General features: G+C 47.8%; 1 protein-coding gene across 1 annotated transcript; it reads left to right on the top strand.

Moving 5' to 3' along the window:
• Positions 1-1,326: 1,326 nt before the first annotated feature.
• On the top strand, positions 1,327-21,937 carry Mcm5 (minichromosome maintenance complex component 5). Its single transcript, XM_052166287.1, has 17 exons — positions 1,327-1,429; positions 1,522-1,696; positions 1,859-1,985; positions 2,066-2,194; positions 7,128-7,300; positions 8,732-8,887; positions 10,207-10,373; positions 12,085-12,256; positions 13,570-13,681; positions 15,263-15,406; positions 15,714-15,779; positions 16,002-16,178; positions 17,391-17,503; positions 18,048-18,176; positions 19,051-19,193; positions 20,592-20,719; positions 21,521-21,937. Exons 2-17 carry the CDS (start codon positions 1,530-1,532, stop codon positions 21,620-21,622), a joined length of 2,205 nt encoding a protein of 734 aa, XP_052022247.1. The 5' UTR covers positions 1,327-1,429; positions 1,522-1,529; the 3' UTR covers positions 21,623-21,937.
• Positions 21,938-60,948: the final 39,011 nt, after the last annotated feature.

The following is a 60,948-nucleotide window of genomic DNA, read 5'->3' as shown; positions in this document are numbered from 1 at the left end:
ATTCGTCTGAATCCGAATGAAAGAAAACATCCCTGGTTTCCTGGTACTTTCAGGCCAGGGGAAGTGAGCAGTGTGGGAACCCACCTGGCCTCAAAGTGGCCGAGACAGCCCTCTGGCACCTCCTGCTGGGCTGGAGCAGGAGTGCGCACCTCAGGCACGCTACTTTCTCACAGCAGCAGCTCTGAAAGGAGTGATTGTCTCATACACTATTAACATTTTTCCGGCCTGTCAGCCTCCCTAGTGCTAGCGGGTCTGGGGGAAGGCTGATAAGTCTACCTTTTATTTATTTATGTATTTATTTATTTAACCAGTGAATTGCTCCAATTGCTCAGCCATTGCTCCAGTCCGTTTCTTTTTACTTATATATAAAAAAGTATGTATAGATGCATATTTATATCTTTCTCTCTATGTATCTTGTATGTGTGCCCATAGAGGCCAGAAGAGGACACTGGGTCCCCTGGAGCAGGAGTTACAGGCAGTGCTGAGCCCCTGACTAGGGTACTGAGAACAGGGACTGGGTCTTCTAAAAGTACAGCAAGCCCTATTCACCACCCATACGTCTCTCAAGTCCCACCTTTTTACTTGGGAAAGGGGGTCCGTAAGTCACCCAGGCTGGCCTTGAGCTTGCGATCCTCCTGCTTAGACTTTATGAGAAGCTGGGCTGATAGACCTGCGTCCAGCTCCACTGGGCTAGGTTTCCTCGGAAGACTTAAGAAACAGAGCACAGGGCTGGAGAGATGACTCAGCGGTTCAGAGCATTGACTGCTCTCCCAAAGGTCCTGAGTTCAAATCCCAGCAACCACATGGTGGCTCACAACCATCTGTAATGAGATCGAATGCCCTCTTCTGGTGTGTCTAAAGACAGCTACAGTGTACTTACATATAATAATAAATAAATACATTTTTTTTGATTCCCCCCCCCCCCCCAGACAGGGTTTCTCTGTATAGCCCTGGCGGTCCTGGAACTCACTCTGTAGACCAGGCTGGCCTCGAACTCAGAAATCCGCCTGCCTCTGCCTCCCAGAGTTCTGGGATTACAGGCGTGCGCCACCACCGCCCGGCTAATAAATACATCTTTAAAAAAAAAAACAAAAAAGGAACGCTCGCAAAGCTCGCGTGCTACTCCGCCATCTTTACAACTAGCTCAGAAATTTCGCGCCAAAACGTCCCGCCTCACAAAATGGAGACCGGAAAGAGTTGTCCACGACGTCACCCATAGCCAATCATCTCTGGAATCCTCCCTTGGAGGCGGGACTTGGCAGCGCAGAGCGGCCCAATGGCTGCCCAGAGCGGCCCAATGGCTGCCCGCGGCGCCGGACGAACCAATAGGAGCGCAGAGACCGCGGCGGACGAACGCCCAGGCTGGTTTTTCCCGCGAAAGCCGGCTTTCTCTTAGAGGGCGGAGGTCCGTGTAGTGCACTCCTGCGAGGTGAGGGGATTGCGGGACCGCCTGGGGCAGCCTGGGCTGAGCATCCCCGCCGCCCCAGGCTGCTCAGCTTTCTGTCTCTTTGCTTGACCCAGGTACAGTCATGTCGGGCTTTGACGATCCCGGCATTTTCTACAGCGACAGCTTCGGTGGCGACCCCGGTGCGGAAGAGGGCCAGGCCCGCAAGTCGCAGCTGCAGAGGCGCTTCAAGGAGTTCCTACGACAGTACCGAGTGGGCACCGATCGCACGGGCTTCACCTTCAAGTACAGGTGCGGCAGTGTTGGGGGATGGGCTACGATTGCGCGCGTTTTGGGAGAGCTGGGGACATTGATGACTGTGGGGACCGATCCCCGGGTGCATGTGAACTGCTGCTGCTCACGGCTCCTCAATGCACCCTTCCTGCCTCCCTGCCCCTTTGTTGACCCTTAAAGGGATGAGCTCAAGCGACATTACAACCTGGGTGAATACTGGATCGAGGTGGAGATGGAGGACCTGGCCAGCTTTGACGAGGAATTGGCTGACTACTTGTATAAACAGCCGGCCGAGCACCTGCAGCTGGTGAGTAGCGCCCATATCAGAGCCTCCTAAAGCCTGGCCCTGATCCCTCACCAGCAGCGTATGCCTTTCCTCTTCTTCAGCTTGAGGAAGCTGCCAAGGAAGTGGCTGATGAGGTGACCCGGCCCCGGCCTGCTGGGGATGAACTGCTCCAGGACATCCAGGTCATGCTCAAGTCAGATGCCAGCCCATCCAGCATTCGGATTCTGAAGGTAGGCGGTTACTGAATGTGTAGTCAGGGTGGCATGGCCGCTGTGTGGTGCAGAAGGCTTCTGAGACACTAGAAGGCCTGGAGCACCAGATGTGTGACCCCTGATCAGGACATTTGACTTAACTTAGCTTTTATCCTGTGTAACTCAGTGGGTTGATGTCCTAAAGGGAAGGCAGAGTTGAGTTTTGCAGAACAACAAATATGGATAGGTGGGTTCCTACCCATTGGGGAGACTGAGAAAACAGTAAATGCTATCCATAAGTGGGAGGCAGAGGGAGAGGCCTGGTATACGCGAGACCCTGTCTCATAAAACAAAACAAGACAAAAGAAGGTGGGGACAGTGTGGCTATTGCTGAGAGGGTGGAGAGTTGACAAAGAACACTTTGAAGTACGTGTTGTTGGAGCTGAAATGGAATGATGTGTACCTAGTTAGGTCAAAACCTCCAAGACCCGGTCCACCAGGCTCAAGAAACAGTGGGTGCAGAGGCCCTGGTGTGACCGTGAAGGCTTGTTTGGAGGAACGGGAAGAAAGCAATATGTCTGGAGCCCCTTGAGCTTGCATGTTGGCAAAGAAGAGGCGGAGCGAGGGAGGATGATGTGGGTGTTTCTTGTCTTCTACCGCATGCAGTTCCTGGGATTAAACTCAGGTGTTCAGGGTTGAGGCAAGCGGGCGTCTTTCCTTGCTAAGATATCGCACTTATGTCAGGCAAAGCACTCTTGAAGTTCAGCTCTATACTGATACCTGAAATCTGGATTCATACGATTCTTCTGGCTGCTATGTAAAGGAGGAATTATAAAGTGGGCAGACATGGAAACAGGACAGAGAACATGAAGATGGTTACTGTTTTATCTTAGGATTGTTGAAGAAAGAACAGTACGTGTGGCCGTGCTTTGTGAGTGGTGTAGTGACATCTAGTTGTTAATCCATTCACTTGGTGTCACTCACCCATTGTGGACTGTGCCTATAGAAGGCTATAGTTCATTTTGTTTGAACCCACAGACCTGTGTCTTTTGGAGTCCCTGTCAACTTTAACTCTTGGTTAGTAGGATAGCATAACTTCCGGAAACAGCTCCGAGTCCTCTATGTGGGCTCCAGTGTCGGCTGTCTGGGTCCCACACTCTAGAGCTGAACTGCACCTCAGGTTCTGCCAGTGTGATGGCACTGGATCTGAGTGGGGGCCGCTGTTTCATTGGAAAGACAAGAGGGGCAAGCAAGCACTTGGGGGAATGTACTGCCAAGCCTGGCCGCAGGAGTAATTGGATCTCTAAAGCAATGATTCTAAAGGAGGGGGGGCTTCAACCCCATTGTGGGGTTTAAATTTTGATTCCCAGCAGAAACAAATTACAGTTATAAAGTAGCACCGAAAATAATCTTATGGTTGGGGGTCACCACAACCTGGACAACTGTATTAAAGTGTCACAGCGTTAGGAAGGTCAAGAGGCTCTGCTCTGAGGGGTTCCCCTGTTAGAGGGGCCGAGCCCCCTGCTTCTTTTCCTTTGTGGTGTTGGAGGTCTGGGGTACCTAGGTAAGTTTTCAAAAAAGTTGTTGTGTGGATTGTTCAAAGATTCTAATGTCGGGGCAGGTCCTTGTGTCTACTCTTACTCCCCAGAGGTGCTCACCCCGCCTTGTTTCTCCTCCATAGTGAAGGTTTCATAGGGCCTAGTGTGGATCCATAGTCCCTTTGCCCCAGAAAAGCTTGGAATAGGAAGATGGAGAAGAGAAATTTTGCTTGTTTTAGACTTATTTTTATATGAGTGTTTTATGTGTATGCCCGTGTGTATCTATGTGTACAATACATGCCTGCTGCTGCCTATGCTGTCAGACAAAATTGGGTCCCCTGGAACTTGAATTATGGGTGGATGTTTGTGGGCTGCTGTGTGTGTGTGTGTGTGTGTGTGTGTGTGTGTGGGTGGGTGGGTGGGTGGGCGTGCGCGTGTGTGTGCACACACGCCCTGTAACCACACTCAGGAGTTCCAGAAGGGTTGCCAGTGTTCTCAGCTGCTGAGCCATCTCTCTAGCCCACCCACCTATTATGAATGACGTACCACACATGGAAGTATATAGAGAAAAGTGTAATGAGCCCCAATATTGTTACTGAGATTGAGCATTGATATTGTCTGTTTTCCTGCTTTTTTTTCCTGTTTATTTCTGAAGAATTATAAGCTGAATGTTGTACATGCTTTTAACAGGCCAAAGGGTGGGATTCCTTTTTGGTTTTTCAAGACAGGGTTTCTTTCTCTATGTATCGCTGGCTGTCCTGGAACTCACTGTAGACGAGGCTGGCCTCGAACTCAGAAATCCGCCTGCCTCTGCTTCCCAAGTGCTGGAACTAAAGGCATGTGCTACCACCGCCTGGCAAGGGATTACAAATTTTATGCCAACCCTGGGTTTTATAGTAAGACCTTGACTTCTAAAATAACCCAAAATAAATTGAGAAAACCAAAAGTGGATTTTAAAGTTCATTACACTTGGTGTTTTATCTTTAAATACTTAAACATGTAATTTTTTACTACATTTACTTCTGTGTAGGGCAATTTGGTGGTTAAAGGACAGCATGAGGGAATTTGTTCTCATCTCTATGAGGGTCCTGGGGATTGACCACCCTGGGGGGTGGGGGGTTCAGGCTTGGTGGCAAGTAACCTATGAGTTATCTTGCTAGCCTCACAATATGTAGATGGGGGTTGTGGGAGACAGGGTTTCTCTGTGTAACAGCCCTAGCTGTCCTGAAACTCACTTTGTAGACAAGGCTTGTCTCAAACTCAGAGAGATCCACTTGCCTCAGCCTCCTAACTACTAGGACTAAAGGCATGTGTGTTAGGAAGAATCAAATGTTGTATTACGCTGCTATGGATCTTAAGTCTTTTATTCCAAAAGAACCCTCCTAACTCTCTGAATGTAATTCCTTTCTCAGTTACTAGAGTGTAGTGGAGGAAGGGCTGTTTTGTCCTGTAGGAGTGTGGCCTCGTAGATTTATACTGTGGCCTGCTTGGCTGGATTGAGACACACTATTATGGAACCTGGAGGTTAGTTCGAAGGTCTTGTTCCCTTACAGTGTGACATACTGAGCAGGAGTGTTCATGCGTGATGTTGGTGCTTTGTGCTGTGTTCTTATCACTGGCGTCCCTGTAGCCCTTTCACAGTTTAAGAGACCCAGCCAGCCTTGTGTATGTGTTTGTTCTCTAATCTTGCCAAGGTGCCCCGAGTTGGAGAGATGGCGGGGAGATTGTCCAGTCCTGTAGACTGGTGAGGTTGGCACAGGAAGCAATGGAATGTGTGAGAATGTCTCACTGTCTATAGTGAAGGTAATAGACTCTAAAAAGAAGGCTTGTCACACAGCTTACTGATTAGTAACAGGCCAGTCATTCTTTCTGTAGAAGGCCCTGGAGCTCTTGGAAAAAGTCTTATGATCTACCATGTCATTTCATCTGACTTCTAACAGTATATATCCCTGAAAGGTGGAGATTTTATTTTATTTTATTTTATATTTTGAAACAGGACTTCATTATATAGCAGCTCTGGCTTTCCTGGAACTTACTATATGGATTGGTCTGGCTTTGAACTCAAATCCACCTGCCTCTGTCTCTAAAGTGATAGTATCAAAGGTATGCCCATGCCTGGCTCAAGGAATCATTTTTACAGCATGACTATTAATGAAATGAATACATTCTAAAGAGACACTTTAGCTATCAGACTACTAAAACAACGGCCCCCTCCAAGAAGTTGGAATCTCATATTGGGAAAAGAAAAGCCTGAACCATTAGTAGAACTCTTGTCTCTAAAAATGGGGTTTATATTACAGAAACAGTGATGGGTCAGTGGTGGGTGGGAGCACACACCTTGATCCACCTGTCCTTTTTATTTTATTTTTTATTTTATTTATTTATTTATTTTTTCTCTCGAGACAGGGTTTCTCTGTGTAGACCAGGCTGGCCTCGAACTCAGAAATCTGCCTGTCTCTGCCTCCCAGAGTGCTGGGATTACAGGCGTGCGCCACCACTGCCCGGCTTAGGCTGTCCTGATAGTTCTTTTTTTTTTTTTAAAGATTGATTGATTGACTGACTGATTGATTGATTGATTGATTATATGTAAGTACACAGTAGCTGTCTTGAGACACTCCAGAAGAGCGCATCAGATCTCATTACGGATGGTTGTGAGCCACCATGTGGTTGCTGGGATTTGAACTTAGGACCTTTGGAAGATCAGTCAATGCTCTTTACCGCTGAGCCATCTCTCTAGCCCCCCTCCTCCCCCCAGCTTTTTTTAAACTTTGATCTCAGGATGCTTGAAGATGGGCTCGGGATGGGGGTGAGGGGTCCACTCTCTCTCTTTGCTCTTCTTCCCAGGGTGGCCCTATTGAACACGTCTCCCCTTTCTGCTTTTAACTGTGAATATGCCTATGTTAATGGGCTACTTGAGGATGAGTAGCTAATCTGGCTTCTTGATGTATAGGTGTGGCCCTATGTTTGGTAACATGATCATAGTAACATCACAATTAATAATTACTGTTAATATCCATCCAGATGTAGTCATTAAGATGAGGAAGCCTGACAGAATGTCGGTAGCAGTTGGTGACAGAATTGAGCTAGAACCAGGGCCTCTGTCCTGTGTCAGTTCTCTGGAACAGCATAGTAAGCTACTGTCAGAGCTGGAGTTTGGGTCTTCTGGTTTTGTTGTAAAATCTGTTTCATGTTTTCTTTGTCTCCCAGTCCCTTGCCTTGCTCTGTGAGACCCTTGAAAGTGAGGGCTCGTGCATGAGGCTCCTGGACCTGGTGTCCAGGGAACCTCACGTGAGATAGGTGCTCTGGAGCGTCTGAGCTAAACTAGGAGCTATGGCTTTGTCCCCTCCTCCAGATCTCACCCATGTCATTCCTCAGCCCTTCCTATATCGCCTTGTTCTCCTTAATCATCAAACCTCCTTGTGGCTTTGTTACAGTCAGACATGATGTCTCACCTGGTGAAAATCCCTGGCATCATCATCTCAGCCTCTGCAGTCCGTGCCAAGGCTACCCGTATCTCCATTCAGTGCCGCAGCTGCCACAACACCCTCACCAATATCGCCATGCGCCCAGGCCTAGAGGGCTATGCCCTTCCCAGGAAGTGCAATATGTGAGTGTATAGCCAGAGGGACTCTGGGAGAAATGACATAACCAAAGTATCCAGAAAGCGGGCAACCCTGGCAGTTGCTGCCTGGACTGCTTGTTAGAGACCTTAAAGCAAAGACTGGGTAGCACTATATCCTTGAGTGAGACAGGAACAATAAACCCAGCCCTTGTCCCTTCTTGTTGTTGAACTTTTGCCCCACCTGGGTAATCCACATGGCCTATGTGTGGAGTCCAAGGTTGGGAGGAAACAGTCCAGGAGATTGAGTCTAAGTGGGAACTGTTTCTCTGTGTAGCCCTGGCTGTCCAGGAGCTCACTCTTGTAGACCAGGCTGGCCTTGAACTCAGAAATCTGCCTGCCTCTGCCTCCCAAGTGTTGGGGGGCATGTGCCATCACCACCTGGCTGACAGAATCTTCTAAAGCTAACTGGATTGCTGGGCTTCACCCAGTGTGCCTAGTGCACTGCCTAAGAACATAGCTTGATATTATCATATCATTAAACTACAGAGGCAGAATGCGTGGACTTCTAGTTAGGAGGACTTAATTTACTGTTTGGTTTTTAACAGAAAATGTTTACTGACTCTGACCTAACTACTTGCTCCTGGTTGCTTTTGGCTTTCTCTTCTAGTTTCTTCTCAGCTTCCACATTGCCTGAGGCATATTGGCATTGCCTTCACCTGCTGCCACAGAGTTCCGCATTCCTATCCCCTTGTCCACCTTCACTGCTCCTCAGTCTATGCCCTATACAGGAAGAGGGTGACTGGGCTCTTCCATAGGCTGCCTTGCTCTAGTACACCGTCCTTTTCTCCCTAGACGGTCTTCCCTCAGGCTGCCACAGTGTCCCTACTTCTTCAGGCTCCTTACATGTCCTTGTCACCAAAGGTGCCTCCCTTATCCTATGTTTGCATTTGGTACACATATGCCTACACACTCTCATCTGCCTATTTTTACTGCATGCCTTTATACTATGCATATGGTTGTCAATCCTGATGGGAACTTAGCTTCACAGACCCAGGACTTGAGGTTTACTGCTATGCGTCCTTAGCTATATATTGGCTTTCTGTAGAGACCTCAGAGTCTGTACCCTCAGAATGGTGTAGAGGTAGTAAAATCTCACTGGAAAAGACACTAGGCTAAGAATAGGTTTTAGTAAGGGATTTGATGATAAAGCTCGTCCTTCACCTGTGAGTACAGGAGGCCTCATGAGGGAACTGTGAGTGACTGCCACCTCAGTGTGACACGAAGAAGCCACAATACCTGAAGATCTGAATTTGGATCTGGCACATTGCCATCATGGAAACTGTCCTAGGCTTTTGCCAGATATGTCCCAGCTCTGCCTTATAATGCTGCTCCCTCTTAAGGCTGGCTTGTTGAATGGGTGAGCGCCACCTTTGGGTTCTCGGGGTAGCTCTAGTGACCACTTCTTCCCCTGCCCAGGGATCAGACTGGGCGCCCAAAGTGCCCACTGGACCCATACTTCATCATGCCTGACAAGTGCAAGTGTGTCGACTTCCAGACTCTGAAACTGCAGGAGCTGCCTGACGCCGTCCCTCACGGTGAGATGCCCAGGCACATGCAGCTTTACTGTGACCGGTGAGTGAGTGTGCTGGGGCTGTGCTGGGTCCATGGCACTCCAGTGACATGGAGATCATCTGGTGCACAGCGTGCAGGCTGGAGCTCTTGCTTTGCCTCGTCCTCCTCATTGACTGTCATTTTCTATCTCCCATAGTCCACTATGTCCACTCCTATTTTACATGGCTACTGTAAACTGGGGGAGGTCAGATGACTTTGTGAGTGGAACTAAGGCCTGTGCGTCTTCCAGGAGAGTCTCTAGCCCTTTGAGCACAGAGCTGGGTAACCAGTGGCACTGCTGGCTCCTATCTAGCCTGCTGCCAGACGCGACGTAGACTGTCTGGGTTTTGTTGGATAGTTACAGAATGATGTAGATGAAGGCCTACAGATTCCTGAGTTCTTCCCTGGGCTCACATGCCTGATGATGAGTGCAGATGTAAAGGTTTCTGGAGTGGATCCTCAGGTGTCAGCCTTATCATTGGCAAGAATGTGCACTCAGAATCTTGGGAAAGCTATATGCCAAGTCCCAGTTTTTTTTTTTTTTTCTTTTCATCAGTAAAATGGCCTGGACTATATTAGAGTGCCTGAAAAGGGGTATCAAGAGTTTAACACAATTCTTGAGCACAATTGAGTGTGTTATTAGAGTATTCTCTAAGTATCCAAAGGGCTTGAGAATTACATCATGGAATGAGTAGGAAGTTAATAGGACAGTGTAGCTGGCAGAGACAGTTCTCAGTAAAACTAATTTGATAGTATATAGAACATCTTTGAGTTTGTTACCTTGCTTGTTTCCCAACAGCTGAGACAAGTCAGAGTTATCTCTTTAAGCTCAAAGAGGCACAGTGACTTCTGAATCCACACAGTTACTGAATTCACAGTTATTTTATGGTCCTTTAAGCATCACTGATTCCAGGGAAACCTGGAGACTTTGATCGATTAACATCTTTTTTTTTCTAAGATTTATTTATTATTATATCTTAGTACACGGTAGCTGTCTTCAGACACACCAGAAGAGGGTGTAAGATCTCATGACGGGTGGTTGTGAGCCACCATGTGGTTGCTGAGAATTGAACTCAGGACCTTTGGAAGAGCAGTCAGTGCTCTTACCTGGCTGAACCATCTCACTAGCCTCTTGAGTTCGGTGAGAATCAGGCCAGTATCATAACACTGTACTAACTGTCCAGACTGACATGTAGGTAGCAAGAGTAGGGAAAGGCTCTTTTACTCTAGACCGTGCAGGGATTGAGCTGACTTGATGGTGATACTTGGGTAGAAAAACTATGCTGCTCCCTTGTCACCCTGGATCTGATTTGCTTTTATCTCCCCTGTACTTTACTTAGGTACCTATGTGACAAGGTTGTTCCTGGGAACAGGGTCACTATCATGGGCATTTATTCCATCAAGAAGTTTGGCTTGAACCCGAGCAAGGGCCGTGACAGGGTGGGTGTGGGCATCCGGAGCTCCTACATCCGGGTGCTGGGCATCCAGGTGGACACAGATGGCTCTGGTGAGTTGCTTTGAATTTCTACACTTCCCTTAGCAAGCTGCTCACGTGATAACTAGGCATTCTTGAGTTGCTCAAACTAGGATGTGCTTTGTGTGTGTGTGTGTGTGTGCGTGCGTGTGTGTATACTAAGCAAATATTCTACTACTTAGCTTTATTCCCTATCCTAGAGTGTTCTTTTTTTTGTTTGTTTGTTTTTGAGACAGGGTTTCTCTGTGTAGCCCTGACTGTCCTGGAGCTCACTCTGTAGACCAGGCTGGCCTCGAACTCAGAAATCCGCCTGCCTCTGCCTCCCAGAGTGCTGGGATTACAGGTGTGCACCACCAACGCCTGGCGAGTGTTCATTTTTTACAGTAAGCAAAAATTTGTTGTTTGAGGTCAGCCTGGTCTACAGAGTGAGTTCCAGGACAGCCAGGGCTACACAGAGAAACCCTGTCTCGAAAAAACAACAACAACAAAAAAACCCAAAACAAACAAACAAAAATTGTTGCCCTAAAATGTCTGTCTATTTATTGGTATAGTTGTAGCTCCTGTCCTGAGGTTGTTGCCTAAATGCATGATTGAGTTGTATGACTCAGTGCTATAGATGGGATGTAGTGTGTCCTGTGCTGCATCTTAGTAGATGGAGAGGAAAAAGTGCATAAGGGTTGAGCAGATAGGACCTAGTTGGGACAGAGAGCCACTAAGGGACAGTTATCTGACACTGAACTACTTTAATTGAGGTGTTGAAAAGGATCTAGAGGCCGGGCAGTGGTGGCGCACACACGCCTTTAATCCCAGCACTTGGGAGGCAGAGGCAGGCAGATTCTGAGTTTGAGGCCAGCCTGGTCTACAGAGTGAGTTCCAGGACAGCCAGGTCTACAAAGAGAAACCCTGTCTCAAGAAAAAAAACAAAAAACAAAACAAACAAACAAACAAAGGCCCCCAAAAAACCAAACAAACAGGGGCAGTGGGAGCCACCTTGAGATTGGTCCCTACCTATGGTCTAGAGTGGTGGAGTTATGAGTGTTGGGTCCATAGTCTATGTTGGGAGAAACACCTTTGGTTAAAACTGGAAAGGCCACGTGTTCATCTAGCCATATTCCAGACTTTCACTCTCCTTGACTTGCCATGTCAATGTATTTCCGTCTTCTGAAACTAGCCTTCCTTAGCCTTCTCTTCTCTTCCCTTGCTTAGCAAGTCCTCCAGATTCTCCTCAGTTTCCTATGTATTTTATTTAAATCCCCTCGCCTCAGTAAGTATGCTGTTTGGCTGTCCTGCTTTCATAGCCACTTCTTACCTTCCTGCTCTTGAGTCCCACTCTTTCTCCAGGGATGGTTTTTCAAGCCCCCCTGCCACTTGGTCCCACACTCTTCACTTGATCCTACCTCCTTTCCGCAGCAGCTCGAGTGAACCAGGCTGTTTTGACCAAGCAATTGCACTGGCTGTCTATTCTGTCTGCATTATGAGAGACTTTCCAGGGGTCTCCAAGGACTGTGTGATCTGGCCTGATTGTTGGGAACCTTCTTTTCCTCTCTGGACCCTTGAGATGTGAAAGACTGATAGAGCCCTGTGCCCTAACTTTCCTGAGGGAGACTGTCTCCTGGTGCTAAGAGCTGTTGGCGGGTGTGTGTGTGTGTGTGTGTGTTGATGGGCATCAGGGTGTTCCTGATCTGGACTAGGCCCAGCAGTAGGCTGGAGGAGAAGCCTCACTTATGCACCTGCTCTGTCCTAGGCCGCAGCTTTGCTGGGTCTATCAGCCCACAGGAAGAGGAGGAATTTCGTCGCCTGGCTGCCCTCCCCAACATATATGAGCTTGTCTCCAAGAGCATTTCCCCCTCCATCTTTGGGGGCATGGATATGAAGAAGGCCATTGCCTGCCTGCTTTTTGGGGGTTCCCGGAAGAGGTGAGGGGTCTGGGAGGAGGGTGCTGATGACAAGGCTGCTGCAGGTGGACCTCTGTGTGATGAGGACCAGGTGTTCTTCCGTGGTCCCTCAGCCTGCTGGCACTGGGGAGCCCAGTGGAACACCATTGGCCTAGGCTCTGTGGTCTAGTGATGAAACCTTGAACCATAGTTTCTATGAATGAGACATGTGACATACCTAACACTTAAAAAGTGTCATGTGTCCTTTTCCCTCCCTCCCTCCCTCTCTCCCCCCTTCTTTTCTAAAGATTTATTTATTATATATGAGTACACTGTAGCTGTTTTCAGACACACCAGAAGAGGGCATCAGATCCCATTACAGATGGTTGTGAGCCACCATGTGGCTGCTGGGAACTGAACTCAGAACCTCTGGAAGAACAGTTTTAACCACTGAGCCATCTCTTCAGCCTTCTTTTTCTTTCCTTTTTCTTCCTTTTTTTTTTTGGGGTTTTTTTTCGAGACAGGGTTTCTCTGTGTAGTCCTGGCTATCCTGAAACTCACTCTGTAGACCAGGCTGGCCTCGAACTCAGAAATCCGCCTGCCTCTGCCTCCCAAGTGCTGGAATAAGAGGCGTGCGCCACCACTGCCTGGTTCCTTTTTCTTTCTTTTTCTTTTTTTTTCTTTTGGTTTTTCTTTTTAAATAGGTCTTATTATGTAATCAAGCTGTCCTTCAAACTCATGATCCTCCTGCTTCAGTCTCCCAGATTCTAAGATTACAGGTGTGTTGGTCACCATTCCTGGCTTCCTATATCCTTTTGAAACTCTGAAATAATTGAGTTATAACTGAGTTGCTCAGACAGTAGCAGCAATGACAGAATATACTAGTGGCTACTGTTTAATATGCTTTTTGTATGTTGAGAGTATTCTCGTAAGTGCTTAATCTGTCCTGAACCCAGCCGCCCTCTCAGCAGTCTATATGGATGTTACTGTTGCGTTTGTTTCATAGATGGGGAAACCGAGGACTTGCTTGAGGTAACAGGTGGACTGGATGCTGCCCTGTGGCTACTCGGCAGTGTGCACAGCTCTCAGTGCCATTTCTGTTAGGTCCGTACCTGAGAAATACCTTACCCTCCAGTGTTAGGCTAGGAACTAGAGAACTGGGTGTGGGCTTGGTTTCATTTCCACCTGTTCTGAGACTCTTAGGGGAGGGTGACCAGCCCCACATAAAGCCATGAGTGCTGATGTACAACTATAATGCTAGAATCTGGAAGACTGAGGTGGGAAGATCATGAGTTAGTTCAGAGGATAGCCCTCAAGTAGATTCTTACTTTGTCTTCTACCTACCTATCTTCTAGGCTCCCAGATGGACTCACTCGCAGAGGTGATATCAACTTACTGATGTTGGGAGACCCTGGCACAGCCAAGTCTCAGCTTCTGAAGTTTGTGGAGAAGTGCTCTCCCATTGGGGTAAGTGGCTGGGGACAAATTTCTTGTGACTTAGGTATCAGGGAGGAAGGCTACAGGGAGTTGAGAGTTGCCTAGTTCCTGGACATGCGTGGGATCTGATTCAACCAGATCCTCTTCCTCATTCTTCTTGGCTGTGGTCAGGACGGCAGAAGGGGTTTGAGAAGGAAGGTGTATGTGTGTAGGGAGGGTGATAAGAGCATTGGGTCGGGTCAGGCCTGGTTTGCTTCTCAGCCTGGTAGTAACTGCATGTGGACTTGGAAAATCAGCTCAGCTATTTGCTGAGTAATGTCACTGCTTATGCTAATAGCTGGAATCAAGAAGGACCAGATGCTTGCTGAAGTACATGCCAAGTTTTTACTCATTTAACTGTCTTCTTGTAAAGTACTACTGCTCATGTTATGGATTGGATGCAGGGGCGGAGCAGTAAAGTATCTTGCTCAAGATCCCACTGCTGGGGAACTTTAGAACAAGATTCAAGCCAGTGTGTCTGATGACCCAGGTGCTCTGGGTCTGGAAGGATCAGGGAAGCGGTGGATGTGACAACTGACTAGTGGTTGGTGCAGTGGGGAAGTGGTGGTTTTAGATGGACAGAAGGTGTGCTAAGTTAATCACATTGGCACTGTCTCATAGAAATACAAAGGCCTGAAAATGTAAGTTGTGTCATTTTTTTTCCCTTGAGACAGGGTTTCTCTGTATAGCCCTGGCTGTCCTGGAAACTCACTTTGTAGACCAGGCTGGCCTCGAACTCAGAAATCCGCCTCCTCTGCCTCCCAAGTGCTGGGATTAAAGGCGTGCGCCGCCGCTGCCCAGCAAGTTGTGTCATGTTAAATCTTATAGTATCTACATTTAGAAAGTAAGAATAGGTGGAATTAATTTGTATAATCTGTTTAGCCTATAGTTCAATATAAGCTTTTTTTTTCCAATGTAGATAAACACCAAACCTTGTGCATGTTAGGCAAATATTTTACCACTGAGGTGCATCGCAGACCTATTTCATGCCAGTATTGAATACTTGGCATTCATGTTAGCACAGTGTGATTTGAGTATGCCCCACATGTACCTCAGGTAGGAATGACTATATTTCTTTTCTTTTTTTTTCTTTTTGGTTTTTTGAGACAGGGTTTCTCTGTATAGCCCTGGCTGTCCTGGAACTCACTCCATAGACCAGGCTGGACTCAAACTCAGAAATACGCCTGACTCTGCCTCCCAAGTGCTGGGATTAAAGGCATGAGCTACCACTGCCCGGCTTGGATTTACTATATTTCAAGGGGTCTGGCAGTATGTAGAATACAGGTCTTCACAGATGATGGACTCAGGGTAGAGACATCCTAAAAGCCAGGAGTCCCCAGCCCTGAAGCCAGCTTCAACTTTGTCCTTTTATGGGAATCAATACTTATGTCACAGGGATGTGCTGTAGCTCAGGTGAGCCTTCCAAAGAGGAAGGAAAGGCTGAGGCTCAGTTAGGCCTTGAGTTCTGTACTGTTGAACCAGTTTTGCAGTGTGGTGTACGTAAGTCACAGCCCTCTGAGGCTTTGCCCTTTGGGGCTAGCACTAAGTACTGACACCTCCTGTCTCCCACAGGTGTACACATCTGGGAAAGGCAGCAGTGCTGCTGGCTTGACGGCCTCAGTGATGCGAGACCCCTCATCTCGAAACTTCATCATGGAAGGTGGAGCCATGGTTCTGGCCGATGGTGGGGTTGTCTGTATTGATGAGTTTGACAAGGTGAGTCTAAGTCTTCTAGTCACAGGACTGGGTTGTGTGGCCACAGGTGTGGTAGCAGATACCACTTCTGAGAGACGTCTGAGAGACGTATGTGTAGTTCTTGTGCCCATCACTCTGGGGGAACTTGGGATAGGTTGTTTTGCCTCTCTAGGGTACTCTGGAAATTCGGGAACATAAAAGCCAATTCTATGTAATTATCTCCTATGGTTGGCCTGAAGCCTACTCCAGAATGATAGCAGTTCCTAGTTACTTTTCTGCCACTCTTGTCTGCTTGGGTGAGGATTCTGAGACAGACTTTTCAATGCAGATGCGGGAAGATGACCGTGTAGCAATCCATGAGGCTATGGAGCAGCAGACCATCTCCATTGCCAAGGTGAGTGGCCACCCTCCTTCAGCAGTCCTAAGAGCTCCTAAGGCTGGAGCCAAGTCCTCTGTGCCCAAGACTGTGCTTGGGGGAGCAAGAGCGCACACTGCAAGCATGTACACATGCATGTGCATGTATGTAGTGTATAAGTTCATGTTCATACATGATGAGAGGCCTGCCCCAGGATTTTTGGTTATTTGCTCCATTTTCTCCCCTTTCTACTTCATTCAGGCTGGGATCACTACCACCTTAAACTCTCGCTGCTCTGTTCTGGCTGCAGCCAACTCAGTGTTTGGCCGATGGGATGAGACAAAAGGGGAGGACAATATTGACTTCATGCCTACCATCTTGTCCCGATTTGACATGATCTTCATCGTCAAAGATGAGCACAACGAGGAGAGGGACATGGTATGTCTCAGGGGCTAGGCTGGTGGCAACAGATAGGTGGATAAGAGATTTAGCACAGAAATGCTAGTGGTCAGATAGTTTGGGAGGAAGCGTATGAAATGACTTGTTAGCTTATGGAGTGTTGGAGAGGAACCTAGAGTCCTAAGACCTAGTCCTACATATGTCCTGTATGATTTTTTTTTTGTTTTTGTTGTTGTTGTTGTTTTTTGTTTTAAGCAAGAAGCTAAAAATAATGAGCTCTGCCCTCCACCCTTGTTAGTAAATTTCTGAAAGAAAATAGTTTATGGAATTTGGTAAGCCCATAGGTATAGTGCCCATGAGAATCTAGGTTGTTGGACCAGCTGTCTGTTTCTGCTTCCCTTTCGGGGGCTTTATTCTTAGACAGTTGCTCCCTGTGATGGTAAAAACAAAGCCTGCCTTGGCCAGGCTGAGGGATGCAGGCTTTCTGAACTCTGGCTGGCTGGCTCAGACTCCTTCAAGATGGCTGATTCAATCTGGTACCTCTTGGCTTCACTGAATTTCTCTCCTTGGTCTCAAACTAACTTTAGCAACATGTTTTAATTTTCTGGTTCCTTCTCATTTTCTAGCTTGTTCTGTCTTCACCTCTGCTTAGCTTGTTCTTCCCCTGAAACATGTCCCTGTACAATTATCCCAGTAAAACTGCCTCCTCCTTTTCTTTGTACTGCCCCTTAACATCTTTTTCTTTTCTTGTGATACTTGGGCATATCCTTTTCTGTCAGATCTTTCACTGATTGTCTGCCACTCAATTAGATATCACTTTCAAACATGGATGTTTTATTCTACAAATTAACTTTACCTTCATTGTTTAGGATTAAAGGGCTGAGCCATACCACAAGAAGAAAAAAAATCTCAGGGTTTACAGTGTGATCAAATAGCCTACAACATGAGCTATTGATTTAACTGCCCTGAAAGGAAGAGGGTGAAGCCTTTTCCGTTAGTTCTGATAGAAGTGGCAGAATGGCTTGGAGATTGTCCAGTCTCCATGCTTAAGTAGATACTTGCCTTAGTTAGGGCAGACAGCCATGTTCCACCTCATTGGCTTGGATGTGTCCAGTGTCCATGCTTACGGAGATAGATGCTTGCCCCAGTGAGGGTGGGCAGGCCAAGGGACTAGAACAGAAGCACTTGCCATATTATTTCGTCTTGTCTGTTAAACCTGTGAGCTGACCTAGTGTTCCCTATGCTCCTTAGATGCTGGCCAAACATGTGATCACTCTGCATGTGAGTGCACTGACGCAGACACAGGCTGTGGAGGGAGAGATCGACCTGGCCAAGATGAAGAAGTTCATTGCCTACTGCCGAGCGTGAGTGCTGGGAGTAACTTGGGCTTTTGGATGGAGGGAGAGCCTGGTCCTGTTCTGCTCCTTACTCAGGATTACCTGGTAACCCTGTTCTGAACTTTGTTCATTCTTCCCTGTCACTGTGACCGGCTCCATGATTTAAGTTTTCTCATCCTCTTAAGTCAGGGAGGTGGAGTGAGGAGCTGGAGACTGCTGGGAAGCCTGCTCCTTGGTGGGCCTCTGCTCCTGCGGGGCCCTCAGTGACTGGAGCAGTGTACACCTGGTGGCTAGACAGCATACTGCAGCCAGCATCAAGAGTAGTTTTCTGCACATAATGTTCAGACTCCCCACTTTCTCAGAGAGGTGCCATGTATGCAGATGTCTGACACCTGCTGATAGCCAGATCAGGTTTTTCTTAAATCTCTTTCAAATGACTTGCCAGCTATATTATGAGCAGGAAGCTGCATTTGGGAACATTCATCTTTGCGAGCCAATAGAGGCCTGGGAGCAGGGAGGGGGCAACCTCAGATTCTGTTCTGGCCTTACTCTAATTCACTGCAATCTGCAGGAGGTGTGGACCTCGGCTATCAGCAGAGGCAGCAGAGAAGCTGAAGAACCGATACATCATCATGCGGAGTGGGGCTCGTCAGCATGAGAGGGACAGTGACCGTCGTTCCAGCATCCCCATCACTGTGCGGTGAGCAAGTGGGTGGGCTCCCCGCAGAGAGCAGGACCAGTTGGCCACTGCCATTCTCATAATGTACGCCCAGGGCGGTCATCTGGGACCACCCATGTGCTGTGGCTTCCTAGTTATTTGTTTAGTTGTGTGTATTTGAGGCTGGGGATGCCTGGGTAGGTTTCACTTCAGTATTTTGCCTGCCTTCCCTCTTTGAGAGGTAGTCTGAGGAAAGAGTAGGACTCTGTCGTAGCCTCTGACTGGCTATGTAACAACAGGGATATTCTACAGATCTTTACTGGGTCTCAATTTTTCTTTATACTTCCCCCACTAGGGTTGTCATTCATAGACAGTATAGTAAGAGCTGGGGCCTACCTGAGCTGAATTATACCTCCGCATTGATTGGTTACAAGTGGATCTGGTTGTGTGTAATGAAACTCAGACAGTAGCTTACGTTGGACGTTTATTTTCACTATTCAACTTTGGGAAGTAGTTCATGGTGTTTTTTGCAGCTGTGATCTTGGGCTCCATTACATTCACCTCTACCAATCTTTCAGCCCTATATGGCTTTAGCCATCATTTCCACATTTTGAGCACCGAGAGAGACAGTGGGAGGAAGACATGCTTTTTTATGGATACTTCTGACATTTTCATATGATGCATGGATTTAGAACTTATAGGCCACACCTAGACCAGAAAGGCAGGAAATATCCTTTAGCAAGCAGCATATGCTGGAATAAAATTTGGGTTCAGGTAGGAAGAATAAAGGGTAATTGATATTCGGGATAGCCAACAAACTCCCCTGCAGTCCTAACAACCTTGGCCATGCTTCTTCCTGGAGGATCAGAGGAGGGAATGTGGGCTGGGGCCTTTGAGTACTTTATTGCTCCTGCAGGCAGCTGGAGGCTATTGTGCGCATAGCCGAGGCCCTCAGTAAGATGAAACTGCAGCCCTTTGCCACTGAGGCCGATGTAGAGGAGGCGTTGAGGCTGTTCCAGGTGTCCACACTGGATGCTGCTTTGTCTGGCAATCTGTCGGGTGAGTAAGTGCTGGGCCGTGGTCTTGGACTGTAGGATAGAGGTTTAGTTAGCTGGTGGCCTGCAGGGGGCTGCTTTTGATATTAGCCTTCCCCGCTTCTCTCCTGGATGTTTTAGCTATTGTAGGGGAAGGAGCTTCTCCGAAGACCTCTTGAGTCAGTTCATTAAAAGTAATTGTAGGCCTGTCACTGGTAAAGAATGGCTGTCAGCTCTCCCTCCTGTTGAGCTCAGAACTATTACAGAGTTTCCCAATTTGTGGCCTCTTGTTTTTTTGACAACCATCTCTGATAGTCCTTCCTATCATGGAGATGAGGCTGACAGAGCTTGTGTGGTGTCATGGTCACCAGTCTTGGTGGAATACAGGCCTGTTGGCCCCTGAACTTTAATGTTTGCTGCCTGCTTTCAGCCAGTCTTCTGAGATTGGCGATATGCCAGCCTCTTCAGAGTTATACCCACCCTAATCTGGCAGTAAATCTGGCTTATCATTTGCCAATCACTGTCTAGATGCCAGGGCTGTAAGCAAGTAGTTCCCAAGGTTCCTGTCCCACCCCTTCCCAAGCTTTCTAACCTTTCTTGGGGGGTATAGGTGAGGAGGTTGTTAGAGGTGGTGAGGGAAAGGGATGAAGAGGGGCGCTGACAGCAGGGCCAGGGATGGTGGAGACTGGCTCTCCTTATTTGGTAACACTGTACACCTCCTGCTTCCCCGGGGCTTCTCATGGATGGCTCCTCTCAGATTTGTACTCTAGAGGGCCCTCCCTGCCTTCCCTCCCTTCTTTCTTTCTTCAACTCAAAACTTACACTTCTGCTGGGCAGGTGCAGAGGCAAGATAATCTCTTGAGTTTGAGGTTTGAAGCCAGACAGGGCTATACAATGACACTGTCCCTCAAAAATGATGAAGTAATAAACCCAACCATGTAAAAACTCTGCTTCCTTTAGAATCTCTCTGGGGCCGTTGCTGTTCTCTTGGTATGTGTAGCCCAGAGGGTCTCAGTTACCGTGATGTCTCTGCTGTCTAGCTCTGCGCCTGTTGCATGACCTCTGTTACCTTTCCCTCTGCCTAGAGCACTCTTCCTTCCACATGTTACTTGATTCTCAGGTTCAGGCCGCTCTAGTTAGAGACTGTCGTCTCTCTGGCCCTCCCAGTATGAGATTTCTTCCCCCTCCCAGTATGAGATTTCTTCTTCCCCTCCCCACCCCCCACCCCCACCTCCCCGCCCCCAGACAGGGTTTCTCTGTGTAGCCCTGGCTGTCCTGGAACTCAATCTGTAGACCAGGTTGGCCTCGAACTCAGAAATCTACTGCCTCTGCCTCCCAAGTGCTGGGATTACAGGCGTGCGCCACCACCGCCCGGCAGGAACTGGGATTTCTAGCACCCAGTTTCCCTATTGCACTCTCACAGGGGTGGAGGGCTTCACTACCCAGGAGGACCAGGAGATGCTGAGCCGCATTGAGAAGCAACTCAAGCGCCGTTTTGCCATCGGCTCCCAGGTGTCTGAGCACAGCATTGTCCAGGACTTCACCAAACAGGTGAGCCTTTCCAACCCTGCTAGTTCTCAGTCTGGTTCCCACTCAGCTGTCACATGAAGTTTTCTGTGCTCAGCAGAGGGGTGCTGGGATGGGGTGTTGGAGCCTCTGTCCCCTTCGTAGGAACTGCAACAGTCTACAGTTGGGGTTGGCTATTTATAGGGAAAGGAAGAAGCCAGGTCTGCAGAAACCAGCACCCAATTTCCCATCTCTTAGATTTTCCCTTGTTTGGATCCTTAAAAGGTAGGGAGGACCAGAGCCAGATGAGTTAGCCCTGCAGAGAGGGCTACTAATTCCATGCACAGGAGATACTGTTTTGGGGTACCAGGAGGAGTCAGTGCCCTTTAAAATCGTGATAGCCCTGGTTTCTGTGTTTTGTTCCCTTTCCTGTGTATCTGCTCAGTTTGCTTCTGGAAGTAAATTATACAGTAGCGGGTACTTGGCCTCGAAGTGAAGAGATTAGTATGACTGAGGCTGGGGCTGGAGAAAGCTTGATTTCTACGGTCACAGAGACTTAAGTCCTGGCTCACTTAATTGCTGTATGACCCAAACAAGTGGAAGTCTGTGCCTATTTCTTCCTCTGTAAAAGGAGATTATTCCTAATACTAACTAGGTGCATAAAGTCAATATAGGACTGTACTTGCCTAGTACACAGGAGGCATCACGTAGGAGCCTATCTGAAGTCCAGGGAGAATGGATGTGGGTATTTTTTCTCTGTTTAAAATTGTCTGTGATCCGGGGATGCATCAGCTCCCTTGATCATAATGATACACCTGTGCATCTGCCTTGTGCTCCCTCCTACAGAAATATCCCGAGCACGCCATCCGAAAGGTGCTGCAGCTCATGCTGCGCAGGGGTGAGATCCAACACCGCATGCAGCGCAAGGTGCTCTATCGCCTCAAGTGAGCTGCCCTTCAACCCTCAGCCGGGAATGCTGCTGCCACCACCGCCCACCTCCCGTCAGTGCCGGTGCACTGCTCCAGACCTCCCTCTGCCTGCCTCCCTGCCTCAGACTGCTGTCGGCAGCACATCTGCAGCCTCATGTACTGTGTTTGGGTGTCTGAGGGCTGTCTGTTCTGGGTGCCTAGCTTGTCCAACCTCCCCAACGAGTGGAGCAGGACCAGGCCCTGGCTGTAGATGGCTCTGTATGTTGGCTCCCGGGCCACTGCCTGCCAAGCTTCTTTGTGTGTTCAGAGGAAATAAAGTGAGTTGCTAAGGATAGTGGGGGCCTTATGACAGTAGTGCTCTGAATACGAGGTTGACTCTTTCAGCTGTCTTCAGCAGCTCCTGATGTAAGCACTGGATCATTCATTCAGCTGTCTGCCTCAGTTTCCTAATCTGCAAACAAATTTGACGAAGCTGAGCTCAGTGAAGTGAGTGGCTGTCAATGAAAAACCCAAGCAGACGCCAGTGTAGAAAGTCTCCAGGGCTTTATTTACAGCAAGTGGGCCTTAGTGGTATGCGTGTCACTGGGGGAGGAACCAGACTTCAGGGTTTGCTGTGAAGACCTGAGTAGGCTTCAGCACAGTAGGAGATACTAGTGACAACATTGTATCACTAAAGTGCCGAAGATTATGCTTTTAGAAATCTAGAATTTACAAAATGAAGGAAAAGTCAGTGGAATAAAGTATTTGTTATTTGAAATACATTTATAAACGGGAAGCATCAAATTAACTGAACATACTAGTGCTGAAAACATTTCAGTCACCGACGGTAAAGCGATGGTAGGAGGAAGGTTTCAGAGAACAGGAAGTATATCCACAGGCCTTCTTTCTCATAGTTGGCATTCTGTGCTGAAATTGCTGTTGCTTGAGGTGTCTGCTTCTCACTTCCTCCTGGAAACGCGCTTGCTCCTGATGAGCGGCCACAGCCATCTTTTTGATTGAAATGCAAACTTGGAATGGAGTGTGCTTGTCTGGAAGGCGAGCTTGGGGAGAACATTTCATCCTACTTGAAGCTGCAGGGACGTGCTGGCCGGCAGGGGTGGTTAGTCGAGTGGAAGGTCCCGGGGTGATGTCTGTTTCCAGACCACGGCTGGCAGGCACAGTGCTAAGGGAGATGACAAGCTTGGCTGGCAGGGAGCGGGCAGTCTCGGTGTGTAGCACAAGGAAAGATGCCCAGGAAAGTGGATATCCAGGAATTGAGGATTGGTTGGTTTCTGAGTCTGAACTTGATCCTAACCTTGAGTTCTACAAGACACTGGCCCGAGCTGCTGTGGCTAAGTTCCTCTAGCCCTTCCTCTTTCCTCCCCTTCTCATGGTCCATGAGCGTCTGAGAGAAGTGGGATTTGAAGCAGTGTTCTGAGGATTCAGCCCTGCGCCTTGCTGTGTGTGCTAAAAGGCTTTCATTGCTTCCCCTGACAGCAGCTTGGTTTTCACTTATTTTTGCCTTGGCATGCTTGGGCCTCCTGGTCCCTTGCCCAAGGTATAGACATTTCACATCCCCTGGTTGGTCTTTCATCTTAAATATTATTTGTCCTTAGTCATATACTCATTTCATGCAGTGGGAGAGGATTCTACTGTAATGTATACTTTGTGAAGGATTTCTGGCAAAATTCTAAGCAACTGTTAATGACAAGCTGTTGGGAATCACAGACACTGGTCACCGAAGTCACCATAGAAGTCTTTCATGCAGTGAAGATTATAGGCCAGACATGGAAGTTAGCATCCCTGTGGCTCCCATATTTAGGAGATGGAAGGAAGCAGGCAGATGAGGAGTTCAGGGCTGTCCTCAGTCTCAACGGGTTCAAGGCTACAAGGTGGGATACAGGAGCTTGGCCCTTTTTCAAAAACAATCTACATAAGAATGCATTTGTGAGCCGGGCAGGGTGGTGCACGCCTGTAGTCCTAGCACTTGGGAGGCAGAGGCAGGCGGATTTCTGAGTTTGGGGCCAGCCTGGTCTACAGAGTGACTTCCAGGACAGCCAGGGCTACACAGAGAAACCCTGTCTCGAAAAAACCAAAAAGGAAAAAAAAAAAAACACCAATGTTTGTGAAAATACTAATTTACAGGAACATTTGCAAATATCAGAATAAAACCAATTCACTTATTTTTAAATTATTTTTGATTTTTATCTTGCATGCATTGGTGTTTCTGCCTGCATGTACGTCTCTGTGAAGGTGTCAGATCTTGGGTTTTCACATATTTGTGAACTGCTGTGTAGGTGCCGAGAATTGAACTGGGTCCTCAGGAAGGGAAGTCAGTGCTTTTAATTTCCACCCCTCAGCCCAAAAGAAACCACAAAACTAAGGAATTTCAGGATTTTAGAAATACAAAAGATTAATTTTCTCAGCCTCAGACTGTTCAGGTGGTAGTGGCAGAAGATGCACACTTCACAGGGTAATTTTGTAAGGTTTTCATTTCTGTTAAGTATGTTATGATTTTACATGTAAATCATTCATATTGTGTGCGTGGGTATGTATTCATTCATGGGTGTGTATGTGTTGGTCCTGAATAGCATGCCACATGTGTGGAGCTCAAGGGGCAACTGCTTGGAGTCTGTTCTCTCCTTGCATGTTTACGCGGGCTCTTGGGAAAACTCAGGCCATCCAGTGTGTGTGACACACCTTTACCTGCTGAGTCATACAGATCTTGTGCTTATGGATGGTGGTAGGTTGGTATTTATGAGCCAAGGGTTGCAGCTCAGAGGTTGATTGCTTGCTTGCCTGGCGAGTGTGAGGCCAGGTTTTCAATTCTAGCACCACAAAAACATGGTATGGTTCAAAAGGGTATTAACATGGTTTTCAGTTAAATCAGAGAGGGTTTTGTCTTACAGTTGAAAAATGAGGCAAAGTAAAGTTCTGAACTCAGAACTTTACACGGACCCAGACCCAGTTGGCCTGTGTTCAGATTGTAGCTGCTACTTAGTGTACCTATCCCAGCCTTAATTTCCTATTAAGAAATGGGTGCTGCATGTGGTGGTGGACTCCTTATCAAACACCAGCACTAGGGAGGCAGGCAAGTGATCTCTTGAGTTTGAGCCTAGCCTGATAGATAGAGCAAGTTCCAGGACAAGGGCTCACAGAAGCCTTGTCTAGAATAAAAAGGAAAAGAAAAAGATGTGAGCACTGTTTTAAGGATGAGGCAGGCTCTGCTGGGGACTGAGCTGTCCTGACAGCAGCACATTTTGGAGTTATTAGGAAACTTAAATTCCAAGCAATAGATAGGCAGTTTAGGGTCCTTTCGGTTGTTTCCCCATTTGGTACTAGCAGCTTCCCTACAGGCCAGCAAAGGGTGCTGTGGATGGGGTGAAATAGATTAAGGTGGACAGTTGCAGCCATGGTTTGCCAGGTCAGATACAATCAGAAGGTATGGTTGGCAGGGCTGGTGTCTGAAATCTGGCCTGCAGTATCTGTCTTCACATCCTCAGTTTTGTGTGTGTGTGTGTGTGTGTGTGTGTGTGTGTGTAATAATGGAAAGATACCAATCAGGGGTGTGTGTGTGTGTGTGTGTAGGTGTGTGTGTGTGTGATAATAATGGAAGGATACCAAACAGGTAGGTGTGTGTGTGATAATAATGGAAGGATACCAATCAGGCTAGATTAGGGCCCACTTTAACAAACCCACAAATCTCTATCTCTAATGGAATTAAAGACAAGTGCTATCATACTTGTTCCATAAGTACCTTACAGCTTTGTACTCAGGTCTGAGGTGCAGGTATCTAGGGCTTTTTTGACATGATTTGCTGGTGGGGGAACAGGGCTTTATAGGACAGGAGTGGGGTACAAGCCCCTGTTGCCAACAGAGTGGGAAGTTCCTAGCCTTAGTCTTTTGTCTACACCATAAAGAGAAAAGGGCATTATATGGGGAGCAAAGTGGCTCAAGAGTCAAGCACCTCTGGCCACACTGAGCCAAGTTTCTACCCCTGTGGAAGAAGGGTTCTGGGAAAGCATTTCGTGGAGTTTCCAGGACATCTGCTGCTGTCTTCCGCCAAGATGTTCTGGAGTCCATGTGCAGGTGGTGGGCTTGCACTCACTATGCCAAAGCACTACACTAGATACCCACATATTCTACAGTGCCCCTGCCCCACAATTCTCTGTTACATACAACTCCTGAGTGGCAGGCGGCTCTCACCCTGTGTATATCAGGGCAGTGAGCTGATAGCAAGACGTCGGCCTCTATGAAGATGGTGTCACAGACTTCTGAAACTTGGTGCAGAGGTCCATGTAGACCTGCCTTGGTTTCACCTCTGCTTCTTTGGAAGTGCCAGAGCCTGTGTGAGGCTGTTTGTCACTGAAAAGGGGGAGTGTGTGACACAGACCTGGGGCAGCAACTGTTGGGAACAGGCGGGTCCTGTTTAGAGAGCCCAGTACTCCATGTATGGAAAATGGACTATTAGTTCTTGTGGGGAGACTTGATTTCCCTGAGCCTCCATTCCCAGAGAGACATCCTGAGATTTCCAACATCCTGGGTTAGAAGCTCCAAAGTAGCCTCTTACCTGACCCTAACATCCAGCCTTGCACAGCCCCTCTTTAGTTTTCTTTTTTAGTGTAATTTTTTTTCAGCAGCTTCTAACCTAGACCTGGCTGTCACTCTTTGTAGACCTAAGTTAAGTCTAGAGACCTGTCTGCCTCTTTGAGTGCTGAGATGAAATGCCCTATGCTCCTTTCAAACGACATTTTTTGAAAGTGGGATCACCTGACTCTGTCAGGGGTGTTGGGAAGAGGGTGTCCATGAGGGGGCGACAGAGCACCAGGTACAGCTCATTTTGACTCCTCCAAGGCTCATGTGCAGTCTCCCCCAGGGGCCTCAGCAACCCAGTGGGCCCAGGAACTCAACACCTGTGAGTTCCTGGGCCCACTGTGATCACAGGCTTTGCCACACACTGGGGTTTACTGACACACTGCTATTTTTCTCCACTGTGGACCTAAGAAAAATAGGTGTCCCCATCATAGAACAGGAAACAGGCACAGTGACGTTAAAGTCTATTGCAGTGAATGAAGCTGGCATTCAAAGGGCACCTGATCTCCAATCTGCTGACTACTTAGAAATATCCAACAACATACATGAACTTGATTTTTATGCATGCACAAATACACACGTGAAGTCATGCATGGGTGAAAATAAAAGGCATGCCTTGCTTCTTCCCAGGCATACCCGGTTCCCTAGTTTCCCTCTTGAGGTGACTTAGTTTCTTGGATCTCTTGACATGGACTTGTGGAATCTTAGAACTGGGCACAGTTTCTAAAGCCTGGGTACTTGGTCCCACATGCATATAGAGCCCAGCCCTTGGGTTCTAGCAGGCACCATGGACAAGACCTGTGTGATCGTCGCCTCTCTTGGCCCTCTGGTTCTCTACTTGGGGCATGGTAGGGTGACATCCTCTAGCAGCTGAGCTATATCTCATTCTCTTTTATTCCTCCTTCAGGGAGCCCTCATCTTAGGCACAGCTGATCCTGGAAGATCCACTTTTTTTTGCCTCAGGAGAGGAGAATTAAGCATTCAAAGAGCTATGGATTACTGTAGGTAGACTTTCTTCCCCATGAGGTTGCCCTGGAAGGGAGGGTTTTTAATGGATGAGAAGGTTGTACAGTCTGGGTGTGGTTTCTGTCTGAGCAGCTCCTCTCTGAGGCCATTATTACGTAGTGCCCTCTGCCTGGCCCCAGCTGTAGTTGGCTCCTGTTTTTTCTCCATCTGAATGGCACGTTTGTTGTTGGGAAGGCTTTGCTAAGAATCCTGTCTTGGAGCTCTGTACAGGATAATCACCTTTCCCCAAAATCCACAGTCCTTTCATCTGGGCCTACTGAAGATTACATGTTTAGTGATCCAGTGACTAGCTCTGGCCAATAGCTAGTTCACAGTCTGTAAGAATTAATGTATCATTTCTCTAGCTTCTCTTCAGTAAGCAGAGTCATTCCAGGTAAGTTCCTAGGAAGGACAATATGAATGGAAGTCTGTCTTCACCCCTACAAATAAGCCTTAGTTTTATGCCACTGAGACAGTGGGCTCTTTGTTACTCATTTAATCACATTTATCCTGACTGATACTGATCAGAAGTGGGGATTGTGACAATATTTTTGGACTCCCTCCGTACCCTGTTAGAAAAAAGGCATGTTTTTAATGCAGTAGTTTATTCCTTGTTGCCTGCTCTTATATTCATGCTGGTATTGTGCCCAAGGATGGGTTTAATTTCTCCTAGCACAGCCCCTTTCCGGGGAAAGAATATGCTGTCTGTCCACCTGATGGTCCATTGTGCTTGCCCGCACCCAGCTGCTCATCATCCGCATCACAGGGGTAATACTACCTACACTGTGAGAGTTAAGGGTTAAATTGTCAGTGCTGGGCCCAGGGCATTTTCTCCAAGGTGTGTCTCAGTATTACTGATGCGTTTAATTCATTCATCTGTATTTGCCTGGCTGCCATGCGTGTCCTGGACACTGAAGATAGAGAACAAAGCAGGAGAGAAAGAGCCAGAGAGAATTTCATTGTCACCAAGAGCCTTGTGAGTCCAAGGCAGTGAACTCCACGAATGCTCCGGGGTGTGGCTCCTGGTGGCCCTGTTCTTTGAGATGCATCCAGGGGCTGACAGGGAGTGGGGGTGGCAGGCTGCATTATATAAGCCTGCAGCCTGGGAGCCAGGGTACTGTTTTGACAGTTCCATTCACAGCCCCCACATGGACATGCTCCTTAGCTGCAGAGCTGGGTGGGGACGGGAGCATCATGGGAGTCTGGAAGCATCTTATCCCAAGCTCCAGTGCTAAACCTGGCAGTTCTCTAGCCTGGACGCAGGCCATCTGCTCAGTCCCTTGCTCAAGCCCAGCCTGTCTGGCCTCTTTTGGCTGGCTCTGGGAGGGTCTAGAGAATAGAGGAAGGGCTGGCAGGGCTTCCTGAGGAGAGGGATAGCAAGGTGGGGGTAGGCATAGGAAGTCAAACTTAAGAGGGAGAGCAGGGGAGGGAGGGAAGGACTGCTGGGGGGGCGTGCCCCTGGTAATGGTCAGCATTCTTGTTTATGAAACAGAGCCCTCTGAAGGTGCCATTCCGTGGATCCTGGGGGCATGCTCTTTGCATTGTAAGGCAACTGTACCCCTGTAAGCAGAGCAGACTTGGCACTGTATCAGGTTGCTGTCCTGGGTTACAAATAGAGAGCTTAGTAGCTTGAAGCAGCAGATACTCATTGCCCTTGGTTCCTGGGACTTGGCTCAGCACAGCTTAGCTGAGACTTTTATCTCTGCTATTATCAGGCTGCAAAAGCTGGATTGAATGAGAACTATTTCCCATCTCCCTCACGTGACTGCGGGTACCTAGGAAGGGTGTGCCACTTAGTCAGACATTAATCCCCAGGACCAGAAAATGAATGAAAGCCTCTGAGCTTCTTGAGTGATGCCACATTGCCTTTTGGGGCCACAGTTTCAGTGGGGGAGACCCCTGCATCATTTATTCTGCCTCTGTCCTACCTTTCCATGGGGTAGGTGTATGGAAATGGAGCAATGCCAGGGAATGGAGTAATGGCTGAACGAGGCTTCCTGTGAACTTTCCCACCAGCCCTGGCAGGCCCGAGGAGCTGAGGGTAGTCTTTTGTTTGGCTCACCCCATCTCTTTTGTCTGCCCCTTTCTCTGAAGCACTCGGCCTGCAACTGTAGTCTGAGATGCCTTTTCTTGTCCCTGGTCTAAATAGCTGCTAAAATGGACATAAAAGTCCCTTTTCTCAGTCACTATCCTTTGTTGTGAGTAAGCCACTGCTTAGTGACTAGAATGGCAGTGGAGGGGCACTTAAAGGAGATGAGGAAGAGAGAAGACATCTTGAGACCTGGCACCAGGGCCCCGCTCCCTCTCTGCACCTCGAACTTGCTGGGGTATGCCTCTGTGCACAGCAGTGAGGTCTGGGGCTCTGCAGCTGTGAGGGAGATGAGAAACAGTCCTCATTCAATCCAGCTCAAGTCCTAGGAGACTTCAGCTTCATAAAAGAGACTCCAGCTAGGCAGTGCTGAGCCAGCCTCCAGGAACTAAGGGCAGTGAGTATTTCACGGTTGCAAGCTACTGAGACGTTTGTTTTGCAGCCACAGAGACCTCATATACTCACTACTGTCTCCTAAGAGCCAACCGTCCTCCCCTTCGCCTTCTGCTGTTTACTGCCCCAAGGCCTGAGCAGGACTCACAAGTTCTAGGCTGCTTATTGGCTGAAGAGCTGACGTTGAATGTCATTTTGCCATCTTTGGGTTCATTTTTAGGAACAGTGTACTGAAAAGCAATGCTCTCCCCGATGCCCAGCTCCTTGTAGTGTACAAAGCCTTTTCCTTCTATTGTTTTGCCTTGATCTTTGTGAGCACTCTGAGAGGCACTGCGGACAGGTCAAATTGCAGATGAACAGTCTGAGGCCCCAAGATGAGAAACAATGTGACAAGGAACCTGTGGTGGAGTCCTAAAGGTCAGCATGAGAGATTGTGATCACAGTGAAGACAAGCTCAGCCTTTGTGTGCAGACGACAGCCACACCCCTCACTTGCGGTGTCTGCCTGGAAAACTTCTTTACTGCTTTTCCCAGACTCCTGTGCAGCTAGCATCCTGGAGAGCATCTAAGTCATGCAATCAGATGCCCACACACAGGCTGAGCTCCAAATCTGCTGAGATTAGCAGCAGGGAGAGAAGTTCAGTATTGTGTCGTCAGTGGTGGGGGACAGGAATAACCCTGGAAGTGACTTCCTGGTGCCACAACTTTCCCGTGGCAGTTGGAGCTGCTCAGCTTTGGCAGTCCAGGTCTGCTGTGGGCTTGGGGCTATTGATAGATACCAAAAGCACAGGTACTTAGCATCTTGCTCAGCTAGCCAGAATGAATTTAGTTGATTCACAAATGCTGACCGAAGTACCCTCTTCATAAAGTATAGAGCGAAATCACTGGGAATTTCAGGAAGCAACCAGAATAACCCTTCTTTTCATTCCCAGTGGAGAAAAAAGTGCTTCGTTCAGCATCATCTATCAATATCTGATTGACTCTGATTGGGTCATTCATTGCTCTTGTATTAGTCACAGCTTCTAGAGAGACAAGCCACAACAATGGACTGGTTAAGTCTACATCGTTGTGTCCAGACAGGGCAGGGCAGAAGTGTAATGAGAAATCCAGGGGCACATGTAAGGCATTAACTGACAGTCTCTGACATCATCACCCCACAGGAGGGAATGACTAATAGACACCACAGGCTTCGTTGGCGTAACCGAGCCTGAAAGTAAGGGACTGTTTCAGGAGCTGGTGTCCCTGCCTACTTGAGAGAATCCCTGATCTCCAAGGCTGCACACAGGCAGGACGAGAAATGCTTATCCCCACCTCAGCCATGCTTTGAGTGGAGAGGGAAAACAGGCTTAGAAGGAATGAGGGACTTGAGATGTACGGAGAACGACAGGAGCTTGGTCCAGGCCTCCAAATGATTGTTGGGACCTGAATTCCAGGAACACTGGGCTGTGTGACCCAGCCAGGGCATCCGTCTGTCCCAGAACCTCAATGTTTAGACCTGCAGGCTGTGGATGATGAGGGTGACCTCAGAAGACCCCAGTGGTCTTCAGGACAGTGGATGTGAAGTTCCTATGCTTGTGCTTGTCCTGGAGACAGAAGGTTGATTCCTAGGGAAGGGAAGAAGGCTGCGGGTGGTGAGTCTTTCCGATTATGCAGAACTTTACTGTTGCCATGGTGACCAAACACTCTGTGTGAGTAGGGCTTATTTTGGAACTTGGTCTACACAGCCAGGGCTTTGTCCCTGCCCTTGTCTCTGGCTCCCCTGCTGTAGCTTTTGTCCTGTGAGCACTTCACCTGATGGCCAGGCACAGTAGTATGGGCCAGATGTTACCCTGGCTGACAACAGGCCTCCCCACCCCTCCTCCTGTCCTCCCAAACTTGGTCCCTCTCCTGGGCTGAGGTATGATGCCTGAAGTCTTTTCCTGCTGGGCCACCTGTTTGGCTTTTCTTCATGAGAGTAGGCAAAGGGTTGGGCTGGCTCCTGCTCTCTATACATCTGTCCATCAGAAAGCAATGTGTGAATAAGATGAAAGGGAGAGATGTGTTGGCTACTTTTGTGCCATTTTGATGCAAGCTAGAGCCATTGGGTGCAGAGGGAGCAAAATCTGACTGTAGAACATTTTCTTTTTCTTTTCTTTTCTTTTTTTTTTTTTTTGGATTTGCTTTTTTCAAGACACGGTTTCTCTGTATTGTCCTGGCTGCCCTGGAACTCACTCTGTAGACCAGGCTGGCCTCGAACATTTTCTTAATTAGTGATTGATGAGGAGGACCCAGCCCATTGTGAGGGTGCCATGCCTGTAAGAAAGAGGCTGAGCAGTCATGACGAGGAAGCCGGGAGGCAGCACTTCTCCATGCCTCTGCATCAGCTCCTGCCTCCAGGTTCCTGCCCTGACTGCTTGTGTTGATGAAGTGTTTATATGGAATTGTGATAGAAATAAACCCTTTCCTTCCCAGGTTGCTTTTGGTCATGATGTTTCATCACAGCAATAGTGACCCTTACTAAGACAAAAAGAGAAGAAGGGTGTCTTATTACCGTTCCACGCTGTGACAGAATACCTGGCAAAAAGCCACTTGGTGAAGGCAGGCTTTGGTTGGGCTCACTGTTCCACGCTTCTCTGCTGGGGCAGCCATGACCGCAGACACTAGAGGCAGCTGCTCACTGCAGTCAGGAGTGGAAAGACATGAGTGTTGTATAGGATCTCCATTGTGGGGGACAAAGGGGAATGGGTTTATTTGGCTTACACTTTCACAATGTCGTCCATGATTGAAGGAAGCCAGAACAAGAATGCAAATGGTAGGAACCTGGAGGTAGGAGCTGACACAGAGCCAGTGGAGGGGTGCTGCTTACTGGCTTGCTCCCCATGACTTGCTCAGCCTGCCCTCTCTCTCTCTCTCTCTCTCTCTCTCTCTCTCTCTGTCTCCCTCCCTCCCTCCTTCCTTCCTTCCTTCATTTCTTTTTTCTTTTTTTAGTGATTTATTTATTTTATATATGTGAGTGCATTGTCACTCTCTTCAGACACACAAGAAGAAGGCATCAGATCGCATTACAGATGTTTGTGAGCCACCATGTGGTTGCTGGGATTTGAACTCAGGACCTCTGGAAGAGCAGTCAGTGCTCTTAACCACTGAGCCATCTCTCTAGTCCATTTATTTCTTTTTAAATAAACATTTTTATTTATTTATTTATTTATTTATTTTTGGTTTTGGTTTTTTTGGATTTGGTTTTTTTTTGAGACAGGGTTTCTCTGTATAGCCCTGGCTGTCCTGGAGCTCAGTCTGTAGACCAGGCTGGCCTCGAACTCAGAAATCCACCTGCCTCTGCCTCCCAGAGTGCTGGGATTACAGGCGTGTGCCACCACTGCCTGGCTTTTTATTTTTTCTAATACATTTTTTTTTTTTTTTCGAGACAGGGTTTCTCTGTGGAGTCCTTGCTGTCCTGGAACTCACTCTGTAGACCAGGCTGGCCTCGAACTCAGAAATCCCCCTGCCTCTGCCTCCCAAGTGCTGGGATTACAGGTGTGTACCACCATGCCCGACTTTCTAATACATTTTTAAATTTACTTTGCATCCCAATCACAACCCTACCTCTCTTCCCAGTCCCACCTTTACAAGTCCCTGCCCTCATTGTAACTTCCCTTTAGAGAAGAGGGCTTCCTTGGGTATAAACCCTAACCTGGGACATCTAGTCACAGCAGGACTAGGCACATTCTCTCCCACTGAGGCAGAACCAGGCAGTCGAGGTAGGGGAAAGGGTCTCAGTGGCAGGGAACAGGGACAGTCCCCTCTGCATTAATTAGGAGTCACACATGAGGACTAAGCAGCACCATTGCCACAAATGTGTGGGGCCTGGGTCCAGCTCCTGCATGCTCTTAGGCTGGTGGCCCAGGCTCTGTGAGCCACCATGGCCCCAGATTAGTTGGCTCTGTCTTCTTGTGGTGTCTTCTCTGACTTACTCAGTCATATCCCCAACTCTTCCACAAGCTCCCTGAGTTCCATCTGATGTCTGGCTGTGAGTCTCTGCATCCGGCTCCATCCACTGCTGGAGGAAGCCTCTCAGGAGGCAGCTATGCCAGGCTCCTGTCTACAAGCACAGCCGCGTATCATTAGAAGTGTCGGGTTGGCTCTCCCACTGGGAGATCTGTCTCAAGTTGGGCCAGTCACTGGTTGCCTGTTCCCTCAGCCTCTGCTCCATCTTTATTCCTGCACATCTTTTAGGCAGGACAAATTTTAGGGTGAAGGTTTTATGGGTAGATTAATACCCTCTCTTCTCTGGAATTCTTGCCTGTCTATAGAGGTGGCCACTTCAGTCTTTTTTTTTTTTTTTTTTGGTGTCTATGTTTCTTTTTATTTTTTATTTTTTATTCGATATAATTTTTTATTTACATTTCAAATGATTTCCCCTTTTCTAGCCCCCCACTCCCCGAAAGTCCCGTAAGCCCCCTTCTCTTCCCCTGTCCTCCCACCCACCCCTTCCCACTTCCCCGTTCTGGTTTTGCCAAATACTGCTTCACTGAGTCTTTCCAGAACAAGGGGCCACTCCTCCTTTCTTCTTGTACCTCATTTGATGTGTGGATTATGTTTTGGGTATTCCAGTTTTCTAGGTTAATATCCACTTATTAGTGAGTGCATACCATGATTCAACTTTACACTTCAGTCTTTATATCCCCCTCTGGTAGGAATCTCAGCTAGGGTCATTCCAATAGACTCCCCATCTTCTCCCCCATCCCAGGCCTCCAGCTAGGCACAGAGATGCCCCCACTGATTTCCATTCTCACCCCAGCCCTCTCCCTTCTTCCTTCTCCCCACACCTGATTCCCATCGCTGTTTGCCACCTCACCCCCTCTCCACCTAGTTCCTACTCTCCATCCACCTTCAATGGCTAGTTTTCCTTCAGAATGAAACTAGAGCTTCTTCCCTTGGGACCTCTTTATTACCCAGTTTTTCTGGGTCTGTGGATTGTAGCATGGTTATCCTGTACTTTATGGCTAATGTCCACTTCTAAGTGAGTACATATCATATGCATATTTCTGGGTTACTTCACTCAGGATGATGTTCTCAAGTACTATCCATTTTCCTGCATAATTCATGGTATCTTTGTTTTTAATAGCTGAATAGTATTCCATTTGTAGATATACAATATTTTCTTTATCCATTCTTCAGTTGAGAGACATAGTTAAACAAGTGTCCCCATTGTGTAGTGGGGCATCTTTTGGTTGTATGGCCAGGAGTGGTATAGTGGTATAGCTGGGTACAACTATTTCCACTTCTTTTCTTTTCTTTTCTTCTCTTCTCTTCTCTTCTCTCTCTTCTTTCCTCTCCTCTCCTCTCCTCCCCCTCCCCTCCCCTCCCTTCCCCCCCTCTCTCTGTGTCTCTCTCTCTCTGTCTTTCTTTCGAGAGTTCTTTTATATGTGTGAATATACTGTCGCTATCCTCAGACACACCAGAAGAGGGCACTGGATCCCATTTCAAATGGTTGTGAGCCACCATGTAGTTGCTGGGAATTGAACTCGGGACCTCTGGAAGAGCAATCTTAACTGCTCAACCATCTTTCTGGCCTCCACCCCACCTCCAGCCCAACCCCACAGTTTTCTAAGAAATTGCCAAACTGATTTTCAAAGTGGTTGTAGAAGTTTGCCCTCCCACCAGCAATGGAGGAATGTTCCTCTTGCTCCACATCTTTGCCAGCATGTGCTGTCAGTTGAGTTTTTGATCTTAGTCATTCTGATTGGTATGAGGTGAAATCTCAGAGTCATTTCCATTTGCATTTCCCTGGTGACTAAGGATGTTGGACATTTCTTTTTTTATTTTAATAGATTTATTTATTTTATTTATGAGTACACTGTAGCTGTCTTCAGATACACCAGAAGAGGGCATCAGATCCCATTGCAGATGGTTGTGAGCCACATGTGGTTGGTGGGATTTGAACTCAGGACTTCTGGAAGAGCAATCTGTGCTCTTACCTGCTGAGCCGTCTCTCCAGCCCCTGGACATTTCTTTAAGTGCTTCTCAGCCATTTACTATTTCCTCTGTTGAGAATTCTGTTTAACTCGGTACCCCCCCCCCCTTTTTTTTAAACTTCAGTTTATTTGGTTTGTTGGTGTCTAACTTTTTGAGTTCTTTATATATTTTGGTTGTTAGCCCTCTGTCAGATGTATAGTTGGTGAAGATCCTTTTCCAATCTATAGGCTGCCATTTTGTTCTGTTGATGGTGTCCTTTGCCTTACAGAAGCTTTTCAGTTTTATAAGGTCCCATTTGTCAATTGTTGATTTTAGAGCCCGAGTCACTGCTGTTTTGTTCAGGAGGTTGTCTGCTGTACAGGGTCTCTCTCCATTTTATTCACTTCTGAACTCTGGACAATGCAGTGATACAACCAATGTTAGGGTGCATATTTCCAACTCAACTATCCCGGTCCAGAAACTCCCTCACAGACATCCCTAGAGGTTTGTCTCTTAGTTGGCATCTTAGTGGTGCCAGATCCTGTCATGTGGACAATACTAACCATCACGGAAGGGAGGCTCATCTGGAGCTTCCTGTTGCTAGGTGCCACGGGCAGCTTTTCACAGTTGTTCCCTGTTCTGAAATGTTGGTAATGCAGTGTGGAATGGGGCCTGGCATGTCCCTGAACCTCACTCATGTCATGTCAGAACCCTTAAATTGGTGGTTATGGTCCCTGCAGAAACTCTCAGGGACAGTGGGGCCTTAGCTTGGAGACCAGAGGCCTGAGTCAGGACAGGGGCCTCAGGGCTGGGAGGCTGGCCAAGGCCTTTTGGAGAAACATGCAGAAGGGGGATGCATGCTAGCAAGATGCTCTCCCAGATCCTAGCTTCTACATGATCCTCAATGACCTTCAGTGGCTCTAGCTCAGGATCGACTTTATTTTATACATGCTGTAGGGTGAAAGATTTAACTGTGTCCCATAGCACTGGACATGGCCAGACATGCTGCATGACACTCCCTTCAGAACCTTACTGTCCACTCAGGGTTACGTGGGGTAGCCTGCTTTAAGCACAGAATACTCTTAGAGTGTAGAAGCCCACGCCTTAGTAGAGATAGCCATACTGTCTTGTTGGTTGGTATCCCTTCATAGTCTAGGTCTCCCGAGAGCCTGGCATGGGCAGGAGTGAGAGGCAGTGGCACAGGAGCCTGTGTCCAAAGGGCCCTGCCCAGGAGAGCAAAGGGAGAGAGAGGGCTTGTGCAGAGGATGGCAGTGCCGCAAAGAGGAGAGAGGAGAGGTCACACTGCTCAGCTGGCAGGCAGGATAGCTCAGAGGACAAAGCCACCACTTTGAAATATCTACAGGGCAGCAGGTAGAAGCTCTGTGGCCCAGAGCAGGCTGAAGCCAGTCAAAGGAGCAGCCAGAGCTGGTTCAGCTCAGGAAGGCCAGCTCCCAACAACAGACTCTGATGCCTTGCTGGCTGTCCACAGTGTCTGTGGCACTGGGCTAGGGCTGTTCATGTGGCAGGAGGGAGCCAGGCCACATGTTCGAACCCCATTCTACCACCACAGAAGCAGCTATCTTGGCAAGTTACTAAGCCTCTTAGTACCTCAAGTGCCACATCTGTTAAATGGGGACAGAGATGGTGCTATAAAAGATACCCAGAGTGCCTGGCAAGCAATAGAGAGGGGTACCACCCTATCTGTGCTGGCAGTGCTGTGGGTTAGAACTGGTTAGAGCTAGGGAATAGAAGAGATGGAAGGTAAGGGAGGTGGAGAGAAAGGAGAGAAGCTTCCAAATGGAAAGGGGATAGAGAAGGGGTGTGGGGCCAGGGTTTCTAGGCACGTGACTGGTAGGCTTTGAGACAGGAGTCATGCTTTCTTTTATGTAGCTGATAAGACATAAGCCTGGAACCCCAAAGGACAATGCACCTGCTGTGATCCAGAGCCTGCTGTTAGGGGGAGATAGTTCCGTATCCATTGCATTTGACCACACTTGGAAAATGTTTGGGATTGGGCATGGTAGAGCCCACTGAAGAACCCCAGGCCCTGTACCCGAGGTGTGCTTGGGGGGTTCCTCCTGAGTGCATGCATGTGGGCATGCATTGGGGGGTGTTGCCAGGCTGGCTTATGGCAGGCAGCGTTCCAGAGACAGGCAGGTATGGGCCTTCAAAGTGACAGCAACCATCACCAGTACCAAGTGTAAGGAGAGACAGCTGTCATCAAACATCGGGACCTTTCCTGCTTCCTTGTAGTTCAGGTATGTCTGGGACAATTCAGGGAAGGGTCTCCCTCCCTGGATCCTTTGCCAGTGTGACCACTTTCTGTTAGTGAGAAGGAAGTAGGGGTTCAGTAGATAAGACTGCCTTATAATAGGGAGCAGATTGTCTGTGTGGAGAGCCTTGACCCAGGGGTCATACTGTCCTGGCCCTCAGGACTGCCACTTTTTGGTACTGTGACCTTCCTGGGCATCAGCTGGCCTTTCAGTGAGGCAGGAATAAAAGTGACCGTGTAAATGGGCACATGTGGAATCAGCTGCTTCTGCTATGAACTCTGGTATGTCAAACAACCCTTTGGACTTTAAAAGGCACTAGGGACGGCCATAAAGCTATGAGAGACATTTAGAAACCTGGAGTGAGCACTTAGAATGCCACTCAGCCACACTCCATTTCAACAACCAATATGGGCCCAGCCCCCCTCTGATCTGCAGTTCTTTATCAGTAGGGTGTCTCCGTTATTTTCTGTGTGTCTCTGTTTTTTTCTGCATGCTTCCACGGCCTGGCACCCCGCAAGTATCCACCTTCAGGCTGACCCAGCCAAAGAAACTGCTGAGTACACTCAGCAAGTACTTCTTTATGCCAGGCTCTTCAAACTATAATCAAAAACCAATCAAGAGACTGAAGAATGGTTCAAAAGTTAAGAACACTAGTTGCTCTTGACGAGGACCTGGGTTAGATTCCCAGAGGACCGAGGTTAGGTTCCTAGTACTCACACGGTGGTTTACAACCATTTAAAATTCCAGTTTCAGAGGAAAGCTGCCTTCTGATTCTGTTGGCACCAGGCACTTAGTGCATATATATACACACACACACACACACACACACACGCAGCTAAAACACTCAAACACATAAAATAAAACAAATACTTCTTTTTTTGTTGTTGTTGTTTTTTTGTTTTGTTTTTTTTTGGAGACAGGGTTTCTCTGTGTAGCCCTGGCTGTCCTGGAACTCACTCTGTAGACCAGGCTGGCCTCGAACTCAGAAATTCGCCTGCCTCTGCCTCCCAGAGTGCTGGGATTACAGGTGTGCGCCACCACCACCCGGCAAAACAAATACTTCTAAAAGATTAAAAAGTATCCAGGTGGTGGTGGTGCATGCCTTTGATTACTGTACTGTGGAGGCAGAGGTAAGTGGATCTCCGAGTTCAAAGCCAGCCTGGTCTACAGAGGGAGTTCCAGGACAGCCAGGATTATTCAGAAAAACCCTGTGACCTGAGTTTGATCCTGGGGACCCACATGGTGGATGTAGAGAGCTGACTTGGGCAAGTTGTCTTCTGATTGCTGCATGTGTGTGCAGCAGGTGTGCAGTCTTACACACACACACACACACACACACACACACACCCATTGATATAATTGTAACAACAGCAACAAAAATTATTAAAAACAAAACCGAGGCAGAATGGCCAGAGGAGGCACCCCAAGTTCTGCTTTAGTGGGTACGCCCAAACAGAATAGAACGCGCCTCGTTGAGCAAGGGCAGAAGCAGCGCGGAGCTGCAGGCAGGTTCAGGGAAAGAGGGTACTCCCTGCCCTCCTACAGAAGGAGGCTCTATAGGACCTCCGGACACCTTACCTTCTATGCTCCTTACCAACAAGCCCCAGTGCCCGGATGTGGGGCCAAAGACAAGCCTCTAGTAGTCCAGAAAAAACTTGTTTCCTGCCCAGTGTCTGTGTTCAGCCGCCAGAGTGCTCAGGCTCGGTGACTGTGAATGGCGGGCAGGGAAGGAATGACTGAGGGCTCACAGCCCGGAGGCAGGGCGGACACAGGACAGTCCAAACAGAAGGCCACCTGCGGGCACTGGACCGTGTGCCGGGGATATCCAGGGGGCCTGAGGAGAGAAGCCGGTGCTCTGGGGAGCCTGGAGCTCCAGAACTGGAGACCTTCCTCGGAAGCTCTGCCTTGGAACTTTCTGGATTCTTCTTGTCCTCCAGTCACCAGCCCACAGCAATTCCTGTTCATTTTGAAATAGGAAGCGGAAAGCAAGCATGTGTGAGAGAGTTACCTATTACGAGAACACCAGGCTTGCCCCAGTCTGAATTGCAGTCTGCCCTTTGTTAGCTTTTGACCTGTGTCAAACTCCAGGCTTCTGTAAGAGCTATATGCTTTCTTAACCACCAAACCATCTTTATAGACCCTTAATTGTATTTTTTTGGAGACAGGGATTCACTTTGTAGCCCAGGTTGGCCATGAGTTCACTATTCAGTCCAGGCTAGCTTAGAAAGTGTGACAATCCTCCTTTCCGAGTGTCCCTTGTGCTGGGATTACAGGCATCTGCTATCAAGCCTGACATTAAAAATGCTTCTTGTAGGAGATGCCAAACATAAGGAAAACTAGAGAGACAGGAAGGAACTCTATGTGTCAGCACTCAGTCCTCTGTGTTCATCCCCTGGTCCCAAACATCTAGGCATTTCAGGTACGATGGGCCTGGAGTGCTCTCTGAGTGTGGGATGAGATCTGGATGGAGAGTGAGGCTCAGGGCACTGTGTAGATGGAAGGGTCAGCAGCAGGGCTATGTGAGAGAGAGAGAGGAGATGGGACACAGTGTGAACTCTGCAGCCCGAGCTGCTCTGACCGCTGGGAACAAAGCCTGGCTTGGGGTCCCAGGCTGCAAGGCCTTTGGTCACACTCTAGGTGAGTCTATGTGTTTCCATACTGCAATGCTTCCAAGGATCCACGTGCTCCCAGACCTGTTTGTTCTCCAGAGCGGTGCGTTTTCTTTAGCTGCATGCTCTCAGGTAAGCTGAGTGCTCTCAGGTAAGCTGTGTACCTCCTGTGGCTGCATGCTCTCAGGTGAGCTGAGTGCTCCCAGGTGAGCTGTGTGCTCCCAGGTGAGCTGAGTGCTCCCAGGTGAGCTGAGTGCTCCCAGGTGAGCTGAGTGCTCCCCATAGCTGAGTGCTCTCTGTAGCTGCTGTGTGCTCCCTGCAGGTTTTTCTCCCCATATCTCTGTGCTCCCAGTAGCTATCAAGAATCAGGTTTGTTTTCCTCATCAGCAGAATAAGGATAATGCAGTCCGCCTCCTGGGATGCTGGCAGAATTAAATGAGGAAATTTAAAGAGAACCAGCCCACGGTGGATTCCCAGCAGCAGTGTACTTTTGGGTGACCTTACTCAACCTCCCTGAACCTCTATTCTGCAAAATAGGGGAGGAAGTTCTGGTGAAGTTGTTCAGGGAGCTGATAGGATAGCCTCTAGATCCTGGAGCCTTCATACCTGACTACCTGCGGAAGGTGGGCCTCCCTCCATCCTCTGCTCAGTTACACCTTGGCGCCCTACCACTGCCCACCCCGAGGATCAGCCCTTCCATCTCATGGGAGAAATAATTAGGCCTGGAATGGAAGACTCTGTCGCAGGGTTGGAAACTTAGATCATTGGCCCAGCCATCTCCTTGGAACTTCAAATATCTTCAGACACAACTGTGTTCTTAGGCTCTGCTTCCAGATGAGTTCAGATGAGTTTCAGAGAAACTGGCCTGGGAACCCAAAGCCAGTGTTCTTTTGGTCCCCCTTCCTCTAGGTGGAGGTGCTGCATATGTAGCAGGGGTTCTAGTCTCCCGATCCATCTGACCCTCAGGTAGAAAGAAAGGGGTTTGGCTAGCTGGTTTTGACAAGGGAATAAATGAATGACGGACACCCACATGATGGAGAGAATGAATCAAGACATTTTGCAAGTAATTATTGTTTCTTCCCATGCCCCCCTCACCTTCACACTATGTCCCAGCAGTTCATCTGCTCCCATCATTGCCCATTTTGGGCCAACAATAGACAGATCTACCCTACCCCTGGCCTGAAACCCAGCTGCACCCCCAGGATGCTATAAGGGGGCCTTGACAACCAAAAGCTTTCGACGGAAGCAAAAGTACCCATCGTTGTTTGAGATGGAGGATGAAGGCAAGAACCAGCTGAGAAGGGTACCAGAGCAACCGAAATGTTTAAATCACACGTTGTGGTCTCGGTATAGGGACAGTATCTGCGATGGCTTGAATGAAAACAGCCCCCACAAGCTTATAGTGAGGGGCACAATGCGGAGGTGTGGCCTTATTGGAGGAAGCGAGACACTACGGGAGAGCTTTGAGGCTTGGAATGCTCGAGTCAGGCCCACCCAGTGCCCCTTTCTCTTCCGGCTGCCTGCTGATCAAGATTTAGAATTCTTAGCTACCTTTCCAGCACCATGTGTACCTGCATGTCACCATGCTTCCCGCCATGATGACAATGGACTAAAACTCTGAACCTGTAAGCCAACCACAATTAGAATGTCTTCCTTTAAAAGAATCAAAGTGGGGGCTAGAGAGACTGCTCAGCAGTTAAGAGCACCATCTGCTCTTCCAGAGGTCCTGAGTTCAATTCCCAGCAACCACGTAGTGGCTCACAACCATCTGTAATGGGATCCAATGCTCTTTTCTGGTGTGTCTGAAGAGAGCGATAGTGTACTCATATATATATATGAGTCAAAGTGGTCATGGTATCTCTTCACAGCAATAGAAATCCTAAGACAATATCCTTGGCAAGGACGTATACCAGGGTAGCTTCCTGGACAGCTCTATAGTGTTTTAGAACTGGGAGTAGCCCCACCTACTTCTGATGGCCACGATGGTCTCCATGATGACTGGTTTCTCATTCCTTGGCTCTCTGACTCCCAACCTAAGCACTGGGTAGGCAGGCCAGGTTACTGGCTCCAGGTTGAGTGAGCTGCAGGAAAGTGGGTTCTGTTCCCCAAGTTCTACTATAGAATGGAGAGAGGGTTCTGCTGTGTCCCCAGTCTTGTAGAAGCAGACAGTGGCTCTCAGCCTAGGATGCAAGCGGGTTCCTGAGGCTTAGACTCACTGGCAGTGGCTGCTAAGGTAATCACAGAGACACTCTCCAGCAGGGTGAAGGAGGTGCATGGGAGTAGGGAGGAGAAACCAAGGCCATCCAGTATTAGCCAGATGGGGCAAGCCAATCGTGCACCTAAGATTATGTGGGAAACCAGGGAACGATCAGAGAGACCTGCATGCCTCCCTGCTGCCCACCTGGTGGGGCAGTACTCCCTTTCTGTGGGTCTGGTTCTACACCACTGCTGCTGAAGCCTGACCTTTGATTCTGTTGGCCTCCTCCACCCTGCCCTGTTCCTCTAACCTTATGTGACAACCAGACCGTAGGCAGTAGGACTGAGATTTACCATGGCACCTACTGTCACTTTCGGGAAAATTTGTGCTGCATGTTTTGGCTCCACTGCGTATTGGTCCTCTGACTCCAGCAGGCCAGCAACTGTCTCTTTGGCTTGCCAGATGCCCTCAGCTCAGGCTTACTCGGCCTGGACCTGCTAAACTCCAGACTACCTCGCCGTGGCTTTGGCCAACCACCTGCGTTCACCAGATTCATCGCTAGTGTCCATTCTGAAATGGTATTGCTGTTGTGCTGTGATTGTCTGCTTGATATAAAGTAGTTACCAAATCGCACCGTATTGAGTAACTGCTTCTGGCTTGGCTGTGAGCCAGAGGTACTTAGGGCTGTGCTTGGTCCAGGTCAAATAAAATGTCTCATGGCCTCTATTGTGTGCGTCCATATGGCGTGTAGGACCGAGAGGAAGCATCGGGATAGAACCTCTGTCTCTTAAGGTATTACAGCTCCACTGAGCTCTGTGCACATATTAGGAACAGGCCTCCTTCCTACTCAACCTGTCCCAGGATGGTGAGTTCTTGTGCAAACAGACAGAAGTTGAAATAACTCTGATTTGGGCAGGACTTGTTCTTGCTTAGCAAATATTTATGTGCGGAGAGGGAGGGGTGGGCTCCCGTGGCCGGGCTGCTTGGCTCATGGGCTCCCACAGCTGGCTTCCCCCATTCACTACCTCAGCTCCTTCCTGGTCGCAGACGGGGTCACCACTGTCCTGCTTCTGCAGATGAGGAAACTGAAGTGTCTAAATGAGGGCTGAGTTAAGCTGCCGGTTGGACGGAGGGTGGAGGCTCTCGGCAAGGCTCTCCCCAGAGCACTCCTGCCTCATGGCCGTCTGCCGGGCTCTGTCTTCCCTGGACCCTCTGCTACTGTCCAGCATTCCTGGGCAAACCTCAGCTGGCCAAGCTCCCTGAAGACCACAGTCTGTAGTCCAGATGTGGTCTACACTGTGCCACATCTCCAGCGCCAACCATCAGAGCTGTCCCTCGCTATGTCTCAGTGCTGTGCCTTCAGACAATGAAGACGCAGAGGGATAGACAGAGAGCACCCAGGATAGAAAGAGACAGGCAGAGCTGAACACACACACACACACACACTTACACACACACACACACACACATTCACACATACACACACACACACACACACTTACACACACATACACACACACATACACACACTTACACACACACACATTCACACACACACACACTCACATGCACATTCACACACACACACTCACACGCACATTCACACACATACACATACACACACATTCACACACACACACACACACACACTTACACACACATACACACACACACACTTACACACACATACACACACACACACACTTACACACACACACATACACACACATTCACACACATACACATACACACACATTCACACACATACACATACACACACATTCACACACACACTCACACACACATACACACACATTCACACACACATTCACACACATACTCACATGCACATTCACATACACACTCATACACACATTCACACACACGTTCACACACATTCACACACACACACATGCACATACACATACACACACTTTCACACACACATTCACACACACACACACACTCACATGCACATTCACATACATACTCACACACACACTCACACACACATTCACATTCACACACACATACACATACATTCACATTCACACACACATACACACATACACTCACACACATATACACACACACATTTACACATACACACACTTACACATACACACACATTCACTCACACATACACAGACTCACACATATTTACACACACACACTTACACACACATATACACTCACATACATACACACACACATTCACACACACTCTCACATTCACATACACACATATACACACACATCTTTACACACACATACACACATTTATACACACACACATACACACACATTTATACACACACACACATACACACACACATGGAAAGGGTGAGATTTAAAGATTGAATCAGAAAGAGACACAGGGAAGAGAGGGATGGTGATGGAGGGGCAGAGTCAGAGTGAGTGAAGGGACAGACACAACAGAAGGCCAGGCTGGCCCCACATTGGGTCGCCATCTTCCCTACCTCTTCCTATCGTCTTACTGCCACACATTTCATCCCAGACCCAGAAACACCTGTCTGAGGTTGGGGTCTGCCTAAGGCTTGAACAGGAGGGCCCTGGGCTCCTGACCATGAGACAGTCCTATAGGTCGAAGTGCCTTCTGTCACGTGAGACGCTGTGGGCTTGTGTTCAGGCTGAGGGGGACAGACTCCAGAGAAGACAACTATACTGTCTGCTCCCTACCTGTCACACCCTCCAGCTGCGGGGCAGTCTCAGGTTCATCCCAGGCCCCGCTGCTATTAATGAGTAAATATTTGCCTCACAAGGGTGTCCTGGGGAATGTTGCCCTCTCCATTAGATAAGCAGATGTCACAGAGAACAGGCCCTGAGTGTCTCCTGGACTGTTTCTTCACTACCCTCCCAGGAAGAGGACACACGACACAGGAGTGTGAGGACTGTTCTGGGAACTTCTCTTCCAGGGGGTGAAATGGGGTACCAAAGACTTAATCAGTAAGGGGCCCCCTTGGATGCTGAGCCTGGCCAGAACACATCATGATCTGTGCATACATGTGTGTGAAATTCTGGAGGACCAGTTTTGCTCTGAGGATACACGGTGGAGTCCCAGAAAAGCATCTCTTAGGAACTGTGTGAATTTGGACAAGTTCCTTGGCCTCTCTGAGCCTAAGTCATTTTCTGCAATATGTATCCTGTTAGGTTGTTGGGTGTTTTTGTTAATCCTAGAGAAAAACCAATTCCACCTTTTTGGGCCAAATTTGAAGCGAGCTTTATTAAATATATGTTAAAAGAATTGTTTATTTTTATGTGTTTGAGAATACTGTAATTTTCTTCAGACACTCCAGAAGAGGCCATCAGATCCCATTACAGATGGTTGAGAGCTACCATGTGGTTGCTGGGAATTGAACTCAGGACCTCTGGAAGTGCAGTCAGTGCTCTTAAACGCTGAGCCATTTTACTAGTCCCACTTTATTAAATATTAAGTACTGACCAAGAGATGGACTTTGGTTAGAACCATACACTGGAATTTCCCAGCTGAAAAGACTGTGATCGTGTGTTACAGGGGTTTATAAGGACAAACCTAGAGGCCAGTATACTTTCCCATAAGGCTTTGCTATTCTTCAAGAACTACAACTCTCAACATTCCAGGAAGTTACCTAGCCTTTGGTTAGGTGGGACTTACAGTTTACAGGCCATGGATATGGTGTCTAAGACTGGCTTCCAGTAACTATTGTTTTTTTTTTTTTTTTTTTTGTTTTTTTTTTTTTTTTTTTTGGATTTGGTTTTTTTGAGACAGGATTTCTCTGTGTAGCCCTGGCTGTCCTGGAACTCACTCTGTAGACCAGGCTGGCCTCGAACTCAGAAATCCACCTGCCTCTGCCTTCCCAGAGTGCTGGGATTACAGGCGTGCTCCACCACTGCCCGGCAACTACTGAGTTTTCAGATTCTGGAACACTGACACCCAGCAATGTTACCCTGCTGGAAAGGGCTGCCTGTCCACTTGCTTGTCTACCCATCAGATGCCAGCAGCATCCTTCAGTTGTAACAACCAAAAGTGTCACTAGACATTGGCAAATTGACACTGGCTATGAGGTACATGATTGTCTTAGTCAGAGTTTCTATTCCTGCACAAACATCATGACCAAGAAGCAAGTTGGGGAGGAAAGGGTTTATTCAGCTTACAGTTCCACATTGCTGTTGATCACTAAAGGAAGTCAGGACTGGAACTCAAGCAGGTCAGGAAGCAGGAGCTGATGCACAGGCCATGGAGGGATGTTTCTTTACTGACTTGCTTCCCCTGGATTGCTTAGCCTGCTCTCTTATATAACCCAAGAATACCAGCCCAGGGATGGCACCACCCACAAGGGGCCCTCCCCCTTGATCACTAATTGAGAAAATGCCCCACAGTTGGATCTCATGGAGGCACTTCCACTGAAACTCCTTTCTCTGTGATGACTCCAGCCTGTGTCAAGTTGACACACAAAACCAGCCAGTACAATGACCTTAAGCATCATCAATAATTAGATGTTTTTTTAAATTTAGGGTGTATGACATGTTTATGTATGTGCATATTTGTGCAGGGGTCAGAGGTTAATACCAGGTATCCATCTTTTTTTGTTTGTTTGTTTTTGGCTTTTTGGATTTGTTTTTTTTTTTCCGAGACAGGGTTCCTCTGTATAGCCGTGGCTGTCCTGGAACTCACTCTGTAGACCAGGCTGGCCTCGAACTCAGAAATCCGCCTGCCTCTGCCTCCCTGAGTGCTGGGATTACAGGCGTGCGCACCACCGCCCGGCTCATCTTATTTTTTAAGACAGTGTCTCTCACTGAACTTGTAGCTCACTAGTTCGACAAGGTTAGATACTCTCGAGTTGTTCTGTGTTCTCTTCCCAGTGCTGGGATTACAGGGCTGTACCACAATGTCCAGCTGCTAAAGTGAGTGCCGAGCATTCAAACTCAGGTTCTATGCTTGCAAGGCGAGCACTTTAATGACAGAGCGATCTTCTAGAGCTAGAATGATTTTTTTAAGGCCACTGAGAAGACAGTCATACTGTTGGGATGCCAACGAGCTATGTACGAAGAGACTGCCCTTCCCACAAAATAGCTGGCAACACAGGATAGCACTGGGGTCTTGGGGAGAGGAGACCTGGGAGAAACTGGTGTTTGGAAGGGTAAGCAGGCATGCTTAGACTGGGCTTGACCCTGCCAGCTCCGACTCTACCCAACAGTGTCTCCAGTGACACACATTAGTACCTCACACTGTGATCAGAAACCTCCCAGGGATGTGCTGTGGCAGACTTCAGTTCCAGGTTTCACAGTTGTTTCCTGGCTGGACAGACTGCCTGGTCTGGTGGCCTCTTCTACCTTGAGTCACTACTGGCTGGCAGGAGCCCTGCCCACATCTTCCTCTGACCTCTTCTGCCACCCCTTGTGCCACAGAGCCTTATGATGACACTGTGCCCCATGGATATTCCAGAAAGTTCTCTTAGTCACTTGACTGATTTATTCTGTGATAGGAGTGGAGCCAGGTTTTGGAGCTGTTAGGCGAGTGTTTCCTTTGCTTCCAACGATGGTCTACCTGTGGCCAGGCTGGCTCGGAACTGCTGTGTTATGGAGGGTGATGTTCTGCTCCTTGTTCTTTAGCCCCCACCCCTGTACTGGGATGACAGGCCTGTCTTCACACAGGTTTATTCAATCACGTGACAATGACGTGCAGAGTAGCAGATGCGTGTCCCCAGCCCCGGGCATGCTGATCTTGTCTTTCTGAGCCCCGCTTTCCCTTTGGAAATTGAAGCAGGGAGTGCAAGGATCTTTCAGGATGGAGGCTGCTGTGCCTGTCCCCTCTGGCAGGGTAGTAGCTGTAGTTCGCTCTTCAGTCCCCCAGATGAGTGGCACCCCGAGGCTCACATGGCATTTGGCATGTCAGTCACGTTGACATCTCCTCTCTGCCCCCTCCGCCCAGCATGTCACCGTGTGCGAGTGGGATGCTGAGTGGGTGCTGGGTGCCAGCGGGGGCAGCTCCTAGGAGACATGCATTGATGAGCACAGTTCCCCAAGATCATTGCCCCCTGGACCCACAAGAATGCAGGCAGATCCCCTTTGGGCAAGGCTGCCTGGCCCCAGCTTTCAGGAGATTTAATAAGTCCAGGCTGGAGGCTGGGCTCTGTGTGCAATGAAAACAGCAGCTTCCATTTTACCAGCACAGAGTTCGTTACCTGTGCAGAACTCCTTCCAGCTGTCAGCCTCCCAGGGCGCAGAGACGAGAGATTCAATTAACAGCTTCCAGGAGCTTCGGCACTCTCCCCACGGAGTTCCCCTGGAGTTCCCAGGCCAACATAGCCACACACTCTATCCCCATACACAGCAGCAACCCAGGGAGAGGCACAGAGCACTTAGTGAGGTGGGCAACTGGTTTGGAGTCACGTGTCAAGGAGGGAATAGGTCAGAGTGCTCCCAAGCTTAGTAAATTTCATGTTGCACTGCAGGAGCTCAGCTCCAGCAAGACCAGAGTCCCTGAAGGCCAAATGTGCAGAGGGGAGGGATTGGGGACCCAAATGAGGTTGGGCACTGGCCACAGCAGGCAGGACAACTCCTTCCTTAAGCAGCCCTGAGTCTCATAGGATCCTTGACGACTCTGCACTGTAGGCTTCCTGGGAATTTGCCCTCTGAACCTCCGTGGGGGAACTCCCTGCAAGGAGAAAGACCTCACTAATGTCCTCACTTTCCCAATCCTGTGGTGAATCCTTAGATCACAGGAAAAGCAAGGTGTAGGAGGTAGAAGGACACAGGGATCTACATGGGATCTTGGGCACAGGGCCCCACATCTCTTTCCATTCGCTCCCATGGCATTCTGCAGGATAAGAATAGACTCCTCGTATACACGAGTAAATGGGCTCAGAGTGGTTCAGGAAGGTATCTTAGGTTTGCACAGCAGGTGAATGGCAGAGCTAGACAGGGTTGTGTCTTTCACTGACCTAGATTAGGTGAGCGCAGCTACCCAGGGCCCTCTACCTCTCCTTCCTGAGCCTGACTATGGGCGGGCTGTTATGGCTGCTTGGTATTTAGGTGGGTTCTGGTCCCTGGCTTGTGTCATCTGACCTTTACCTACTGAGCCACCTCACCAGCACCTCGTGGTGGAATTCCACAGTGGGTTGCTATTGGTGAGCAGAACTTGACTTCGGGCTGCGTGTCTCAGGAACTTGTTGCCCCTTTGGAACTTTGGCTCTTTGGTTCCCATGGAGATGAGAGCTGGCGCTTGCCCAGCAGCGTGGTCCTAGATTGGGTTTGCCGTATTTGTATTCACAGAAGATTGTACGGCCCTGGGGGACCTGGGGATGGGACCTGGGGCCTCAGCATGCTCTCCGCGCACTCCAGCCTGAGATGTCCCCATCAGAGAAGACGAGGAGGGTGGGACGGAATAAGTTACTTAAGTGCGTAAAGCGGAAGGTGAGGCTCCGTGGGCTGGGACTGTTAGCCCAGGGCTCAGCTCCTGCAGGGCTCAGCTTCTGCAAACAGGTGACAGAGAGTCGGGAGGAAATTTGGATTTAAGATGCCCAGGCTTTGAGTCTTCAGGCTGAATGGGGCAGGGAAGTTGGGGCACAGTAGGAAGCCTAGAAGCGCACTTAGCAAGAAGCCAGGAGGATGAGCCTCCCAGATACACGCCCCAAGACACTCTAGGGCTTTGGGCTCAGGCCATTGGTGAAACCCCCTTCCATGGTCCCTCCTGGAGACACTAGCACCAAAACTGTTCCTCAGGGTTTGGGAAAGAGTCGAGAGAGACATAGTTTGGTTGAAAAAAATGAAATTGCTGCTCAGGGATGATGCTGTGACCTGTTGTGTGGGCATGCTGTGTGCACCAAGCAGCTGAATCCAGTTTAGACCCTGTTTCTACCATTGTCTCCCATGACAGTGAGTGAAGTCAAGGCCAGGGAAGGGGTGGGAGATGGACCGGCAGAAGTGCCTGCAGGCAGAAGTTTCCTCTCTCTGGCTGAGATACACTGTAGTCTGAGATGTACCTGTCAGAGAAGACGATGCTCTCATGTGGAGGTGAGAGAGACCTGCACTCCCCACTATGTCACTGTTCAGGTGGCGGGAGGCAGGTCTCCACGCTGCGTTACACCTGTGCAGCCTTGGATGGATTTTATTGTTTTCAGAGTCTCACTTCATTCCCTAGGCTGGTCCTCTGAATCCTCCTGACTGAGTCATCCACATGCTGTAAGTACAGCATGATTGTTGCTGCCGGGCAGGCTGCGAGAGGATTTGGGAAGGTAAAATAATGGCAGATAGTGAAAATATTCCCAGCCCTGTGCTGTGGTATACTGTTATGCCTAGGAGTTTTGCCAGTGAGGACAACATCACTGGTGTCAGGAAGGCTAAGTGACATAAGCCATGGAAGGGGCCTTCAGAGCTTCAATGCTGATTCCTCCAGGGTTCTTAGACTGACAGTTTAACCTCAAACAGGGCCCGGGCACCCACTCTGATGTGACATCTGCTGTAGTGCTGGCACACGCTGACCGATCTCCTTCCAGCAGCCCCCACCCTCTTCTGGCCTCTGCAGGCACTGCAAGCAAGCACACATACGTAGACGTACATGCAGGCAAAACACTCATACGCATACAATAAGAATAGATCTTAAGAGGATCTGGTTGGCGGCGGGTGGCAGCGGCCGCGGCAGCAGCAGTTCCTCCAGCGGAGAAGGCCACCACCAGTGGAACCAAGGCAACAGGGTCCAGGCTGGCCCTGTGCCCACTACCACTGGCCACCACTGGCCACCACTGGCCAGCCGAGCTGTGAGCAGAGTCAGAGTTACAGCACTTTTCACCGCACTGAAGCCACATTAGGCCTCTGCCTCCTGCCAGTCAGTTACTAGAGGCTCTCCGCCATCTTGGCTCCCGGACACCAGAGAGATCTAACAGCCCCAGGTACGCAGACTTAGCCTGAGGCCAACGTCCGGGGTGTCTAAGCCTGACAGGCATTGGCCTGCACTCAGGTCCTGGGCAGCTCGGTGGGCCATCTCTGTGCCAACCCGGCTAGGACGTTGTTTACCCAGCACTGTCCCAGCACTGGCAGGGGGGTGCACTGCCATCTTGGCTATGGGATGTCAGAGAGCTCTAAACAGACAAAGCCAGCTAACAGACATAGCCCCAGGCTAACATCGCGGGGGTCTAAGCCCGACAGGCATTGGCCTGCACCCAGGCCCTGGGCAGCTCAGTGGGCCACCTGTGTGCCAACCCAGCCAGAAGGTTGTCTGCCTGGCAGACTGCCCAGCACTTGGGCGGCACCATCTTGGTTACCTGACAGAACCATTTAGTAGACATAGCCCGAGGAGAACATTGCTCGGGCCTAAGCCTGTCAGGCCTTTGCCTGGACTTGGCCTGAGCAGCTAGCCTAGCCGTGTGTGCACCAACCTGGTTGGGGGATCGGCTGCCTAGCAGAGTGTTCAGCACTCAGAAAAGGTCCCCGCAGCATCCACCATCAGCACTCCCTGAAGGGGCAAATGGGCATCACCTGGTTCACAGAGACAATCTGGGGCAAGGCACACTAGGGCTCCAAGGGTACCCAAGAGGAGGGCAGCACATCACCAAGCTGTGCCAGGGGAAACCCAGCCATCCAGTGTTGCGGAAATAGCCTTACAGTCTCACAGGAGGCTTAAACACCAGCCAGTGACAACAAGACCAACTAACATCAGAGATAACCAGATGGCAAAAGGCAAACGTAGGAGTGCTACTAACAGAAATCTAGGCAATATGGCAGCATCTGAGCCCAACTCTCCAACAACAGCAAGTCATGGATACCCCAACAACCAGAAAAACAAGATTTGGATTAAAAATCACTGGTCATGATGCTGTTAGAGGAACACAAAAAGGACATAAATGAATCTCTTAAAGAAATACAGAGGAACATGAATAAGTTAGAAACCCGTATAATGGAAACACAAAAATCACTTAAAGAAATTCAGGAGAATAAGGCTCAAGAGATAGAAGTCAATAAAGAGGAAACACAAAAAAAAAAAAAAAAAATTAAAGAATTGCAGGAGAAAGCAAGTCAAATGGCAGAAGTCATTAAAGAGGAAACACAAAAATCTCTTAAAGAATTAAAGGAAAACACAAACAAATGAAGGAACTGAGTAAAACCATCCTGGATCTAAAAACAGAAGTAGAAACAACTAAGAAATCCAAAGGGAGACAACTTTGGAGATAGAAAACCTTGGGAAGAAATCAGGGGCCATAGATGCAAATATCAACAATAGAATACAAGAGATGGAAGAAAGAATCTCAGATGCTGAAGATACCATAGAAACCATTGACTCAACAGTCAAATAAAATGCAAAATGCAAAAAGCTTGTAACCCAGATCATCCAGAAAATACAGGACACAATGAGAAGACCAAACCTAAAGATTATAGGTATAGATGAGAGTGAAGATTTACAACTTAAAGGGCCAGCAACTATCTTCAACAAAATTATGGAAGAAAACTTCCCTAACCTAAAGAGAGAGATGCCCATGAATATACAAGAAGCCTACAGAACTCCAAACAGACTGGACCAGAGCAGAAATACCTCCCGTCACATAATAATCAAAACCCCAAATGTACTAAACAAAGAAAGAATATTAAAGGCAGTAAGAGAAAAAGGCCAAGTAACATATGAAGGAAGACCTATCAGAATCATACCAGACTTCTCACCAGAGACCATGAAAGCTAGAAAATCCTGGGCAGATCTCATGCAGACTCTAAGAGAACACAAATGTCAGCCATGACTAGTATACCCAGCAAAACTCTCAATCACCATAGATGGAGAAACCAAGATATTCCATGACAAAACCAAATTTACACAATATCTTTCCACAAACCCAGCCCTATAAAGAATAACAGGAGGAAAACTCCAATATAAGGAGGGAAACTACACCCTGGAAAAAGCAAGATAGTAACCTTCTTTTATCAAACCCAAAAGAAGATAACCACTCAAATATAAAAATAACATCAAAAATGACAGGAAGTAATAATCACTATTCCTTAATTTCTCTTAGCATCAATGGACTCAATTCCCCAATAAAAAGAAACGGACTAACACACTAGATAAGAAAACAGGACCTTACATTTTGCTACATACAGGAAACACACCTCAGTGTCAAAGACAAAAACTACCTTAGAGTAAAAGGCTGGAAGACAATTTTACAAGCCAATGGTCTCAGGAAACAAGCTGGAGTAGCCATTCTAATATCAGATAAAATTGACTTTCAACCTAAAGTCATCAAGAGACATGTAAGGACACTTCTTACTGGTCAAAGGAAAAATCCACTAAGAAGAACTCTCAATTCTGAACATCTATGTGCCAAATGCAAGGGCACCCTCATTCATAAAAGAAACTTTACTAAAGCTCAAAGCACATTGCACCTAACACAATAATTGTAGGTGACTTCAACATTCCACTCTCCTCAATGGACCGATCAGGAAAACAGAAACTAAACAGGGACACAGTAAAACTATTTGAAGCTTTGGACCAATTGGATTTAACTGATATTTATAGAACATTTCACCTATATAGCATATACCTTTTCTCAACACCTCATGGTACCTTCTCCAAAATCGACCATATAATTGGTCACAAGACAGACCTCAATAAAATAAGAAGATCAAACTAATCCCATGCCTCCTATCAGATCAGTATGGAGTAAGAGTGGACTTCAATAGCAACAAAAACAACAGAAAGCCCACATACACATGGAGGTTGAACAATACTCTACTTAATGACACCATGGCCAAAGAAGAAATAAAGAAAGAAATCAGAGACTTTTTAGAATTTAATGAAAATAAAGGCACAACATACCCAAATCTTTGGTGCACAATGAAAGCAGTGTTAATAGGAAAACTCATAGCCCTGAGTGCCTCCAAAAAGAAAATGGAGAGAGCATACACTAGCAGCTTAACGACACACCTGAAAGCCCTGGAACAAAAAGAAGCCAATTCCCCCAGGAGGAGAAGAAGACAGGAAATCATCATACTCAGGGCTGAAATCAGTTAAGTGGAAACAAAGAGAACCGTACAAAGAATCAACAAATCCAGGAGCTTTGAGAAAATCAACAAGATAGATAAACCCTTAGCCAACTGACCAAAGGGCACAGAGACAGTATCCAAATTAACAAAATTAACAAAATTAGATATGAAAAGGGGGATATAACAACAGAAACTGAGGAAATTCAAAAAATCATCAGATCCTACTACAAAAGCCTATACTCAACATACCTGGAGAATCTGGAGGAAATGGACAACTTCCTAGACAGATACCAAATACCAACATTAAATCAGGACCAAAGAGATCATCTAAACAGTCCCATAACCCCTAAAGAAATCGAAGGGGTAATAGAAAGTCTTCCAACCAAAAAAAAAAAAAAAAAAAAACCCAAAAACAAAACAAAACAAAAAAAAACAAAAACCACGGGACCAGATGGTTTCAGTGCAGAATTCTATCAGACCTTCAAAGAAGACCTAACACCAACACTCTTCAAACTATTCCACAAAATTGAAACAGAAGGAACACTACCCAACTCATTCTACGAAGCCACAATTATGCTGATACCAAAACCACACAAAGATCCAACAAAGAAAGAGAACTTCAGACAAATTTCCCTTATGAACATCAATACAAAAATACTCAATAAAATTCTTGCCAACTGAATCCAAGAACACATCAAAACGATCATCCATCATGATCAAGTAGGCTTTATCCCAGGGATTCAGGGTTGGTTCAATATACGGAAATCCATCAATGCAATCCACTACATAAACAAACTCAAAGAAAAAAAAAACACATGGTAATTTCATTAGATGCTGAAAAAGCATTTGACAAAATTCAGAATCCTTTCATGCTTAAAGTCTTGGAAAGAACAGGAATTCAAGGCCCATACATAAACATAGTAAAAGCAATATTCAGCAAACCGGTAGCCAGTATCAAACTAAATGGAGAGAAACTTGAAGCAATCCCACTAAAATTGGGGACTAGACAAGGCTGCCCCCCCTCTCCTTATCTTTTCAATATTGTACTTGAGGTACTAGCTAGGGCAATTAGACAACATAAGGAGGTCAAAGGGATACAAATTGGAAAGGAAGAAGTCAAACTATCACTATTTGCAGATGATATGATAGTCTACCTAAGTGACCCAAAAAACTCCACCAGAGAACTCCTACAGCTGATAAACAAGTTCAGCAAAGTGGCAGGTTATAAAATCAACTCAAGCAAATCAGTAGCCTTCCTATACTCAAAGGATAAGCAGGCTGAGAAAGAAATTAGGAAAATGACACCCTTCACAATAGCCACAAAAAATATAAAGTACCATGGGGTGATTCTTACCAAATGTGTGAAAGATCTGTATGACAAGAACTTTAAGACTCTGAAGAAGGAAATGGAAGAAGGCCTCAGAAAATGGAAAAATCTCCTATGCTCATGGATTGGCAGGATTAATATAGTTAAAATGACCATTTTGCTAAAAGCAATATACAAATTCAACACAATTCCCATCAAAATCCCAACTCAGTTCTTCATAGAGTTAGAAAGAACAATTCTCAAATTCATCTGGAATAACAAAAAACCCAGGATAGTTAAAACTATTCTCAACAACAAAAGAAATTCTGGGGGAATCAGTATCCCTGACCTCAAGCAATACGACAGAGCAGTAGTGTTACAAACTGCATGGTATTGGTACAGTGACAAGCAGGCAGATCAATGGAATAGGATTGAAGATCCAGAAATGAACCCACACACCTATGGTCACTTGATCCTCGACAAAGGGGCTGAAAACATCCAGTGGAAAAAAGATAGCCTTTTCAACAAATGGTGCTGGTTCAACCAGAGGTCAGCATGCAGAAGAATGCGAATTGATCCATCCTTATCTCCTTGTAATAAGCTCAACTCCAAATGGATCAAGGGCCTCCACATAAAGCCAGACATTCTGAAGCTAATAGAAAAGAAACTGGGGAAGACCCTTGAGGACATCAGTACAGGAGGAAAGTTCCTGAACAGAACACCAATAGTGTATGCTCTAAGATCAAGAATTGACAAATGGGACCTCATAAAATTACAAAGTTTCTGTAAGGCAAAGGACACCATCAAAAGGACAAATTGGCAACCAACAAATTGGGAAAAGATCTTCACCAACCCTACATCTGACAGAGGGCTAATATCCATTATATACAAAGAACTCAAGAAGTTAGACCCCAGAAAACCAACTAACCGTATTAAAAATGGGGTACAGTACAGAGCTAAACAAAGAATTTTCACCCAACAAACTTCGGATGGCTGAGAAGCATCTTAAAAAATGCTCAACATCATTAGTCATTAGGGAAATGCAAATCAAAACAACCCTGAGATTTCACCTTACACCAGTCAGAATGGCTAAGATTAAAAACTCAGGAGACAGCAGATGTTAGTGAGGATGTGGAGAAAGAGGAACACTCCTCCACTGCTGGTGGGGGTGCAAATTGGTACAACCACTCTGGAAATCAGTCTGGCGGTTCCTCAGAAAACTGGACACATCACTTCAGGAGGATCCTGCTATACCACTCCTGGGCATATACCCAGAGGATTCCCCAGCATGTGATAAGGATATGTGCTCCATTATGTTCATAGCAGCCCTATTTATAATAGTCAGAGGCTGGAAAGAACCCAGGTATCCCTCAACGGAGGAATGGATAAAAAAAATGTGGTCCAATAGTACACTGGAGTACTATTCAGCCATTAGAAACAATGAATTCATGAAATTCTTAGACAAATGGATGGAACTGGAGAACATCATACTAAGTGAGGTAACCCAGTCTCAAAAGATCAATCATGGTATGCACTCACTAATAAGTGGATATTAGCCTAGAAAATTGGAATACCCAAAACATAATCCACACATCAAATGATGTCCAAGAAGAACGGAGGAGTGGCCCCTGGTTCTGGAAAGGCTCAGTGCAGCAGTGTAGGGGAATACCAGAACAGGGAAGTGGGAAGGGGTGGATGGGGGAATAGGGGGAGGGAAGAGGGCTTATGGGACTTTCGGGGAGTGGGGAAACAGAAAAGGGGAAATCATTTGAAATGTAAATAAAAAATATATCGAATAATAAAAAAGAAAATATCTACTAAAAAAAATAGGTCTTAATTTTTTTTCATTTTATTTTTGTGAGTACGAATGGGTGTTTTCCCTGCATGTATGTCTCTGTACCACATGTATACAATGCCCATGTCAGAAGATAGTGTCAAGTGTCCTGGGTCAGGAGTTATATAGATAGATCATTGTAAGCTACCATGTAGGTGCTGCGGATCGAATCCAGGTCCTCTGCAAGACCAGCCTATGCTCTAACACTGTTGATTAGCACACTCTGTGTGGAGCTAGTGAGATTATTTCATTATTCTTTTTGCTTATTTTACTTTCTTGAGGCAGTCTGGCTTCTGCCTTCTGAGTGGTGAAGGGCACTCCAGGCTGCTTCATGACTCTCCTCTGAGGCGTTCAGTTGAGCAGTCTGTGCAGCCATCTTCCCAGGTTTATCTTGTGCCTCATTTGAGAAGCCTCTGGGACTCTGGGCTGGCTTTGGGAGGCCCTGTGTGGTAACTGAACCCTAGTGAGGTGCTGCTTCCCTCACTGACCCTGCCAGGACCTGGAACCTGTGACAGAGACTCTGCTGTGAGAAGTCTTAAGGCAGACCTCAAAACAAGAGGCTGAGAAGGACAAAGTTCACAGGCTCATCTGCTGCACGGTGTCCTGGGCACTTGGCCTGGAGCTCTCTCCTTACTCCGCATACGCAGGGTCTTGAGCCCAGAGATCCTCCAGGCCCCAGAGCTCTGAGGTACATGAGGAGCCACTTTCCCAGGACTAAGAATCCTGGCTTAGCCACACATCAGTTGAGCATCCTTGGGAAGTGGCTTAGCCTCTCTGGGCCTCAGTTTCCTTGTTTATACAGTGGATCTATGAATGTTACCTCGCAGGGTCATTTCCAGGACTGAAGTTACACTATTTTCCCAGAGCCCAGAACGTGACATATTTATCACAAATGAGTCCTTACTCTCCTCTGAGTGGGGTCACATGTGGGGTTTTCTCAGGCCTGCCTCTGCTGGGCTGCAGCACAGGAAAGGGGGAAAGGTGGGGACACCGGGGATCCTGGACTACCCAGTGTCTTCAGAGAAGCCAGGTTTGGCATTTCCAGGCAGCAGGTCCCAGAGAGACAAGGAGACATTTAGGAAATGATAAGAGTTGAGACCCAGAACAGCCACCCAGACTACAGACATAGTTTTCTAGAATGGATCGACAAATATGGATTGATCAACATCTCCCTCAGCCCAGCTCTGACATGGGGTGGTAATGACAAGGCCTAGTGAGGCCGAGTGACTTATCCAAACAGCAGCTAGTCAGGACTCACGGCTTCATGGCTGTCTTCCCCAGGACTCTCTCCGCTATGGCTTCCTTTATGAGATGAGTAGACACAAGGCATCTCATTGTCTTGGTTACACAGAATCTCTACCCCTAGCCATTTCCCCAGATCTATTGGGGAGTCGTGGGAGAGGATAGGGAAACCTCTGAGGGAGAGGTATCTGTGGTGGGGCTTCGTGGCTGCATTTTTTCTTTTGGGCCTTTGCTTGGCCCTCTGTGACCCAGCAGGAGGGTGACAAGCCCCCCTCCTCACAGCCCCTCCCTCCAGTTCCACAGATGCCCAGGAAGCCACTGCTAATGGTGGGCAGAGCCAGGCCCTTGTGGATAACTCCAGGCAGTGCCACCGTATGCTCTCAGAGTTCTGCATCATGATGGGTTTGATGACTCCATCCACTTAACAGCAGAGAAAATCAAGGCTGGAATGAAGGAAGCGAGGCTGCTCAGGCCCTTGCCCGGCAGAGCAGCAGTGCAAATGCAGCCTGAAGTGGGTGCTTGCAGCTCACAGAGGTTCCACCAGAGTGCACAAGATGGACACCCTTGCAGCAAGGCCACACTCACCTCTACACCATCCTGGGAGGTGAGGTGAGGAGGAATCCCTCCATCAGAGGCAGTAAGGACAGATTTCTTGCTCAAAGTCATCTGGACATTAGTGACTGGGATGGGGTTCAACCCCACAGGCCCAAAGAATGTCTTCCCACAATACTTGGGTCCCATGCCCTGAGCATCCAGAAGAGGCGCTAGAAGAAGATGAGTTGGTGGCGGCAGCTGGTGCCCTCAGCTTGGGAGATGCAAAAAGACCAGGTGAAGATGGGACTCTGGGCAAGGAGACTGGGAGATCACAGCTTTCTCACAGCTCAGGACTGACATTCTCCCCTATAATTCCGTGTCAGGTCCTAGTCTGGCCTGTCCACTGGAGTGAGGAGAGGCACCATTTGCACAGTGCTGAGGCAAGAAGCTCCCGGGGCTGTGCCATGACACATACCTTAGAGAAGTTTCATCTTCAGACAGCACCACAGCTCCTGAGACTGGCACCAAAGCATCACCTGTCACTGAGTAGGGCTCGGTAGCTCCTCAGGCCCTGCTACTGATGCTCAGTCAGCCAGCTTCTGGCTTTAGCTTGCCTAGTGTGTTGCAATGGAAAAAGAATGAGGGTATGACTGCTCCAAGGAATGTGTGGTGGTTAGACTAGGAATGGCCCCATAGATAGACTCATGTGTTGGAGTGCTTGGCCACAGGGAACAGCCCTTAAGGAGGTGTGGCCTTATTACAGGAAGTGTGTCACTGTGGGGGTGGGACTTTGAGGTCATATGTGATCAAGTCTGGCCAGTGTCACATAGTCCCCCTCTGCTGCCTTTGTTTCAAGATGTAGAACTCTCAGCTCCTTCACCACCGTGTCTGCCTGCACACGGCCGTTCGTCCCACCATGATGACAATGGACTGAACCTCTGAAACTGTAAGCCAGCTTCAATGAACTGTTTTCCTTTGCAAGAGTTGCCATGCTCATGGTGTCTCTTTCCAGCAATAAAACCCCAACTAAGACAGGATGGTTAAAGTTTAATTGAAGATTTTTTTTATCATCAAAATAAAACTTTAATCCATCAATTCAGTGAGTGACGTTTAAACCATGATCACAGTCCATAAGGGGACTAGGAACTCTTTTTTTTTAAATTTTTTTTTATTCGATATAATTTATTTACATTTCAAATGATTTCCCCTTTTCTAGCCCCCCACTCCCCGAAAGTCCCTCAAGCCTGATCCTTTTTTATAGTATATCATTGTAGAATATCAAGTTTCTTGTTGAGACTTAGTTTATCTAAATAACTAAAGCTTAATAAAGTTAGCAAAGACAAAGAGGCTATAAACATAATTTTAAGTCATTACTGCTAACCTGAATAGACTTT

Source organism: Apodemus sylvaticus, chromosome 21 (assembly GCF_947179515.1).
Source record: "Apodemus sylvaticus chromosome 21, mApoSyl1.1, whole genome shotgun sequence".
Taxonomy (NCBI): Eukaryota; Metazoa; Chordata; class Mammalia; order Rodentia; family Muridae; genus Apodemus; species Apodemus sylvaticus.
The sequence above is the reverse complement of the archived record's forward strand: the minus strand, read 5'-3'. Positions and strand labels throughout refer to the sequence as shown.

Coding starts and splice junctions, on each gene's coding strand:
- Mcm5 (XM_052166287.1), top strand. CDS start 1,530: ATGTCGGGCTTTGACGATCCCGGCATTTTCTACAGCGACAGCTTCGGT. Junction 8,888..10,206: donor ATGCAGCTTTACTGTGACCG/GTGAGTGAGTGT, acceptor TACTTTACTTAG/GTACCTATGTGACAAGGTTG. Junction 12,257..13,569: donor TTTGGGGGTTCCCGGAAGAG/GTGAGGGGTCTG, acceptor CCTATCTTCTAG/GCTCCCAGATGGACTCACTC.